Below are 72,089 nucleotides of genomic sequence, written 5' to 3' on the forward strand. Positions count from 1 at the left end.
ACTTAATGTGTATGATTGTTCAGAATTTCTCTACAGACAACCCCTCTACCCACAAAAGATGGGTGGCTTTTCTCCCAGTCTTGGCTGGAATCAGCTTAAAGCACATCCATCAGACTGCCCCCATAAGGGTCCAGAGACCCCCCTACCCCCATTTCCTCTATGAAATCCTCTCATTACCTGGTTAATGCCACTCTTAGGATCATTGGTTACTAGTCTCACCCTGTCTTTTATACTACAGTTTAAAGTGTTTACAGCAGGTAAACTGTTTGTTTACAGCAGGTGATAATAGAACAAGCAAAGGCCTTCAACAACCAGGCAGTCCACCAAACGCTGCTACAAGGATTTACTCGGCTCCCCACCCAGGAGACAGCGACTTGAGACATTACCCCATGCCAGCGAAGAGTACCTCGTCGCCCCGTGTCAGTAGGAAGTAGCTCTAAAGAAAGATCATTATCCTTCTACCCCTCCTGGAATTTTGGGACTAATGTAATCCCATACAAATCCTGCTTTATACAAAACAAAAGGGGGGAATGTTAGGAAACTGGGGCAGTTTTAGCCAGGTGGCTGCATTGCCCAGCTACCTGAGCCAGACTCCACCCCCATCCTAATGGGATTAGCTGCTCCTGCTTCCCTGCCTGCCCTCAGGTGAAGTTTTAAAAGGGCCTGTTCCTGAACACATGCTCTCTTGGCTCTCTCTTGGTCCTTCTCTCCTGTGCTCTCTTGGCCTCTATTGGCTTCTCTCCTCCTCTCTTTATCTTCTCTCCTTGCTAGCTCCTCTCCTCTCTGTTTCTCTCTTATATTCTCTTTCTCTTTTTTCCTTCACGCCCCTTCACTCCGGTCTGTAGGGTTTTCCCCAATAAACCCTTTCCCTTAAAAAAAAAAAATGCAAAAGTTCAAAATTCCAGCAGTGACTACAGAGGAAAAGAAGAAAGTATAGCCAGGAATAACTTTTATTTTTTTATTTTTATTTTATTTTATTTTTTAATTTTTTTGACAGGCAGAGTAGACAGTGAGAGAGAGACAGAGAGAAAGGTCTTCCTTGCTGTTGGTTCTCCCTCCAATGGCCGCCGCGGCCGGCATGCTGCGGCCGGCGCACTGCGCTGATCCGAAGGCAGGAGCCAGGTGCTTCTCCTGGTCTCCTATGGGGTGCAGGGCCCAAGGACTTGGGCCATCCTCCACTGCACTCCCGGGCCACAGCAGAGAGCTGGCCTGGAAGGGGAGCAACTGGGACAGAATCCGGCGCCTCGAGCGGGACTAGAACCTGGTGTGCCGGCGCCACAGGCAGAGGATTAGCCTATTGAGCCATGGTGCCGGCCCAGGAATAACTTTTATGCATGATTTCAGGTCCACTGGATGGAAAACTATAAGAAAGAACATTTCTTCATTTCATGGGGAACATGATTGTATCACATTTTTTAAAATATGAAAAGAGACAAGCTCTCTTAATGAAGTTTCTTTCCATGCTTTGGAAAAATAGTCAACCACTAAAACAAGACCTGCACTTATTTGGTTAAGAAAATATGTCAGCCTACATTCCCAAACACAGATCAACTAAGCAGAATGAATTTTGCAGGGCAGCTTTGGGCTCCACATACCTTGGGCATTTGGAGGAACAGCTGTACTGCAAATTATCTAAAAGCACTGGAGCTTGAAGTTGGAGAGCAGCTCTTGGAGTTTGAAGATAGAAAATACCTAGCTACATCCCTAATTTCAGGATGAGGCCACCACTGCATTTGTGAGGCCCAGGGTAATAATCCAAATGGGAGCCTACAGATCTTATATGTAACTATTATGAAGATTTAAACCAAGTTAACAAACACCATTTGAATTCTCCTTCTAGCACTTTTTCTTTCGTACAGGTCATTGACCTGGAAGGAGCTATAGTTTTTTTAGTTTGGATTCATATGTCCAGGCATGGCAACATCATTAATTGTTCCTGCAGCCCCTTCCCCTCATCTGAGCACTGAAGCCTGCAAAATCCCTATCCATTCTTACATTGCCAATCTGTCGGATGTGGGATATTGCTCCTCCACCCCCACCCTCTCCCCATTCTAATACACAGTCACCCATATATGGATCCAGTTGGTCTCCTGCATTCCTATTTTGGACCCATGGGAATTTCCTCTTACCTGGCTTTTTGATAAATATCGTCCAATGGGCTTTTTGTTTGTTTGTTTTCTACATAGTTGCTCTATCATGGTTTGGAAGTAGTCAGAATAATTGAAAGAACTCTAACCCTCTGAAGTCTCCCTCATCTGTCTGATTTATCTCATCTGTAGAATAAGAGTGATACTAGTATCCATCATATAGAACTGAGATAAGAATCAAATAATATAAAACATTCACATTTTAAAATATAGGCCCAATCTTAGGGCTTGGAACTCTCAGTTTTTTTTTTTTATTTGAATTACTTATTTCAAACTTACTCAGAAATTTCTGGATTCTTCTTTATCATGACATTTCAAAGCAGCTTTTCTAACGTGTTTTCAAAACACATAGCAGATAAGAAATGGCAGACTAGCAGGTGGTGGGAGGTTCCAATACTCACAATTGAAGTCACATCAGAAAGGTTCTTGACAGCCTGCTATTTGAGAGAAGAACCAGAACTAAAAAGTGATAAATAAAAAACTATTACTCTGTACTACAGTGATGGGAATTTATTCTTTAAACAGAGAGAGTATACTGTTGTTTGGTAATAGCTTGAAAAATCATTTAAAGTATTTTAAAATATAACCCCAGAAGATAGCACCAATAAAAGTTAAAAAAGAACATAGTTGCTTATCCTTCTTCCTTAGAGTAAATAAATCTCTCTCATATATATATATATATATATATATATATATACATATATGTATAAATGTATATATATGAATTTCATATATATATGAAACTAAAGAAAATATATTTAAATTATTATTCAAAGGTAAAGTGACAGAGAAATCATGTGCCATTAGTCATCTAAGACATCTCTCCACTATAATGCAAATAATTCATTATAATGCATGATGTTTAACCACCTATCCTCTAACAAAATCATTTTTAGTGAGTGCAAATTCCCTCAGTTATTTTCAAAATTGAGACGTTTGGTGGTGGATTCATACTGTCTCAAAAAAAAAAAAAGAATCAAGGGATTCAATAAAATTAAATTTCTAAGTCAACTTTCATTCTGCTTTACAACATATGGCTCTTGAGGGAATCTCTCAGTGTAATCCCGAAGCTGTTCATCTTTCAACCTTTCTTTTAATTTCCCCACAGTATAAATAACTGAAGACAAGAGGCTGACAGGTAAGTCTTTAAGATTAGAGCAGGGACACTGGAGTTGATCAATGACATTAAAAGAATCAGTCAAATTTACCTAATGTCCAACTGTCTATTTTGGTGATTTTGAGGAACTCGTATAGCATGTGTCCTAATGTCATCATCTATGATCAATGACCGGTTCACTTTATAGAAAGATCTGCCCCTTGGTAGTGAGGAAAAGAGGTAAGCAAAGGGAGCCAAAGTGCTTCCAGAGGAAAGAATTGGACACTTGACCTTTGTGAGTAATCCAAAGGATTGGAAAGCAGTACTTTGCTGAAAAAAATGAAATAACAAAAGAAAGAGAAGGATGAATAGTTGAAATCTCATGGTTGTTGAGTGCATGCTAGCATGTAAGATTTTTAGATTCCTCGTTCTTGCAATGGTCTTCTTTCTCTATTGAGTCACTGTGCCATCTTGATTTTTCTGTGAAGGTCTTGAACCCTTCCTTTTCTACATTGTTTCTTTTTTATTTTCATTCCATGATGCTTGCCTGTTTTTTTCGCTTGATCTCTTTTTCTTGTGAACTGATCATTCATTATGGTGCCTTAACAAGATATTTTATAAAGCTAAAAGAATCTGTAAATGCCTTTTTGTTTTTAATATGTTAGTATTCCTATTTTGATTGAACTATTTCAAAAGAACAACATATTATGTCATTTTTTTAAACTTTTATTTAATGAATATAAATTTCCAAAGTACAGCTTATGGATTACAATGGCTTCCCCCCCCCCATAACTTCCCTCCCACCCACAACCCTCCCCTTTCCAGCTGCCTCTCCCCTTCCATTCACATAAAGATTCATTTTCAATTCTCTTTATATACAGAAGATCAGTTTAGTATATATTAAGTAAAGATTTCAACAGTTTGCCCCCACATAGCAACACAAAGTGAAAAAAATACTATTGGAGTACTAGTTATAGCATTAAATAACAGTGTACAGCACATTAAAGACAGAGATTCTACATGATATTTTTTTAAAAATTGATTACATTTATATGCAATTTCCAATTTAACACCAGGTTTTCTTTTTTCATTTTCAATTATCTTTATATACAGAAGATTGATTCAGTATATGCTAAGCAAAGATTTCATCAGTTTGTACCCATACAGAAACACAAAGTGTAAAAATACTGTTTTGGTACTAGTTATAGCATCACTTCACATTGAACAACACATTAAGGACAGATCCCACATGAGACATAAGTACACAGTGACTCCTGTTGTTGACTTAACAATTTGACACTCTTGTTTATGGCTTGAGTAATCTCCCTAGCCTCTAGTCTTGAGCTGCCAAGGCTATGGAAGCCTTTAGGGCTCGTCGACTTCGATCTTATTCCGACAGGGTCATAATCAAAGTGGAAGTTCTCTCCTCCATTCAGAGAAAGGTACCTCCTAGCTTGATGGCCCCGTTCTTTCCACTGGGATCTCACATGCAGAGATCTTTCATTTAGGTCTCCTTTTCTTTTTTTTTCCCAGAGTTTCTTGGCTTTCCATGCCTAAAATACACTCATGGGCTCTTCAGCCAGATCCAAATGCCTTAAGGGCTGGTTTTGAGGCCAGAGTGCTATTTAGGACATCTGCCATTCTATGAGTCTGCTGTGTATCCTGCTTCCCATATTGGATTGTTTTTTCCCTTTATGATTCTATCAGTTAGTAATAGCAGACACTAGTTTTGTTTGTGTGATCCCTTTGACTCTTAGACCTATCAGTGTGATCAATTGTGAACTGAAATTGATCACTTGGACTAGTGAGATGGCATTGGTACATGCCACCTTGATGGGATTGTATTGGAATCCCCTGGCACGTTTCTAACTCCACCATTTGGTGTAAGTCCAATTGAGCATGTCCCAGATTGTACATCTCCTCCCTCTCTTTTTCCTGCTCTTATATTTAACAGGGATCACTTTTCAGTTAAAATTTAAACACCTAAGAATAATTGTGTGTTAATTGCAGAGTTCAACCACTAGTACTAGAACAACAACAACAACAAAAATACAAAAAAGGATAAAGTACTACATTGTACATCAACAGTCAGGACAAGAGCTGATCAGGTTATTGTTTCTTACAGTGTCCATTTCACTTCCACAGGTTTTCCCTTTGGTGCTCAGTTAGTTGTCGCTGATCAGGGAAAACAAATGATATTTGTTTCTTTGGGACTGGCTTAATTCACTCAGCATGATGTTTTCCAGATTCCTCCATCTAGTTGCAAATGACCGGGTTTCATTGTTTTTGACTGATGTATAGTATTCTATAGAATACATGTCCTGTAATATCTTTATCCAGTCTTCTGTTGATGGGCATTTGGGTTGGTTCCAGGTCTTAGCTATTGTGAATTGAGCTACAATAAACATTAATGTGCAGATGGCTTTTTGTTTGCCAATTTAATTTCCTTTTGGTAAATTCCAAGGAGTGGGATGGCTGGGTTGAATGGTAGGGTTATATTCAGGTTTCTGAGGAATCTCCAAACTGACTTCCATAGTGGCTTAACCAGTTTGCATTCCCACCAGCAGTGGGTTAGTGTCCCTTTTTCCCCAAATCCTCTCCAGCATCTATTGTTGGTAGATTTCTGAATGTGAGCCATTCTAACTCGGGTGAGGTGAAACCTCATTGTGGTTTTGATTTGCATTTCTCTGATGGCTAGTGATCTTGGACATTTTTTCATGTGTCTGTTGGCCATTTGGATTTCCTCTTTCGAAAAATGTCTATTGAGTTTCTTGGCCCATCTCTTAAGTGGATTGTTTGTTTTGTTGTTGTGGAGTTTCTTGATTTCTTTGTAGATTCTGGTTATCAACCCTTTATCTGTAGCATAGTTTGCAAATATTTTTTCCCATTTTGTAGGTTGCCTATTCATTTTCCTGACTGTTTCTTTTGAAGTAAAGAAACTTCTCAATTTGATGCAATCCCAAATGTTAATTTTGGCTTTGACTGCCTGTGCTTCTGGGGTCTTTTCCAAGAAGTCTTTGCCTGTACCTATATCTTGCAGGGTTTCTCCAATTCTCTCTAATAATTTGGTGGTGTCAGGTCATAGATTTAAGTCTTTAATCCATGTTGAGTCGATTTTTGTGTAAGGTGAAAGGTAGGGGTCTTGCTTCATGCTTCTGCATGTGGAAATCCAATTTTCCCAGCACCATTTATTGAATAGACTGTCCTTATTCCAGGGATTGGTTTTGGATCCTTGATCAAATATCAGTTGGCTGTAGATGTTTGGATTGATTTTTGGTGTTTCTATTCTGTTCCATTGGTCTATCCATCTGTTTCTTTTTCTTTTTTTTTTTTTTCCTTTGACAGGCAAAGTGGATAGTGAGAGAGAGAGACAGAGAGAAAGGTCTTCCTTTTTGCCGTTGGTTCACCCTCCAATGGCTGCTGCGGCCAGCGTTTCATGCTGATCCGAAGCCAGGAGCCAGGTGCTTCTCCTAGTCTCCCATGTGGGTGCAGGGCCCAAGAACTTGGGCCATCCTCCACTGCCTTCCTGGGCCATAGCAGAGAGCTGGCCTGGAAGAGGGGCCACCGGGATAGAATCCGGTGCCGCAACCGTGACTAGAACCCGGTGTGCTGGCGCAGCAAGGTGGAGGATTAGCCTGTTAAGCCACGGCACTGGCCAATCCATCTGTTTCTATACCAGTTCCATGCTGTTTTGATAACAACTGCCCTGTTGTATGTCCTGAAATGTGATGTCTCCGGCTTTGTTTTTGTTGTACAAGATTGCTTTGGCGGCCGGCCCCGTGGCTCAATAGGCTAATCCTCCGCCTTGCGGCGCCGGCACACCGGGTTCTAGTCCTGGTCGGGGCACCGATCCTGTCCCGGTTGCCCCTCTTCCAGGCCAGCTCTTTGCTGTGGCCAGGGAGTGCAGTGGAGGATGGCCCAAGTGGTCGGGTCCTGCACCCCATGGGAGACCAGGAGAAGCACCTGGCTCCTGCCATCGGAACAGCGCGGTGCGCCGGTCGCAGCGCGCCTACCGCGGTGGCCATTGGAGGGTGAACCAACGGCAAAAGGAAGACCTTTCTCTCTGTCTCTCTCTCACTGTCCACTCTGCCTGTCAAAAAAAAAAAAAAAGAAAAAAAAAAAGATTGCTTTGGCTATTCGAGGTCTCCTGTGCCTCCATATGAATTTCAGCATCATTTTTTCCAGATCTGAGAAGAATGTCTTCGGTATTTTGATTGGTATTGCATTGAATCTGTATATTGCTTTTGGGAGATTAGACATTTTGATGATATTGATTTTCTATGAATCTATTAATATAAAAGTGAGATAATTAATTAGTAAACTAAGGAAGATCTGAACTAGCTCTTCAAAAAGATGAAATTTCACTGGCCTATGAGCACAAGAAAAGTTACCACCCCTCATTAATATTCAGGTAAATGGAAATTAAAATGATTTTGAAATAGCACTACTTATCTGACCAATTAGTAAGCATTTAAACATTTAATGTATCAAATGTTAAGATACAGTGTCATTAGGACTCACATACCTTGCTTTAGAGTGTTTATCATTTAATTGATTTGGAAGAGTTTGACTTATCTAAGTAGGTTAAAGATTTTCATTCCTAGTATTCATCCCTTCCATATGTAAATATAAACTTTTATAAATCTGCAAACAAAGTTTTTCTAGCTATATCATGTATAATAGAACTAAAGTAGAAACACCCACTGGATACATAAACCATTTTAATGATTTATTATATTTATTTGCAAGGCAGAGTGACACAGAGGGAAGGAGAGACAGAGACACAGAGAGATCTTCCATCTGCTGCTTCATTCCCCAAATGCCCACAACAGCCAGGGCTACGACAGACCAAAGGCAGGAGGCTGGAACTCCATGTGTGTCTCCCACATGGCAGGGCAGAGACCCAAGTACATTTGAGTCATCATTCACTGCTTTCCCAGGGGCATTACCAGGGAGCTACTTTGGAACTAGAGCAGCTTGCACTCGAGCTGGTGCTTGTATGGCATGCCTGCATTGCAGTCAACAGCTTAACCCACAAAGCCACACAATCAGCCCCAATATATATAAATCTTAATGTACTATAGAATGACATTTCTGTACCAATGTAAATGAACAATATTTACATTAAATAACACTTGTGATTACAAACATGCATGCTAAGCAAATCTAAAAAGAATGCAGAGTGTAATTTCTTTTATATACAAGGTCCAAAAGCAAGTAAAACTGAACTATGTTTCCTTAGAATATATGCACAGGTGGTAATTCTTTGAAGAGAAGCAAAGGAATGATTATTACACAAGTTAAGACAATGGGTTCTTTATGTGAAGAGGGAAGTCATTGCAAACAGGAGAGGACCGGGTTATATGTAAAGGGAGTTTCTGTTTTTTGGACATGATATATCTTGATCTTGGTGGTGTTGCATGAGTACATATTTTCTTTAAAATCATTCTTGAAACTTCTCAAGATTAAAAACAAACAAGAAAAATTAGAGAGTGAACAACCAGAATGGGAATTGGCCTCTTAAGATGACCTCCCAATGAACCTTCCATTTAGGTAAACATTTCTTCTTGACACTTGGCTACCTTAGATTCAGGTAATACACTAAGAATGATAGTACAGGACTTTTCCTCTAGGTCATGTACACTTGGAATACTCACTGTAGGAATGCCAATGACCATTTAAGATCTGTGACTACTCTGATGCTTCCATGTTATGAGGACTTCCAAGATAGGCATGTAAAGAAGCTTCAGAAAGAGATATATTTCTAACCAGTCAGGAACTACTCCAGCCATCCTTCCCGGGAGCCAGATATGTGAGTGAACAAGTCTTCACATAATTGCAGTTCTATAATCTGACTACAACTGCATGAAAGACTTTGAGCACTGAATTTCCAGCTCTGAATATTTAATCCCCAAACTGTAAGAGACAGTGGTAAAATGTTGCTATCTTAGGCCACTAATTTTGGGATGGGTTGCTATGCAACATCATATAACTAAACCAGGAGAGTTAAAAGAAGTAGACAAGGTAAAGTGGAAAATTTATTTTAGAATTCACCAACAAAAAGAAAAAATAAAATCTTATATATTTAAATATTATAAATTTAGTACTTCTCAGATGACTCATTAATTTATTTTAACAAACATCCTTTTGTCTGAGAGCAGAAACTGTGTTTTCAACTGTTTGCTAGACACTTCTACCTGTTATGTTGTTGGGCTTTCGAATTAAATATGTCCAAAATGAACATATCCACTCCCTTCAAAATTGGCTCTTTCATTTAAATTAATATTTTTAGTGTTAGATTAAAGCCAACTCATATATTCCTACTCTCAGCTATAGTCATTTACTAATACGTAAATTGCAGTTTTCATTTCTTCACTCATTCCATCATTTATAAACTCCTTCAATAAATATAGTCCCTACTAAGCTGCCTGCATGAAACTAGGTTCTGAGCTACTGAATCAACCAAACCAGTCATACTTCTTGCCATTATGGGGCTTTCTACAATATTGTTGCAACAGCCTTAGCTATTTTATTCATAATATCTTCATTATTCAGGGATTTATCTATTTTAAATTGAATTGGAGATCAAGTTTTCTAATGAGAAAATAGCATATTTTGCCCCCCTGTTTTCACTTCTGGCTTAGAATTGATGCCAGATTGATTCTTGACCTCTGATTACAGTCAATCCTGGCAAAAGTGATCCATTGATAAATTTTTGATCTACTTTTTCCACACAGAACTTAGTTCAATGTTCCATGCAACATTTACCATACATTATCTATATTTATTGATACCTACTCATTTTAGGCACATCTCAAAATATTTCATTTTCTATGCAACCTCTCCAGTTTGTGAGGCATTTTGTTAATTTTGAAATATGTTTATTGATGGGGGGCTCTATATATTCAATATATTGTTGAATACTAACTTCCCCTTCAAAGCCATAGATTTTAAATTGTACTCTTTCTACCTAGAAAAGCCTTTCTATTAACTTTTTAAGTACTTGATGCTAGTGCAAAAGTCCATTTTCAGAGTCTTTTTTCAATTTTGTAGTATTTACAACTGACTTATGCATTTCATCAATATTAAAATTCTATCTGTGCAAGATAACATACTTAGGATTGCAAAGCCATGAATAGAGAAATGAAAAGAATCAGAAGACTCAGAGATTTCTTTGTAAGTTTATATCAATTCTGCAAATAAGTAAAGAAGATAAAAGCTAATTCAAATGACCTTTTCTCAATTTAATCTTCAAAAAGAGATGATAAAGCTAAAGAATATGGTCTTTCATGTCTCCAAGACATGCAAAGAATATAACGGATTTTAAATAAATGAAGCTGCTTACTGCTCTGGAAGCTTCTTTAAAATACTTTCCACAATAAAAGTTTAATGGATTATTATTTAATTACAGATTTTCTCAGGGATTCCTTTCTAACGTCAAGATATTAACATTTTCATGCATATATAGTTCTTATTTTCATAATTTTTGTTTAAGCTATTATATATAATGGTGCCTTCAAAAAGAAATTTCCAAGTATTGAGCTGATTTTTTCCACAACATTATTTGTTTCTGTTTGTGTCCTTCTAAATCACAAGCTGCCCATTTTCCATATGGAAATATTTTTAAAGAACTTTTGTTTAAAACTTTGTAAACAGATACCATAAAAGCATAATTGCCAATGATTTGACTGACTTTTTTCAATGCTACACATCCAATAAATGCATATGAAGAAGTAAGTTGGCAAAACAAAGTTCATTTGCCTTGAAAAATCCATGAAGTATAATACATGACAACAGATTCTCTCTCCAAAGAATTTTGCATTTCTCTGGAAGCAATGACAAATTGCATCTTCTATAGTTTGAAGAGCAAGGATCTATCTTTTAAAGCATATCTTTGCTTAATGCAGAAAAACTATAATTCTTCATAAAATCTGTGTATCTAGATGCCATTAACTGTCCATAAGAAGCATCTCAACCCTGGAAATATGAGCACAGGTCTTATAAGAAAGGCCACTGTATTCCATTGTAGACACTGGGAAATCCTTAACCCCGAGGAACTGTCTCAGCATCCTCATCTACAACGCAGAAATAATCAGCTGCCACCTCCAACATTCAAGTAAGTATTAAATAAGATAATTAATGCAAAGGACTGTAATAATAGAAAAGAGGGTCCAGTGTTGTGGACTAGCGTGTAAAACTGCCACCTGTGATGCAGGCATCCCATATGGGCAACAGTTCAAATTCTGGCTGCTCCACTTCTGATCCACCTCCCTGCTAATTGCCTGGTATATCAGCAGAGGATGGCCCAAGTACTTGGGCACCTTTACCCATGTAGGAGACCCAGAAGAAGCTCCTGGCTTCAGACTGGCACAGCTCGTCTTTGTGACTGTTTGGGGAGTGAACCAGTGGATGGAAGATTTCTCTCTCTCTCTCTCTCTCTCCCTCTCTCTCCCCCTTTCTGTAATTCTGCTTTTTAAATAAATAAATCACTAAAAACACAAAAGACTTCTGTTGATTAAAGAGATGGCTGTAATTAACGATGAGAGGTCGAATGTAGTGGTTAGAAAAGAATATACTCAATTTTATTACCCAGAAACATATTAGGAAAGGAAACTATATTCATATTTCATGAAAGTATAAGTAATATGGCATCTGTGAAAAAATACAAGAGAATTGCTGTGTATAGATACTGAAGAGTGCAATAGCTTGAAGGCTGTTCATTCTATCCTGAAAGGTCGTGATTTGAGCAAACATTATGTCCCTTCCTGGATAGCTCATCACCAGGGCCAAACTGGCTGATCTTCCCTTTTGCATCTAGTTGTTTAACTGAATAGGACATGACTATGCATTTGCTTTACAGAGCATGATTAGACTTTTAGTAACTAATGTGTATAGTGCTTTCGACCCTCGTGAATATACCTGGGTAACTGAAAAATACACCCCTACAACTGAGCTCTGTAAATCATGTAATAATTCCAGTGGTCACTAAAGCTGAATGTTTCTAGTTGATATATGTTATACTAGTCTAATAGTTTTAGTTTAACTATCCTTTTGATTACATTAAGCCACTTGCTCCTGAAATATCCATATCATTTGTATTTTTAAACATAGGAGATACATATAGGAATTGCTAAAGTGATGCTGGTAACACTGAAAATTCACTAGCCTCTCAGTACAATCTAGAGTCCATAGCAGGCCAGAAGAATGGTACTTCTCTCATAGCATCCAATTTTCAGTTATTAGCGTCTGGACATCTACCAAGAAGTACGGATTCTGTCCAGGAATTTGAAATTTGGGAGAGATGCACCATCTGGATTTGTAGGTGTGGAATCCACAGAAAAATTACCTGTCACTCTAACCCAGAGAAAATGTTAATGGAGTCTTAGAGAATTTCCTTACAACTAAGAAGAGAGAATTTGATTGGAGGGAGACAAATTAGCATTCTTCAGAAAGTGCTTGCCTTCTATTATTTTAACTAATTGTAGTAATAGTTAGAATAGCTCTGATACAGAAATCAGAAAAGAAAAAATGCTGGTGAGGATGTGGGGGAAAAGGTACCCTAATCCATTGTTGTTGGGAATGTAAACTGCTGCAGCCACCGTGGAAGACAGCATGGAGAAACCTCAGAAATCTGAATACAGACCTACCATATGACTCAGCCATCCCACTCCTGGGAATTTACCCAAGGGAAATGAAACCAGCATATGAAAGAGTTACCTGTACCCCTAAATTCATTGAAGCTCACTTAACAATAGCTAAGATACTGAATCAACACAGATATCCATCAACTGATGACTGTATATAAAAAATGTGGTACAAGTGCACTATGGAATGCTACTAAGTGGTAAAAAAAAAAATCCTGTCTTTTGCAACACAATGGGTGCAACTGGAAACCATTATAAGTAGTGAAATCAGTCAGTCCCAAAATGACAAATACCATGTTTTCCCTGATATGTGGTACTAATACAGTATCTAAAATATAATGTATAGGAGTGATTTTATTGTATTATTTGCAGTATTGAACAGAGTTTTTTATTTCTTCTTTTTGTAGAACTCTTTACTTACTTTCAGGTTAAAATTATGAGTATAAAGAAAGCAGAAAATCGATCTTTGTAAAAATAAAGAGTGAGAATTGGAGATGGAAGAGGAAGAAGAGTGGGCACATGGGTGGGAGGGAGAATATGGTGGGAAGAATCTATGTTCTTAAATTTGTTTTAATGAAATTTGTATACCTTTAAAAAGAGAGAAAAAAAAGATAAGTGGGATGTATTAGAGCAGAAATGAATACAGTGCCAGTGGTAATGATGATGATGTCATCATCATCATCATCATCATCATCACTATCATCATCATCACCTGTATCAATAAATATCCATTACCACGTTCAAGGAAAAATATGCATATATCTTGTGAGCAAGGAAATGCACAAAGCGAATGGGGAGGAATTCACACAGGAGGTGACAATTGACCTGTGATTAAAGAGAAGCTAAGCCACTAATCTTCTGACAAATCCCATAAAGAAATTTTTTAGTTCACTGATCTATAAGTTGCCAGACAAACTTATGTAAAATCAAGTATTTGCCTATTCATGTGCTTTTATACCCTTTCCCCCTCTCTCTGGCTTTAAGGCACAATTATCAGTAACAATAGTGTTGTTTACTGACTGTGTTATTGCTCTCTTTAGAGCTATTCCTACCTTCAGCACTACTATCTTAATATTTCTGCCAGACAGATGCTGGTAGACAGCACTTTAAAAAATAGTAAACTCGTTCTCTTCTCCCTTTTTTTCTCCCTGTGTATCCCTAAAACCTTTTCCCCAATAAACTTCTTGCATCAAGCTGGAAGATTGTTAAAATTGCACTGACATCCTTTTGTAGAAGTCTTTTCATTCTGTTAGGCCACAAATACAGCACTGTCTACTGTAGGTATTGGAAGAAATTAACTGAAAATCCAGGGGTGATAAAATTATGTTTTCCTGCACTTTCTTAATCATTCTTAAAAGTATTTAAATATTACTTACCACTCACATAGCTACTTCCAAATATTTTTAGACTCATTCACTTCTGTTCAGACTCTCAAGTTCTTGCCTGCCTTTCAGCAATTTTCTGGAATTTCCCCTATGGGTTTATAATCACTTTCCTAATAATTGATAGTCTGAATAATTAAGTATTTACAAATATTTCCTGTTAAGTATGGATTTGGATTAAAAATGTGAATTCAAATATGAATTCCTCCTTTTATTGGATTTGATAAACCAGACAAAATGGTTTGCTTCTCCAGGCTTTAATCCTTTGTGGATAAAATTTGACAGCTAACTTCATGCAGGACCATAGAACTGAGGATCACATGAAGTAGATTCTATACAGTGCTAGACTCTGTAAATTACTATGAACATGTAAACCATCATTGCACTATGACACTGAATATTCCAACATATACAGAAGCCAGAAAATATACAGCAATAGAAATTTTGAATCGCAACCTCCGCAACAACCAGTTTAGAAAACCAAATGAGTTGTATAGCTATTGGCCCCAAACAGACAGAACTTGGTCAGTAACTGCCAGTTTCCCTAATTTTTTATCACCCCATAAATCTACTTCTAACTCAGGCTAACCAGAGAAAGCCTTATATGGCATCCCAACCAATTATGTAAGTTTTCTTCCTTTTAGTTAGACTGCCTGTAACTTTCCAGTTTCTATAGCCTTCCATCAGTGCACTCCTAAAGCCTTGTCTTTCTTTCTTTCTTTCACTACAAAGCTTTCAACTCCCCTGCCTGCTTTTGAGTTTCTGCAAAATATAAATGATGGTGACTGACTCCCTTGTTAGATCAGAATAAACAGCCTTTGTTCTCATTTTAGTGGTCTTCATTGATTTTTATACCTTGATGTATATTTAATATTACTTCTGTAAAACATGTTATCTATTTTTTTCTAGGGGAAATTTAGTCATTCTTGGCTCAGGCTATTCAGCATCTATATGGAAATACTTTCATTTACTTTCCATAGCTGCTCTAGAGATGATAAATTCATATAAAACCATAAATTAACCTTTTGAACCAAGTAACTTTGATTGAAAATAAATGATACAGCATATAAAAATTAAATAATAAAGAAAGTCAGTGATTCAAGACATACTGAAAAAATGCATGTGTATAGAGATTGAATGAATGATAAAGAAATAAACATGCTAATTTCTTTTTTTTATTTGACAAGCAGAGTTAGACAGTGAGAGAGAGAGAGACAGAAAGGTCTTCTTTTTTCCATTGGTTCACCCCCCAATTGACTGCCACGGCCAGCGCGCTACATAGATCCAAAGCCAGGAGCCAGGTGCCTCCTCCTGGTCTCCCATGTGGGTGCAAGGGCCCAGGCACTTGGGTCATCCTCCAATGACTTCCCAGGCCACAGTAGAGAGCTGGACTGAAAGAGGAGCAATTGGCTCTAGAACCTGGCACCCATAAGGGATGCCAGCCACAGGCGGAGGATTAACCAAGTGAGCCATGGTGTCAGCCCTAAACATGCTAATTTCAAAGCATGGATATCATCTATGCTTACCTGGAGAGCAGGAAAATTTTAATCAGTAAGTTAAGTTTCAACTTAGATGTGGAAGAAGGTTGTAAATGTAAGATGAGGGAAGACAATGAAGACAATCGCAACAGGGAAATATCTTTTCATAAAGTCCAGGGCAAGGGTGTGCAAAACATAGAAGGAAAGCAGGTAGGGATAATAAGAACAATCTAGGGAAAACTCCCACTTGGTCCAGGTGCATGATCTTCTGATATGCTGTTGGATTTATTGTCCAGTATTTTGTTAGGGATTTTTGTGCCTATGCTTATCAGAGAAATTTGTCTGTAGTTCTCTTTCTCCATTGTATCTTTTTCAGATTTAAGAATTAAGGCAATGCTGGCTTCATAAAGAAAAAAAAAATGGGAAGATTCCCTGCCTTTCATTTGTTTTGAATACCTTGAGATGAATTTTAGTTAATTAGTCTTTAAATGTCTAGTTGAATTCAGTGGTGAAGCCACCCAGTCCTGGGCTTTTCGTAGTTGGGAGGGTCTTTATTATTGATTCAATTTCTGTCTTGGTTATTCTTCTGTTATCTATGTCTTCATGACTCATTTTAAGTAGGTCATATGTGTCCAGGAATCTATCCATTTTTCTTGGATTCCCATTTTGTTGGCATATAGCTCTTTGTAGTAATTTCTGATGATTCTTTATATTTCTGTGGTGGCTGTTGTACATTTCATTTTTCATTTCTAATTTTATTACTTTGGATCTTCTCGCACCTTTTTTTGGTCAGTTGGGCCTATGGTGTGTCAATTTGGTTTATTTTTTCAGAAACCAGCTCTTCATTTTGCTGATTTTTTCTATTGTTTTATTGGTTCTGATTTTGTTTATTTCTCCTCTAATTTTAATTATTTCTTTTCTCCTAAAAGTTTTAGGATTTAGCCCTGGTGTGCAGGGATGGTACAGCATTCACAAGTGAATCAATTTGATCCATCATATTAACAAATAAAAGTACAAAAACCATAAGATTATCTGAATAGTTGTAGAGAAAGCATTTGACAAAATACAGCACCCTTTCATGAGGAAAACTCTAAGCAAATTGGGAATAGGATGAACATTTCTCAACACAACCAAAGCAATTTATGACAAACTCACGGCCAGCATCCTATTGAATGAGGAGACTTTGGAAGCATTCTCACTGAGATTCAGAACCAGACAAGAATGCCCACTTTCACCATTGCTACTCAATATTATTCTGGAAATTTTAGCCAGAACCATCAGACAAGAAAAAGAAATCAAAAGGATACAAATTGGGAAAGAGGAAATCAAACTATCCATATTTGCAGATGACATGACTCTGTATACATGAGGGATCCAAAAGATTCCACTAAGAGACTATTGAAACTTATAGAAGAGTTTGGAAAAATAACAGCATATAAAATCAGTGCATAAAAATCAACAATTTTTGTATACACAGACAATGCCATGGATGAGAAAAAGATATCAAGATTAAACCCATTCATAATAGCTATTGAAAAAAATCAAATACCTTAGAATAAATTTAACCAAGAATGCTAAAGATCTCTATCATGAGAATAGCAAAAAAAAAAAAAAAAAAAAAAAAAGAAAGAAAGAAACAGAAGAAGATACAAAAAAATGGAAAAAATCTGATGGTTTCGGGTCGTAGGTTTAAATCTTTAATCCATGTTGAGTGAATTTTTGTGTAGGGTGAAAGGTAGGGGTCTTGCTTCATACTTCTGCTTGTGGAAATCCAATTTTCCCAGCACCATTTATTGAATAGACTGTCCTTATGCCAGGGATTAGTTTTGGATTTTTGATCAAATATAAGTTGGCTATAGATATTTGGATTGATTTCTGGTGTTTCTATTCTGTTCCATTGGTCTATCCATCTGTTTCTGTACCAGTACCATGCTGTTTTGATAACAACTGCTCTGTAGTATGTCCTGAAATCTGGTATTGTGATTCCTCTGGCTTTGTTTTTGTTGTACAAGATTGCTTTGGCTATTCGAGGTCTTCTGTGTCTCCATATGAATTTCAGCATCATTTTTTTCCAGATCTGAGAAGAATGTCTTTGGTATCTTGATTGGTATTGCACTGAATGTATAAATTGCTTTTGGGAGAATAGACATTTTGATGATATTGATTCTTCCAATCCATGAGCATGGAAGATTTTTCCATTTTTTGGTATCCTCTTCTATTTCTTTCTCTAAGTTTTTTTTTTTTTTTAATTTTCATCGTAGAGATCTTTAACATCCTTGGTTAAGTTTATTCCAAGGTATTTGATTGTTTTTGTAGCTATTGTGAATGGGATTGATCTTAGAAGTTCTTCCTCAGCCGTGGCATTGCCTGTGTATACAAAGGTTGTTGATTTTTATGCATTGATTTTATATCCTGCTACTTTGCCAAACTCTTTGATGAGTTCCAGCAGTCTCTTAGTAGAGTTCTTTGGGTCCCCTAAATAAGGAATCATATCATCTGCAAAGAGGGATAGTTTGAGTTCTTCCTTCCCAATTTGTATCCCTTTAATTTCTTTTTCTTGCCTAATAGCTCTGGCTAAAACTTCCAGAACTATATTGAATAGCAGTGGTGAGAGTGGGCATCCCTGTCTGGTACCAGATCTCAGTGGAAATGCTTCCAACTTTTCCCCATTCAATAGGATGTTGGCCGTGGGTTTTTCATATATTGCTTTGATTGTGTTGAGGAATGTTCCTTCCATATCCAGTTTGCTTAGAGTTTTCCTCATGAAAGGGTGTTGTATTTTATCAAATGCTTTCTCTGTGTCTATTGAGAGAATCATATGGTTTTTCTTCTGGAGTCTGTTAATGTAGTGTATTACGTTGATTGTTTTGCGAACATTGAACCACCCCTGCATACCAGGGATAAATCCCACTTGGTCTGGGTGGATGATCTTTCTGATGTGTTGTTGCATTCTATTGGCCAGAATTTTATTGAATATTTTTGCATCTATGTTCATCAGGGATATTGGTCTGTAATTCTCTTTCAATGCTGCATCTTTTTCCGGCTTAGGAATTAAGGTGATGCTGGCTTCATACACATCTTTTAATAATTTTAGTGTACCGATAATTATGAACTTATATGCTGTAAAGTTCTCTGAGAGATAATTATCACAAGCAACAAATGTAGCAAGCCAATAAAACCAACACAAAAGCTACAAACCAAGAAAGTTTTGATGAATAGTATTTGTAACTTTTCTGAAGTAGAGATGGAACACTTTTCAATAATGTGTAAGGTAAATCTAAACTTGCTGGTAGGTACACAGTGATAAATGGAGTCAGATAAATCAATCTGAATCTTAATCAAGACTGAAAGGAAAAGGACAGAAGTATCTTTGGGGGGTGTGGTGCTCACTAGCCTGCTGACTCCCCAGCAATGAGTGGGTCTTTTCCTAGCCATAATTTCCTCTTCTCTCATCACTATTCTGTACCACCACAGACTATTCTTTCTTTGAGGCTTACTCTGTTAGATGTGAGAGTCTTTGTTTTGATTCATTTTATCTTGTAAAACTTTAAAAGTTGACTTTTAAAAGTGGTCATATTAAATGTTCAAAGTTATATTTCAGTGGAATTTCAAGTGTGCATTTCAAGCCACTCTCCAGACATGCAATTTGAAGTATGTATGAAAGAATCACTATGTCTTCTTGCTGTGAATAACCTACCTGGTGTATTCTCATCCCACTTCCTCTTTCTGGGGCCTAAATACTAAAATATTTAATCACCTAATCTTGTAGTTATACACAGAGAAAATTCTATATTTATCTGGGAATTTATGCCAAAAAGTAAAAGCCCTGTGTTGAACAAAACTACTCTCAACCTTATTAAAGCTAATATTTAGAAAATCAGGCTTCACAAATCTTTGGTGTGAAGAGAAGAGAAAACAGTTTTTACAAGAGAATAACTTCCTACTGGCCATGAGAAGGTTGAGTGTAGGAAGTATTCCAAAAGTCTGAATTTTTGGCTCTGGGTCCACTTAGGAGTTGAGGAAACACTATAAACTTGAAAAACTACGTTCTATAACCCTATGCAGCACAACCCCTTAAATATTACATGGCTTGAAAAATATGAGTCAAATATAGCTTAAATCTTGAGTGTCTTTTCACATTCTTTTGCAATTTTTATATGCCTGACTGATCAAGAGTAAATTGGTTTTTAATTAATTCCACCACTTTGCCTTGGGTTACTGTGGCTGAAATTTTTGGGCAAAAGCTATAATTTTTGCAGTAAATCTTATATAACATTTATTAAATATCAATAAGCTGAGTATATTTTTTCCATGGGGAGAAATAATGGTTGACAGGAGAGAATATGCTTAGAAAAGATACATTACATGCCTAGGAAAAATGAACTATCCACCTAGCACAGATACAATAAAATATTTTGCTTTCAAAAACTTAATACTTGCATAATTAGTACACATTTTATAGAAAATGATGACAAATATGTAGATTAAGAAAACTTTAAAATGAAGGAATTAACAAAATATTAAGATAGCAATGTAGGAAGAGGTTAAAAAGTTGAACAAAAATGAGTTATATATTACCTCAGATGATCTAAGATGAGAAGATAATTAAAGGCTTTGCTAATAAGAGGGGAAAGGTGAGTAAGTGGTGTGTCAATCACAGTTAAGTCAAAGAGAAGTTAGAAAGTAAAACCTAGCAAATCATGAGATAAATAGTTCAAGAATGTCCTCAGAAGTAAACAACTGAGTAGAAAAAGATAAAGGAACTTAAAAAGTCAGCAGAGATATTCACAGATTAAAAATTATAGGCCACTAGAAAGAAGAATCCATGAACTTTGCAAACTGGGAATGGTTTTACATACAGGTAAGCAGGAATTCAGCTGTGAAGTAAATTTGTCCTTTAATTAGCAGTTCTCTTTACATCCTAGCTGCTTATCATATGATAAGGATAAAAATATGTAAAATCTGCATCAAGATGCTGATTTGGAGACAGAGGAAATCATGTTTTCCTCTATGAAAGAGTGGGAAATATGTGTAGCCAAGGAATCCCAAGACTGAAAGTATCTTAAGATGATTAGTTGCTTGACTACAAATTCTCTCCCAAAACTTATTTTATGTTTGAATGTGCCATTCAGTGATGGAGAGAACACTGACTTCTAATCTATTTCATTGATTGAAAAATTAGCCAATTACAAACATCATTTTTTCTTATCAAGAGTGTTAACAATATTTTCAAATAGAATTATGAGTTTTTAAATAAAATAGTTAATTGTATAATTCCATGATGAAATAATCTTTTTGTCTCTGAGCTTTAATAATACTCTATGCTAATATATTTATAACACTCATTTAACAGAAATTGCTGAACTCCTAACTTGTGGCTAGTACTATGCTAAGTGCTTGGGATATTATCAGTAAGACAGATATGGTGTATTCTCTTTGGCAGTGAAAGGAAGAGATAAATGGTTGATGTAGAACATCTGGTTCTGTTAGAGCCCATGGCAGAGGAACCTCCTATGATCTATAAGAACAGAGAAAGCCTTACTTCTTAAAAATATACAAAGACAAATGGATTAAAGATTAAAATTTATCCGTAAATCTGATAAGCATTAGCCCAAATCACCTAGATAATTTGGTGCCCTTTGTGATTTTGGAGTTGAGTGACTGCTGACTGGTAAAGTGACAACCTTTAATGTGTGATATGTTAGAGACCTGTCTACTATGACTTGGGAAAATCATTTAGATTATGTTTGCAAAGTAGCTCTTTAAAACCTTATGCAGGTGTAATAGTCCTAATTAATTTTTTTCAGAATTGTTGGGGCTGGTTGAGACAATAACACTTACACATGGTAACAGCAACACTACTGCCTGGGACTGTAACCATTTTAGAGTTAGATACTAAGAAAATTGAAAATAATTGGCCATCACCTTTTCTTTTTTTTCTTCTTTTTTATTTACTTTTTTGCTCTTATGTATCATTAAACAATAAGTTTCTCTCCCTTTTGTCTGTTCCTATTGTGTATTTTTCAAAAGAAGTACTGTATTCAGATGCCAGCCAATAAATTGTCACACAATGGAAAATGATATGCCACCCATTCATTTTAAGGCTTAATAAAATTAAATTTGCACCAAGTATATATATATATATATATATATATATATATATATATATATATATATGTATATATTTGAAAGGCAGATTTACAGAGAGACAGAGACAGAATGAGTATCTTTAATCCACAGGTTTACTTATCAAAATGGCTGTAATTAATGGCCAGGAGTTTCTTCTGGGTCTCCCAAGTGGGTGTAGGGGCTCTAGCACTTGGGCCATCTTCTGCTGCTTTCCTGGGCACATTAGCAGGGACCTGGATCAGAAGTGGAGCAGCGAGGCTGGTGCTGTGGCATAATGAGTAAAGCCACCACCTGCAATGCCTGCATCCCACTGCATCCCTTGCATCCCAGTGCCAGTTTGAGTCCCAGCTGCTTCACATCCAGTCCAGCTCACTGGCCTGGGGAAGCAGTAGAATGTGACCCAAGTCCTGGGGCCCCTGAACCTGCATGGGAGGCCCAGAAGAAGCTCTTGGCACCTGGCTTCAGATCGGCAAATCTCCAGCCATGGCAGCCATTTAGGGAGTGAACCAGAGGATGGAAGACCTCTCTCTCTCTCTCTCTCTCTGCCTCTGCCTCTCTGTAACTCTGCCTTTCAAATAAATAAATAAATAAATCTTAAAAAAAAACCCTGCAGCCAACAGGGGTGCTCCTCTCTGAGAATGCTCCATCTGATATAAAAGGCTTAATATTATCTGATTAATCTTCTTGAAATTATTTTGTGAATGTAGTATAAATCAATTGAGATTTAAATGAGCCATATCATAATATTAATAGGTACTGAACTGATTCAAATTAAACACATGATTCTGCTAAGCTTCATTTACTCAATCCTGTTTATGTAGATATGTAAATAATTTTATCTCAGTCTTGGGGTCTTATATTTATATCAGACAATGTATTTTTTAAAATTAATTAATGAATTAACTTTTTAAGGAATACAAATTTCATAACTAGACTTTAGGAATATAGTTATTCTTCCCATCATACCTGCCCTCCCAACCACACTCCCACTCCTTCTCCTCCTTCCTCTCACCTTCCAAGTCCCATTCTCCACTAAGATTCATTTTTAATTAATTTTGTACAAAGAAAACCAACTCTATACTAAGTAAAGATTTCAACAATTTGCACACACACACACACAGGCTTTTTGAAAATGAGTTTACAGTTAACTCTCATAATATGACTCATAGAGGACAGAGGTCCTCTGTAGGGAGTTAGTAGTGATGCCTGCCGTTAATTTAACGATGAACACTCTTATGTACGATGTCATTGACCACCCAAGGATCTTGACATCAGCTGCCAAGGCTGTGGGAGCCTTTTGAATCCACAAACTCTATCAGTATTTAGACAAAGCGATAAGCATAGTGGAAGTTCTCTCCCCGCTTCAGAGAAAAGTACATGCTTCTTTGACGGCCTCTCCTTTCTGCTGGGGTCTCATTCATAGAGCTCCTTCATGTAGAACATTTTTTGCCAGTTTCTTGGCTTTACATGCTTGAAATGGTCTCATGGGCTTTTAAAACAGAATAGGAAAGTTTAAGGGCTGATTCTGAGGTCAGAGTGTTAAAGCGATTGTTATTCTATGAGTCTGCTGTGTGAACTGCTTCCCATGTTGGAACAATCTCTCCTTTCTAATTCTATCTATTGCTATTACCAGACACTTTATCCTATCATATAATCAATTTAACATGTAATCCTATCTATATGTTTAGTTTAACACGTAATATGATTACTTTAGCACTTAAGATGGCATTTTTACCACCCAGCTTAATGGAATTTGAGGTCCCATGACAAGTTTTTAAACTGTACTCTTAGAAGTAAGTCCATAGAAATGTATGTAGAACCATACAGCTTTACATTTATAAACTTCCTCCTCCTTCTCTTATTCTCACTCTTATTTTTTACTGAGATCCATTCTCAATTTACTTTATGCACATATGATTAACTCTACGTTGAGTTCAACAAATAGTATGAAGAAAAAAAACAAAAAAATGAAGCTGTTCCTCAATAGTCAAGACAAAGACAGCTCAATTCCTCCTTTCTTGAAGTGTCAATTTCACTTCTACAGATTTTGTTTTGGGTGCTCTAATAGTTATCACAGATCAAGGAGAACATATGTTGGTTGTCTCCTTGGAACTGGCTTATTTCACTAAGTATGAAGTTTTGCAGATTTATCCATTTGTTGCAAATGATCAGATTTCATTTTTTCACCAGTGTGTAGTATTCCATAGTGTACATATCCCATAATTTCTTAACCAAATCTTCAGTTGCAGGGCATTTAGGTTAATTCCATGTCTTAGCTATTATGAACCAAACTGCAATAAACATGGGGATGCAGATAACTCTCTAATTACTGATTTCATTTCCCTTGGATAAATTTCCAGTAGTGGGATGGCTGGGTCATATGGAGGTCTATAATCAGATAATGTCTTATTTTATGGTCTGTTATCCTACTTACCAATTTTCTGGCCTCTTCATTCATTTGTTGGGTTACATGTTTTACTCTGCAGGGTGCTTTCATTTGTTTCATTTAACAATTTGATGACAGTAACTAATATAATAATCAAAATAGGATCAAAGACTGAGTCACTGAGCTTACCACTATAAATAGTATGCTGGTTTGGGGTTCACACATTCCTAGGGGTGCAAGATCAACTGAAACATATTTCTTACCTTGTCCTCAATGATATCTTGAGAAACTGTCAAATATCTTGCTTCTACTTTTCTTTTATCCACACTGTTAGTAAGCCTGCATGAAACTTATATGAGTTGGCAGAAGTATTCTTATTGAAGTTATGCAGGGTTGTAGTGATCTTGGCTTCCTTTTTTTCTACTCATGCCCCAGGTTATTTTCCTTTAACAATATTTTTAAAAAATAAAGATAAAAGTAATAAATTTAAATGATAAAATTAAAACTCAAGCACTGTTGAAAATAAAAATCTTTCTTTCAAGTGATCATAGTTTAGCATACATATTTTCAGACATAGTTTATTTTATATTCCTAGTCAAATCTGCAAAGAGACAGCTAGCTGTACTCTATGAATACGAATATAGAAATAAATACAGCTATTTAATCCCATCTTTCAACACTTGTCTACTATTGGAAGTTCTTCAAAATTCATGGAAAATTAGTATTATGAAAAACTATCCATGAATTTCAAGATTTTCATTCAAAAATAAACATCTTTTAATTCCATTTTCCACAAACTCTCTGATGTATTTATTAACATATCCACATATTTAATATATCTGTCTTGCTCAGTTACTTGCCTTTTTTACTTAACTGCCTCAATTTATTTTAATGATTAAATGCAAAATACACTGTGTATGAGTACATACATCTTCTTATACCCTTCTATATGTATTTGCAATCTTTCTTCACCCTCTTTTGTACTCTGTGAGTCTGGCCTGAATGGACAACATTAACAACCTCCTTTGCCATTTGCCTGAATTTGTCTGAGCCAAAAGAAAGCACCAGTAACATGTTGGAAAAGGAAGGAGACTCAATCATTCATCTTTTAAGGTTTTCTTAGGACTGCTGATAAGAATTGGCCAAAGAGTCATTGAATTTCCTAGTGACAATTCCTCCATGTTCCTCTTCTGTCACAGACGTGGTAAATATTTCCCTATTCCTAGCACTACCTCCTCTGAATTTTGCCAGTGCATTTTCAAATTATTCCTTCCATTAAATTCTCCTTAATTAAAAAATGCAGAATTATAGGAAGGCAGAATTATAGGAAGAGAGAAAGAGATCTTCCACCAACTCTGATCACTCCCTAAATGCCTGCAACATCTGGCACTGGGTCAGGCCAAAACCCAGAGCCCTGAACTCCATCCAGGTCCCACTATGTTGGCAAGGACCTAAGCACTTCTATCACCATCTCCTGCCCTGCCAGGTGCATTATCAAATGCTGGGTCAGAAGCAGAGTAGCCAGGACCTGAACTCAACTCTGATGTGGGATGCTGATCTCCTCAGTGGAAACTTAATATGCTGTGCCACAATACCCACCCCCAGTTAACACAATTTGAGTGAGTGGTCTATTTCTGAGCATAATTTGGATGGATGTAATTACTGATTTCTATGTTGTAATATTTACTCTTTTGAAATATTTCATTGAACATCTTTATTTCTGTACAAGACTGAGGGGACTATTTTTGTAGGAAATTTATCTAGGAGAATTATGGAAACCTGTTAATTTTTTCAGATATTAGTAAATTTACCATAAAAAGTTGTAAAGTCATACCTAAACCACTGTGTGAAGGTTGGTGTTATAAAATGGATTTGACTGTGAAGCATGCAACTTCCCTGAAGTATTTATTGGCTCATTATAGAATTTTTTCTTATTCTCAAGTAAGAATTTTGCTCAGTTTTCAGAATACACTAGTAATGTCCTAAGAAGTTTCGGAACATTACATTTTCCAATCTTCTATTCCCTTTCTCTTCATTCTCCACATCATCCCAACTAACCCTGGATATTAGTGTGTCAAAAACACTTAAAAGTAAACTCTACCCTGGGATTCAACTCTCCTGAGCTGTTCCAGTTAGTTCTTCCAAATACTTTTCAGTGCACTCTTATTAAAGTTGTTTACCTAAAAGAAAAAACCTCACAAATTCAATGTCCTTAGGAAAAATTATGGAAGAAGAATATGTTGAGAGTTCTATTCTCTGTGTAATCAATTAGCCTCATTTACTCACATTCTGGGTGAACTTCTACATCATTTTGAGTATAATATTTTCTTTTTTAGATTTATTTATTTTTTGAAAGGAAGAGTTACAGAGAGAGTGAGACAGAGAGATCTTCCAACCACTGGTTGACTACCCAAATGGCCACAACGGCTGAGGTTGGGCCAGACCGAAGACAAGACCTTCTTCCAGGTCTGCCATGTAGGTGGAAGAACCTGAATTCTTGGGCCAACTTCCACTGCTTTCCCAGGTGCATTAGCAGAGAGCTGGATCAGAAGCAGAGCAGCAGGACTCAAACTGGCACCCATATAGGGTACCATACCTGCTATGCCACAGCACTTGCCCTTAAGTGTGATGTTTTCAACTTTTAGCAGACATCTTTTCATTGGAAATCCCAGTGTTCCTATGAGTTAGAGAGCTATATTATCAATGGCACAGGCTGATGCAGCCTGGCCTTACCTCACTCTCCAAAGCTGGCACCAAAGTTCTTGGCTCCTGGAGTCCTGCATTGTGTCCATGCTCATGCCATGTGTCTTTGCCCTCCATGTTGATCCACAGCATCTCTTTAATTTCTGTGGAGTTTCCACTGAAATTTGCTCCCCAATTCTTCCTTGAGATTGCACTCTCTCCACTTTTTTTTTTTAAACTTTCTTCCTCTAGCTTGGAGCAGTAACTCCCTCACTAAAATGCCATCTTGGAAACTACTGAAATTTCTATTCCAAACCAATCAACTAATTGTATGTCCTCATGCTAGTATTATAAGTGTCATGGATACCAAAGTCCTCTTTATGTTTTATTTAAAGTTACATTTCAAATCAGATCTTTAATGTGACCATACATATTCTTCAAACTTGTTCTGGCAATTCTAGATAATTTGAATGATCACATCAAATTTGTAGTCTGCTTGTCAATTTCATAAAAGCTTCTGCTGTGATTTCAAAACTATAGATCAGTTTGTGGAGAATGCCTCTCTAAACAGTGTTGATTTTCCAAATAAGGAATCTCAAATATCTCTTCATTATTTATACTTTTAAATATTTCTCTTAGTAACATATTATTTTTACTTTGGAGTTCCTGCATATCTTTTGTTAAATTTATTTCTACTACTTTGCTTTGTATGTTATTTTTTTAAAAAGTGTTGTAAATTCATTTATTTAACTTCTCTGTTGATCATTCATTGCCAAAAAAAAAAAAAGCCAATGTCATTAGACTACACATTTTGACAAGTTTTCAAGTATAGACTAGATCATTTGCTGTGTAAGAAAGATTAGAGAGGCATATCAGAATAGAGATTTTGCAGCCAAACCCATATCCCCATGAATCTGGAACTAATGCTTCCTCAATATTATTTCCTGATCTTCTCTGGAAGTATGTGGTGGAATTACTTGAATAAATGCATAAAAGAGAAGGCTAAGTCCCTTTATCTACATCCTTGGGACTTCACACTCACTCTCATTCTAGACCACACTTAGGTTTTAGGAATTTTTCTTTTTTAAATATTTTTAAATTATTATTTTCCAAATATTTCAGCATTTTATTGAAATACAGTATATATACGAAGAAACAGGCATAAGTGTAAATATAAAAGAATTTTTGGTCCTTTGATCATAATGACAACCAACATCCAGATTAAAAGCAATACATTACTAGTATCCTAAATATCCCTTTTCTCTCTTTTCCTTTTTTAATGTGAGAAATAAGAATATATTTTCATTTATTTGCTATAATTCAGTGAAGTCATATTTATAAATATATACCAAATAAAAAGAAATGCACACAATTTTTATACTCTGCATATTAACTACCACAAATAAGAGAAAACTTATGGCACTTGTCTTTTGGGGTCTAGTTTATTTCACTTAGCATAATGACCTCCAGTTCTATCCATTTTGTTGCAAATGCCAGGATTTCAATATTTATGGGTGTGTAGTATTTCATCATATATATTAACCATGTTCTCTTTATCCAGTTATCAGTTGGTCAGCATCTTCGTTAATTGCATATCATAGTTATTGTGACTTGAGCTGCTATCAACATGGGAGGGGGTTGCAGGTAACTATTTCAAATCCTAATTTCATTTCCTTTGGACATATTCCCAAGAGTGTGATAGCTGAGTCATAAGCTAGACCTACTTTTAGTTTTCTGAGGAATCTTCATAGTGTTTTCCAAAATGGTTGTATCAATTTGCTTTATCACCTGGCTGAGGTCAGTGTGACTTCTCCTTGTTCAACTATCTTGGATCTTCTATTTTATAATTGTTAAACATTTTATTGCATTCACTTCAAATGTACACATTATATACATACACACAATACTAATTTTTCATGAAGACTGAGATATTATCAGAGAGTGAGAGATTGATGGCAATGATCTTAATATGGGGAAAGAAGAATGTATTGTCATATACATGGTATTGATTCAGTGAAATAATATTTATAACTAAACACCAAATGTTATAACATCCACAGAATCTTTATATTCTCTCTTTCTATATTAACTTCCACAAATAAGAAAAGCATGTGATATTTGTCTGTCAGTGCTTATTTCACTTAGCATAATGATCTCGAATTCCATTCATTCTGTTGCAAATTCTAGAATTTCATTATTTTTAATGGTTGAGTAATATTTCTTTATATATATGAATATACATATATATGCCACATTTTATTTATCCAGTCAACAGTTGATGAACATCTAAGTTGATTCCAATTCTTTGCTATTGTGAATTGAGCGTCTGTAAAGATGAGAGTTCAAGCAACTCTTCCATGTGCTGATTTCATTTCCTTTGGATGTATTTCCAGGAGCTACATGATTGATCCATTTTTAATTTCCTGAGGAATTTCTCTTCTATTTTTCATAGTGGTTGTGCAAATTGCATTGACATCAACAGTACATTAGGTTAACTTTTTCTACACAACCTAGCATTTGTTATTTTTTGATTTTTGAATAATAGTCGTCCACTGGGGTAAGGTGATATTTCATTGTGGTTTTTATTTGCATTTCATTGATGACTGGTGATCTTGAACTTTTCTTCATGTGTTTGTGAGCCATTTGTATTTCATAATTTGAAAAATGCTTGTTCGTGTACTTTGCCCATTTGTTAACTGCATTAATTTTTGTTGCTGTTGTTGCTGCTGTTGTTGAGTTTCTTGAGTTCTTTAAATATTCTGGATATTACCCTTTATAGAAGGCCCAGTACTCCAGCATAGTAGGCTAAGCCTCCACCTGCAGTGCTGAAACCCCATACGAGTGCCAGTTCATGTGCTGGGCTGCACCACTTCCAATTCATCTCTCTGATATGGCCTGGGAAAGTAGTGGAAGATGGCCCAAGTTCTTGTGCCCCTGCACCTGCATGGGAGACCTGGAAAAAGTGCCTGGCTCCTGGCTTCAGATTGGCCCAGCTTCCATTGTGGCTATTTGGGGAGTGAACCAGCAGGTAGAAGACTTTTCTGCCTGTTTCTCATTCTCTCCTTCTATAAATCTGCCTCTCAAATAAATAAAAATCTTTAAAACACCCTTTATAGAATACACAATTTCCAAATATTTTCTCCTGCTTTGTCAGTTGTCTCTGTATTAATTATTTCCTTTGCTCTGCAGAAGTTTCTTAACTTGATATCATCCCTTTCTTCTTACTTTTATTCTATATACTTTGGAGTATTTTTTTAATAATTTCACATTTATCCTCTAACCTGTTTATATAACATTTGGCAGCATTTGTACAAAGTAAGAAAATGAGTCTGTGTTTTTTTTTTCCTTTGTGCACCCACCTTTCTCCAGATTTTTTTTTCTCATCTCTGTATCTGCTGTCTACTATTATAGATTAGTTTTTGTATTGTAGGATTTTATGTCAGTGGAATAATTTACTATTCACTATTTGTGTCTGGCTTGTTTTAGCAGAAATATGTTATTGAATGATTTTTTAGTCTCATTCAAGTTTTGAGTGTAATATCTTTCTTTTTAGTGCTAAGTACCATTTAACTGTTTATGGTTATTTAGGTACTTCTCAGTATTTTGCCATTGTGAATAAAGCATCTATTAACATTGACTTACAATTATTTGTGTGTTCTTATGTTTTGTATCTCTTGGGTATATAATTTTGAATGACATTACTATGTATTTTTAACAGTACAAGAAGCAAGGAAATTGTTTCCTGAAGTGGTTCTGCATTTTGCACACTCATCCATATGGAACTTCCAGGAGCTTGCTGTCTTCACCAGTTTTGGGTACTGTCATTATTTTCTCTTGAGGCATTAAAGTGGTTTTGAAATGGCATTACATTGAGTACTGTACTGGCATTTCTCTAATGAATAATGATATTAAGCCCACTATAATTGCTTATTAGTTCTTCATTATATATTTTTTGGGGAAAGTCTATTCAGTCTTTTGTTAAATTTTTATTTTGTTGTTTATGTTCTTATTATTGAATTGTAGTCCTTTATAAAATCTAGAAAAAAGTTCATTGTAAAATATATATATGGTGCATTTTTTCATTAAATCTTTCATTGGCTCTTCGTTTTTTTATTTTTTAAGATTTATTTATTTTCATTAGTAGTTTGTAAATTTATTAGCTTCTTCATTGCACAACCTTTAATTAAAGAAACATTTTTTATTGACTACTATGGGCCAAATGAGTTACTTACTTAGCTATAAATGTAAGTATGACCTTGTCTTAATTTTCTCATGGCCCATGAGTTCTTTTTTTTAACTTTTATTTAGCAAATAAAAATTTCCAAAGTACAGCTTATGGATTACAATGGCTTTCCCCCCACCATAACTTCCCTCCCACCTGCAACCCTCCCAACTCCCACTCCCTCTCCCATTCCACTCACATCAAGATTCATTTTAAATTATCTATATATACAGAAGATCAATTTAGTATATATTAAGTAAATATTTCAACAGTTTGCACCCACACAGAACATAAAGTGTAAAAGTCAGAGTTACACAGAGAAGGAAAGGCAGAGAGAGAGAAAGAGAAGTCTTCCATTTGCTGGTTCACTCCTCATATGGCCACAACAGCCAGATCTGCGCCAATCTGAAGCAGGAGCCAGGGGATTCTTCAAGGTCTTCCACATGGGTGCAGGGACCCAAGAAGTTGGGCCGTCTTTTACTGCTTTCCCAGGCCATAGCAGAGAGCTGGATCAGAAGTGGAGCAGCTGGAACTCAAACTAGCGCCCATATAGGATGCCGGCGCTACAGGCAGCAGCTTTACCTGCTACACCACAGCACCAGACCCTCATTGACTCTTCTTAACTGGAGTAGTGGAATCTAATTTTACTGAAATGATATTTAATGCTTCATTTATTTTTGGTAGTCATGTAAATAATTTATTTTATTTTTAAGGTGAGCACATTTCTTGTATTTCATATATAGAGATTTCATAGCATAGCAGTAACCCCCACCCTAGAACTCTCTCATCTCCATGCTCCTCCCATCCCTCCTTCTTCGTTTATGATTTTTTCCTCTAATTTTTACAATGATCTATTTTTAGTTTAGTTTGTATTCATAATATTAACCCTGCACTAAGTATAGTATTTAATAAATAGTAAGAAAAATTAACTGTTTCTCAACATTAGCAACAACCGCTGAAAATCCCGTTAATACTTTCGTGTCTCATCTAAGACAAATTTGACTTGATACTTCGAGATTTTCCCTTACTTTTTCTCCTAGAAGTTTTCTTCAATGCTTTCTTTACCAAAACGTGGTTGAATCTCTGTTATTAATTCAGAATCCATGTGTAAAGCAAACATCATTTTGAAATTTTCTCTTACACATGTAAGTTATCCAAGTGAGTTTAACTGTTTTTATATTTTACTCATTATTACAGTTTCTATAAATATTAAATTACTCTAGTAAATAGTTATTGGTTGGAAGATTTGTGATTTTTCAGTAATTCTGATAACATTTTAATGTGCTTTATACTAAAAGGTTAATCTTCCACTAAATAAGGAGTTTAGCAAATTAAAAATAAAAAGACCATCACTCATCAGTAAAATATGCATGGTCTATAAGTAATAATCGGATGAAAATATGTTCATATCACCCATATGAATATTAGAATACTAATTTTTGAAACTATCTTAGTAAATAATACTTAGCAATTTCTTTGACAAAGATTTAAAACAAAGATTGAGAAAATACTGTATTTGCAGCAAAAGTGATACAAAAGCTTTCTTGTTTGTTTTATGATTTAAAAAAAAAAATTAGGTCCCTGATATAAGGGGGAACATCTGGTATTTGTTTTTCTGAGTATGTATTATTTCACTCGACATCATTTTCTCCACTTAAACATATTGATGGAAATCATAGAATTTTACTCTTTTTTACAGCTAAATGATATTCCATTGTGTGTATATAACACATTTTCTTCATCCATTCATCTGGTATTGGATACTTTGGTTGATTCCATATTTCGGCTATGTGAACCACTGATTCTACTTACATGGTAGTTCACACTGTATCTCTTTAATAAACTATGTTCATGTCTTTTGGGTATATATCCAGTGGTTGGATTGCTGGATCATATAACAAGTCAATTTCTAGTTTTTAAGAAATCTCTATACTCTTTTGAATAGTGGCTAAACTAATTTACCTTCCTACCAATGGTATATAAGTTTCCCTTTCTCCATATTCATGCCAGCATCTGTTGCTTCCTGTCTTTCAGATAATATCCATTCTTACAAAGGCGAGGTGATATATCACTGTGCTTTTGAATGGAATTTCTTTTATGGCTAATGATATTGAGCATTTTTTCATATATTTGTTGGCCATTTGTATTTCTTCTTATGAAAATTCTCTATGCAGGTCCTTTTCTTTTTGGGATTTGTTGTTTTTGTTGTTGTTGAGGGTCTGTGTATGTGTTTTGTGTGTGTGTGTGTGTGCATTGTTGACATATTCTGGATGATAATCCTTTGTTGGATAAGCAGCTTACAAATATTGTTTGTCAGAAAGAAGATTAACAAGGAAACAGCAGATTTAATCGACACTATAGCACAAGTGGATCTAACAGATATCTACAGAACTTTTAATCCAACACTTAAAGAATTTACATTCTTCTCAGCAGTACATGGAACCTAGGCCATAAACAAGTCTCAGCAAATTCAAAAGAATTAGAATCATGCCATGCAGCTTATTTGACCATAATGGAACGATGCTGGAAATTAGCAACATAGGAATCCCTAGAGCATATGCAAACACATGGAGACTGAACAACTTCCTCCTGAATGAACACTGGGTCATAGAAGAAATCAAAAGAGAAATCAAAAACTTTCTGGAAGTTAATGATGATAACAACACAACATATCAAAACTTCTGGGATACAGCAAAAGCAGTGTTAAGAGGAAAGTTTAGAGCAATAGGTGCCTGCATCAAGAAATTGGAAAGGCACCAAATAAATGAGCTTTCAATGCATCTCAAGGATCTAGAAAAAGTGCAGCAAACCAAATCCAAAACTAGTGGGTGAAGAATAACAATTAAAAATAAGAGAAGAAATCAGGAGAATTGAATCTAAAAAAAATTATTAAAAATCAGCAAAACAAAGACCTGTTTTTTTGAAAAAATAAACAAAATTGACACACCATTGGACCAACTAACTAAAAAAAGAAAAGACCCAAATCAATAAAATCAGAGATGAAAAAGGAAACATAACAACAAACACCACAGAAATAAAAAGAGTCATCAGAAATTACTACAAGGACTTGTATGCCAGCAAACAGGGAAATCTATGAGAAACAGATAGATTCCTGGACACATGCATCCTAGCTATATTGAATCATGAAGACTAGAAAACCTAAACAGACCCATAACTGAGACAGAAATTGTATCAGTAATAAAGTCCCTCCCAACAAAGAAAAGCCCAGGACAAGGTGGAATCACGGCTGAATTCTACCAGACATTTAAAGAAAAACTAACAGCCGGTGCCGTGGCTCAACAGGCTAATCCTCTGCCTTGTGGTGCTGGCACACTGGGTTCTAGTCCCAGTCAGGGTACCGGATTCTGTCCTGGTTGCCCCTCTTCCAGGCCAGCTCTCTGCTGTGGCCTGGGAGTGCAGTGGAGGATGACCCAGTTCCTTGGGCCCTGCACCCCATGGGAGACCAGGATAAGCACCTGGCTCCTGCCTTCGGATCAGCACGGTGTGCTGACTGCAGAGTGCTGGCCGCGGCAGCCATTGGAGGGTGAACCAATGGCAAAGGACGACCTTTCTCTCTGTCTGTCTCTCTCTCTCTCACTGTCCACTCTGCCTGTCAAAAATTAAAAAAAAAGAAAAACTAACTCCAATTCTTCTCAAACTATTCAGAACAATCAAAAAAGAGGGAGTCCTCCCAAATTCTTTCTATGATGCCAACATCATCTTAATCCCTAAGCCTTAAAAGATGCAGCATTGAAAGAAAATTACAGACCAATAACCGTGATGAACATCTAAGCAAAAGTCTTCAATAAAATTCTGGCCAATAGAATGCAACAACACATCAGAAAGATCATCCGCCCAACCAAATGAGATTTATCCCTGGTATGCAAGGATGGTTCAATATTTGCAAATCAATCATGTGATACACCACATTAACAAACTGCAGAAGAAAATTTTCTCAATAGCTGCAGAAAAAGCATTTGAAAAAATACAACACCCTTTCATGATGAAAACTCTAAGAAACTGGGTATGGAAGGAACATTCCTCCATACAATCAAGGCAATTTATGAAAAACCCACAGCCAGCATTCTATTGAATGGGGAAAAGTTGGAAGCATTTCCGCTGAGATCTGGTACCAGACAGGGATGCCCACTCTCAGCACTGCTATTCAGTACACTTCTTGAAGTTTTAGCCAGAGCTATTAGGCAAGAAAAAGAAATTAAAGGGATACAAATTGGGGGGGGGGGAGTCAAACTATCCCTCTTTATAAATGATATGATTTTTTATTTAGGTAATCCAAAGAACTCTACTAAGAGACTATTGTAACTCTTAAAAGAGTTTGGCAAAGTAGCAAGATATCAAATCAATGCAAAAAATCAACTGCCTTTGTATACACAGATAATGCCACAGCTCAGGAGGAACTTATTATTTATTTATTTTTTTTTTGACAGGCATAGTTAGACAGTGAAAGAGAGAGACAGAGAGAAAGGGTCTTCAATTTTCCGTTGGTTCAAAACCCAAGTGGCCACTACAGCTGAAATATTATGGCCGGCGTGTTGTGCCCATCCGAAGCCAGTAGCCAGGTGCTTTCTTTTGGTCTCTGATGTCGGTGCAAGGCCCAAAGACCTGGGCCATCCTCCACTGCACTCCCGGGCCACAGCAGAGAGCTAGACTGGAAGAGGAGCAACTGGGACAGAATCCAGCGCCCCAACTGGGACTAGAACCTGTGGTGCTGGCACTGCAGGAGGAGGATTAGCCAAGTGAGCCGTGGTGCGGGTTGAGAAGGAACTTCTAATCAATCCCATTCACAATAGCTACAACAACAATCAAATACCTTGGAATAAACTTAACCAAGGACGTTAAAGATCTCTATGATGAGAATTACAAAATCTTAAAGAAAGAAATAGAAGAGGATACCAAAAAAGGGAAAAATCTACCATGTTCATGGATTGGAAGAATCAACATCATCAAAATGTCCATTCTCCCAAAAGCAATTTGTAGATTCAATGTGATACCAATCAAAATACTAAAGACATTCTTCTCAGATCTGGAAAAAATTATGCTGAAATTGATATTGAAGCACAGGAGACCTTGAATAGCTAAAGCAATCTTGTACAACAAAAACAAAGCTGGAGGCATCACAGTACCAGATTTCAGGACACACTACAGGGCAGTTGTTATCAAAACAGCATGGTACTGGTACAGAAACAGATGGATAGACCAGTGGAATAGAATAGAAACACCAGAAATCATTCCAAACGTGTACAGCTAACTTATATTTGATCAAGGATCTAAAACCAATTCCTGGAGCAAGGTCAGTCTATTCAACCAATGGTGCTGGGAAAACAGGATTTCCAAGTGCAGAAGCATGAAGCAAGACCCCTACCATACACCTTACACAAAATCCACTCAACATGGATTAAAGATCTAAATCTATGACACCATAAAATTATTAGAGAACATTGGAGAAACCCTGCAAGATATAGGCACAGGCAAAGACTTCTTGGAAAAGACTCAGGAGGCACAAGCAGTCAAAGCCAAAATTAGTGATTGGGATTGCATCAAATTGGGAAGTTTCTGTACTGCAATAAATAATCACGAAATTGATGAGACAACCAACAGAATGGGAAAAATATTTGCAAACTATGCAACTGATAAAGGATTAAAAACCAGAAACTACAAACAGATCGAGAAACTCCACAAAAACAATACAAACAACCCACTTAAGAGATGGGCCAATTACCTAAATAGACATTTTTCAAAAGAGGAAATCCAAGTGGCCAACAGACACATGAAAAAATTTAAGGATCACTAGCCATCAGGGAAATGCAAATCAAAACCACAATGAGGTTTCACCTCACCCCGGTTAGAATGGCTCACATTCAGAAATCTACCAACAAGAGATGCTGGAGAGGATGTGGGGAGAAAGGGACACTAACCCACTGTTGGTGAGAATGCAAACTGGTAAAGCCACTATGGAAGTCAGTCTGGAGATTCCTCAGAAACCTGAATAAAACCATACCATACAACCCAGTCATCCCACTCCTTGGAATTTACCCAAAGGAAATTGGCAAATAAAAGAACTGTCTGCACATTAATGTTTATTGCAGCTCAATTCACAATAGCTAAGACATGGAGGCAACCTAAATTCCCCATCAAGAGAAGATTGGATAAAGAAATACTATACAGTAGTAAAAAACAATGAAATCCAGGCATTTTCAACAAAATGGAGGAATCTGGAACACATTGTGCTAGTGAAATAAGTCAGTCCCAAAGGGACAAATATCATATGTTCTCCCCGAATGGTTACAACTAACTGAGCACCAAAGGGGAAACCTGTTGAAGTGAAATGGACACTATGAGAAAGAGTGACTTGATCAGCCCTTGCCCTGACTGTTGATGAACAACTTAATACTTTATCTCTTTTAGTCCTACTTAATACTATTGGTTGAACTCTTTAATTAACATACAATTATTCTTAGGTGTTTAAATTTAACTGAAAAGTGATCCCTGTTAAATATAACAGTGGGAATAAGAGAGGGAGGGGATATCCAATTTGGGACATGCTCAATTGGACTTTCCCCAAATGGTGGATTTATAAATGTGCCAAGGGATTCCAATTCAATCCCTTCAAGGTAGCATTTACCATTCCATCTCACTAGTCAAAGTGTTCAATTTCAGTTCACAACTGATCATAATGATAGGTCTAAGAGTCAAAGAGATCACATAAACAAGACTAGTGTCTGCTAATGCTATCTGATAGAATTAAAAAGAGAGAGAACGATCCATCATGGGAAGCGGGATACACAGCAGACTCATAGAATGGTAGATGTCCTAAACAGCACTCTGGCCTCAGTATCAGCCCTTAAGGCATTCGGATCTGGCTGAAGAGTCCATGAGAATATTTTTGGTATTTAAAGCCAATACACTCTGGAAAAAAAAAAAAAACCCAAAACTAAATGAAATATCTCTGCGAATGAAATTCCAGTAAAGAATTGGCCATCAAAGAAGGAGGTACCTTTCTGTGAAGGGTGGAGAGAACTTCCACTTCGACTATGACCTTGTCTGAATAAGATCGAACTCCACAAACTCAAAAGGCTTCCATAGCCTTGGCAACTCATGACAAGAGCCTAGGGTGATTACTGACGCCATAAACAAGAGTGTCAATTGTTCAGTCAACAACAGAGTCACTGTGCACTTACTCCCCATGTAGGTTATCTGTCCTTAATGTGTTGTACAATGTAAATTAATGCTACTAGTACTCAAACAGTACTTTACACTTTGTTTTTCTGTGTGGGTGAAAACTGTTGAAATCTTCACTTAATATATACTAAATTGATCTTCTGTATATAAAGATAATTGAAAATGAATCTTGATGTGAATGGAATGGGAGAGGGAGAGGGAGTTGGGAGGGTTGCGAGTGGGAAGGAATTTATGGGGGATGGGAAGCCACTGTAATCCAAAAGTTGTTCTTTGGAAATTTATATTTATTAAATAAAATTTTAAAAAAATGTAGAATGTTTCTTCACTTGATTTTTTTCTTTGCTATATAGAAACTTCTGAATATGATATAATCCCATTCGTTTAGTTTTGCCTTTCTTGCCTGTTCTTTGGGAGTCTTATCGAAAATGTCCTCACCCACACCAATGTCTTATAGTGTTTCCCCTACATTTTCTTTTAGCAACTTTATTGTCTCGAGTTTTAAATTTAGGTCTTTGATCTACCTTGAGATGATTTTTCTAATCAGTGAGAGGTATATTTCTTATAAACATAAGCACCCAGTTTTCTAGCACCAGTTATTGTAGAGATTATCCTTTCTCCTATGTATGGTCTGAGCACTTGTGAGAAATCAGGTGGCTTTCAGCTTTTCCCCCTTTGCTGTGATATTGGCTGTTGGTTTGTCAAATATAGCCATTGTAATTTTGATGTATCTTAATTCTATACCTAATCTATGTCAGGCTTTTATAATGAAGGCATATTGAATGTTATCAAGTTCTTTCTCTGTGTTTATTGAGATGTTCATAGGGCTTTGTGTTGATGTAATTTATGAAGCTTTTTAATTTGCAAATGTCAAACCACTCTTGCATCTTTTTAATAATTCATCAAGCACAATATATGATGTTTTTGATGCACTGTCAGATTTAGTTTTCTATTGTTTTACTGAGATTTTTTCATCAATTATATAGGTCTATAGTTTTATTTTCATATTATGTCTTCAATTTTGGTATCAGAGTGATGCTGGCCTCAAAAAAATTTTCAGTAGAATTTCATCCTCTTCAATGTTGGAATACTTTGCAAAGTATTGAAGTTGTTCTTTAAATATCTTGGAGCATTCAGAAGTACATCCCATCAGATCCTAGAGTTTTCCTTGATAGGAGACTTTTAATTATTATTCAGTCTTGTTGCTTGTTGTGGATCTGTTTTTGTTTTCTAAGGCTTCTTGATTTAATATTGGTAGGTTATTATGTATATAGGAATTTATCCCTTCCTTCAAGGCTTCTAATTTTTTGGCATATAGTTGGTCATAGCAGTATCATATCATCCTTTGTGTTTCAGTGATATCATTTTTTCATGTCTCCTTTTATCTCTAATTTTGTTTATTTGTTTTTTTATTATCTGTTTTCTTTGTTAGTGGCTAAGGGTTTGTCTATTTTGTTTATCTTCTCAAAATAACCAGTTTTAGTTTTGTTGATATTTTGTATTTATTTATTTATTTATTTTTGACAGGCAGAGTGGACAGTGAGAGAGAGACAGAGAGAAAGGTCTTCCTTTTGCTGTTGGTTCACCCTCCAATGGCCGCCGCGGTTGGCGCGCTGCGGCCGGCGCACCACGCTGATCCGATGGCAGGAGCCAGGTGCTTCTCCTGGTCTCCCATGGGGTGCAGGGCCCAAGCACTTGGGCCATCCTCCACTGCACTCCCTGGCCACAGCAGAGAGCTGGCCTGGAAGAGGGGCAACTGGGACAGGATCGGTGCCCCGACCAGGACTAGAACCTGGTGTGCCGGCGCCGCAAGGCGGAGGATTAGCCCGTTGAGCCACGGCGCCGGCCTTTGTATTTTTTTTAATGTCAAATTCATTTAGGTCTGTTCTGATCCTTATTATTTATTGCCTCCTGCTAACTTGGGGTTTTGTTTGTTCTTGACTTTCTAAGATGTCATATATTTAAGATGTCATCTATTTGAGACTTCTTTTGTTATGTGAACATCTAATGCTATAAACTTCTTTCTTAATACTACTTTTGCTTTATCACACAGATTTTGATATATTGTGATTTTATTTTCATTTCTTTCAATAAAGCTTTCTGTTTCCTTTAATTTCTTCAATGACACATTGGTCACTCAGTAGCATGTCATTTGATTTAAATATATATTTATAAATGTTCTGTGCTCTTTTTATTAATGATTTCTAGTTTCATTCTTTTGTGATCTGAGAAGATACATGGTATAATTTCAATCTTTTTAAACTTACAGGGACTTGATTTTTGCACCAATATATGGTCTATTTTAGAAAAATATTCATGTGCTAATGAGACAGCTGTGTATTTTGTAGTTGTTGGGTGGAATGTTCTGCAAATGTCTTGTTAACTTCATTTACTCTGTAGCATGGTTCAATTTTGATGTACATTTCTTAATTTTTTGTTTGAATAATCTGTCCATTGATGATAATGAGGACTTGAAGTCCCATACTTTTTTGTATGGGAGTCTGTTTCTTCCTTTAAGAATAATATTATTTGCTGTGCATATCTGTCTTTACTTGTTTGGGGTAAATAAATATTTATGATTGTTATATCATCCTGCTGAATTGGTCCTTTTATTAATATATAATGTCTTTGTCTCTTTTTGCAGTTTATGATTCAAAGTTGTTTTATCTGATATGAACATACCTACTCTTGCTCACTTTTGGTTCCATTTACCTAGCATGTTTATCTATCCCATTACTTTCAGTCTACGTGTATCTGTATCTATTAAGTTAGTTTCTTGTAGGAAGAATACAGTTGTCTTGACTTTTTTCCACTAAGCCAATGTAAACTTTTGCTGAGGAATTTGATCCATTTCCATTCAAGGACTGAACTCCCTTCTATATTTTTTTTCTTTTCTTTTTTTATTTATTTGACAGATAGATTTAGACAGTGAGATAGAGAGACAGAGAGAAAGGTCTTCCTGCCGTTGGTTCACTCCCCAAATGGCCGCTACGGCTGGAGCTGCGCCGATCGATCCCAAGCCAGAAGCCAGGTGCTTCCTCCTGGTCTCCCATGTGGGTACAGGGCCCAAGCACTTGGGCCATCGTCCACTGCCTTCCCGGACCACAGCAGAGAGCTGGACTGGAAGAGGAGCAACCGGGATGCCAGTGCCACAGACGGAGAATTAACCAAGTGAGCTCGGCACCGGCCTCTCCCTTCTGTATTTCTTGTAAGCAGGTTCTGGTGGCTGTTAAACCTCTCATTTATTGCTTATCTGTGAAATACTTTCTCACTGACTTCTAAAGATAGCTTCTCAGGAAGTCATATTTGGAAGTTTTGTTCTTCTTTCTTTCTTTTAAGACCTCAAATATATCGAACAACTCTTATTGTTTGTGGAATTTCTGCTGAGAAATCTTCTGCTAGTCTAATTGTCTTTCATTTTTATATAATTTGATGCTTTTCTCTTATGATGTTCGGGATTCTGTCCTTGTCATTAACTTTTGACAGTTAGACTACCATATGTCTTGAAGAAAGTCTGTTTTTGTTTAGTGTGTGCACGGTCCTTTGAGCTAACTGCACCTGGATGTTCATGTCTCTTGAAGTTTTCAACTATTGTTTACTTAGGTAGGTTCTCTACACCTTTTTCATTTACTGTCCTTCAGGAATCTTTATAATATGATGTCCTCCAGGTCAGAAGTTCTTTCCTACAAATTAACTATTCAGTTGTTGAAACTTTCAGTTGTATTTTATTTTTGTCTCATTTATTGACGTTTTCAGTCCCCAAATTCTGTTTGGTTCTTTTTATGAGTTCTATCTCTTTAATGAGTGTCTTATTCATGTCACCTATGTTTCCCCTCATTTCTTTATGGTTTCTATCTGTATTCTCTTTCCTTGCATCAAGTTTCCTCACAATTATTATTTTGAATTCTATTACTGGCATCTCATAGATTTACTTTAAATCAGAATTTATTTCTGGAGAACTATTTGTGTTCATCTGGAGGTGTTATGCTATTTTGCTTCTTCATGTTTCCTATGTCTAATGCATCTCATGTAATAGTGCCTTTTTCTTTATGGAGTAGGTTTTGATGGAAAATACTAGTATTTAGATGCAATGCAGGCTATCAATTCATTTGTTGTTTGCTTTTGGTTCTAGGTTAGCTCAGGTTAGCTCAGGAGTATAAACTCTGAGTGATTCTTCTTTGTTCATTTTGACCTATGTCACCAGTACGTATACATGATACAGTGGTCTATTCTGCACCAGTTCTTGGAGATAGAAATGTGACTTTGAGGTGAGGTGAAAGTAGGCTTCCTAGGGTGTGTATCTTCAGAGAATTTGATATCAGTCACACTAGAGTTTATGATAGCCAGAATCTTTTTCTTTATGCTGAGGGTTACCAAGTGATCTCTGCTGTGTCCTACTGGCAAACCTGAGTGATGGTTGAGCTCATGGCACCAATACCTGTGGCTCTTGGACTTTGCGATGTGGCTGGGCCTTTCCAATTCCACTGGTAGAGTGTAATTGCTGTCTGGGCTTAAAGCACCAAAAGCCCTGGTGCCAGAACTGGGTGATATGAAGGGGCCATGCTCCAGTCCGATAGAGTGACTGCAAAATACACAGATTTTTGTGCTGTCCGGTATGAATTCAGAGGGGTGGAATATAGGAAGGTTCATCCGTGGGTCCCACTGTAGATTCCAGTGTGTCTGAGCGAATTAATTGAACTAGTGCTGATGTTGCAGGATACAGTAAGGCCATTGCTCAGATCTCCCAGGTTGAGATCCGATCATATTGAGGGTGACAGTAGCCACAATCCTAAAGCAGAGCAATTCAGACAGAGCTCTCAGGATATTGCAAGTGATTGTGAGTTGCTCTGGAATTTGCAATAGAAATATCAATACTCTGCCTCTGCAAGGCACAAATAAAATTGCCCCAAGTTCCCATGCAGCATGCGAGGGTGGTGCAATACCTTCTGCCTAGGGCTCCCAAGACTGTGAAGTAGGGGTTGCAGAGGGAACAGATACCTTCTGGCAGCAGTGGGATTTCTTGCTGTCCCCTAAGTCAGAAGAGAGTTCAAAAGCAACTCAATGCAAAATAAATGTCATGCTTTGGTGAGGGTTTGGGAGGATGCAATGTAGCCTCAATTTTCCAAGCAATGTAGTCATTCAGACCTAAGTAAGCTCCCTGGGTTGGACTTGAAGTCAAAGGGGACAGTGGAATTTTCCCAGTGTTAGGCTGCTGGGTTGGGGGGAAGGCATGGTATCTTCCTCCTACCTTGTTCTAGCAAGATGGCATTTCCCAGCTTGGAGCTGGTAGCATAGATACAACAGTCAGTGGCACTGGTGGCCAGTAGTGGTGACACATCTGTCCTCTCTCCTCACTACCCTATGGATTCTCTGTTCAGTTCTGTCACTTCTACACTGAACATTTCTATCAATCAGTCCTCTGGGAATGTGATTCTTTCTTGGATTTTCCGGTATCGTTCTGTGGCTAAGGTTAGTGTGACTTCTCACTATTCAGCTATTTTGGATCTCCTCTTCTAGAGGTTTTATAGTGTTAATAGGTGTATGTCATATAAGCAAGAAAATTCATTAAGAAATAGTTGGTTTCATATATTCAACTCATTTATTTCAGAATCATTTATTTACAATTTTAAATATTTTGTTAATTTATTTGAAAGGGTTACAGAAAGGGAGGGAAACAAAGGAAGAGAGATTTTCCAGTCACTCATTCACTCCTCATTTGGACCAATGGCCAGGGTTGGGCTAGGCAGAAGCCAGAACTCAGGAGCTTCATTAGGATCTCTCAAATGGATGGTAGGGGCCCAAACCCTTAGGCTACCTTTTCCCAGCCCATTAGCTTGGATATGGATCACAAGTGGAGAAGATTAGATTTAAATCAGTGCCTGTAGGGAATGCCAGCATCACAGGCAGAAGCTTTAACCACTATGCCACAATGCTGGTCCCTATCTACAATTTTTTTTTTTAAATCATATATAAGACTATCACAACACTTGCATTCTTACTATCAGGATCCATGGTTTATAATATTTTTTATCTTATTTGAGGCTTTCACACACATTATTTTATCAAATCCCCCCATATTCTCTTTGATTTCAAGTTTTATATTTCAAAACTCTATGATATTGTTTATTGAAACTCTGCTCACTTTTTTCCTTTCTTTGTGCTTAATTTAAAATAATATCATTACCATATTTTCAAGCTATGTGATCTTCTTTCTAGTGTGTCAAATGTCCTGTGAAGATAGTCTAGTGAAATTATAGTGCATTTTTCTACCTCAGGAGTTTGACCTAGGTCTTTTAAAACTCAATTTCTTTCTCTTGTGCTTCTGTTTTCATTTTAACACATTTAAAATAGATGTTCTTAAAGGTCTTGTCTCCTAATTCCACCATCACTGTCATTTTCAGGTCAACTTCTATGTAATGACTTTTCTTTTTATGAGTCACATTTTCATTTTTCTTTGCATGTCCTATAATTTTTTATTGGTTGAGAGTCATTATGGATATTCTCACATTGAATGTCCAAATTTTGATATTCTCTTTTAAAAACTATAAAGCGTAGACAGGTATGTTACTTGCAGATCACCTTTAGCCTTTCAGAAATTGTTCAACTCACAGTTCCTCAGTATTTCTTTGTCTAGTCTTGAGGAATTTCACCCTATGCATGTATAACTTAATAGTCACAAGAGATTCTATAGGAGGCCTATGTGGTTTCCTAGAGCACTGTCTCTGTTATATTCCTCATCTCTAATATTTTGTTGTACAAATCCCGGTTGCCATAGGCTCCCCAAATTGTGAATTCTGTTTTCTCAGCTCAGCTTGGTCATTCAACATATTTGTTTCTGTTCCCAGAGATCATTTTGCACAACTGCCAGTTATACATCTAGAAACATATGTTTCTTATATTTCATCCTGTAATGCAGTTATTTATAACAGAGGGAAAAGTCTGACAGTATTGATTCCATTAGGATCAGCGTTATATTTTAATTACTTTAAATCTTGGTGAGTCTAAACATTGACATCATCTGTGCATCTGTTTTTCCACCTTTATTGCTGTTTAACTTTTTGCATTGAAATAATTGGAGATAAATCTCAAAGTTGCAACAATAGTAGAGTCCCTGTGTTCACCAGGTTCCTCAAGTGTTATCAGCTTACATAACCATGGTAAATTTGCTAAAATAAAGAAAAAAACAATTGGCATACTGCTATCAACTGAAGTACAGACTTCATTTGTGTTCTTACAATTTTTTAACTTTATTTATTGATTTTGAAAGGCAGAATTATACACACACACACACACACACGGGGTGGGGAGACAGAAAGAGAGACAGGAAGAGAGACAGAAAGAGATGTCTTCCATCTGTGGTTCATTCCTCAAATGGTTGCAATGGCCAGGGCTGAGCCGGGCCAAAACTAGCAACCAGGAGCTTCATCTGGGTCTCCCACATGGGTTACAGGGGCCCAAACACTTGAGCCATTCTCTGCTGCTTTCCCAGGCCATTAGCAGGGAGCTGGATTGGAAGTGGAACAGTTGGGACATGAATCTAATAGAGTTCCCCTGATTCTCCAGCCTTTGGGACAGTCCTGAAATCCAAACTCCAACTCTTCCATCCATTTAGATTACAACTTCTGCTTGAGTGTTATCTTGATATGCTGTGGAGAGTGGGGAATGTCTCAAAGGAAAAATAAATTAATACAGACCTCAAGATTGTGCTTTCTAACATTTGCCTGATCCGTGTCTCTTCAGATAGTCCCTATAATATTTTGTTCACAGTTTATTACTATTATTGAAAGTGGCTTAATCTTATTTAGGTACTTCACTGTTGCAAAATGCTGGAATTTTGTATTTGACCTTTTGAAAATGTCAATATTCTGGTGTTTATAGTAGTCAATTACAATGTATATGTGGACATTGCAGCATTTTTTCCCAAATTTTCATAAGTGAGGAAACCAATGATGTCAAGGGCATAAAAGTATTTTTAGCTTAAAAATTTAGTAATTTTTAATATTTTGCCACGTTCACTTCATGGGTAGACATTGTATAATTATAAACTTTTTTTTATTGAGAACAGCGATATTGATTTGTTTGAGGTAAGTCAGTTTTTGTTTTACTGTCTGTGATGATAAAACAGAAACTCAGGACCTAAAAATCACAGAGATTTACTAGGTATTTCCATACATTATTGTAACAATTATTGGGCACTTAAACAGTACACTTGTCATCCTAGTTTTACTTTGAAATTCTTAAATGAAACAAGGCAGTATTGAAATAATTTTACAGAACTCTGATGAAATGGTTTTGGAGGTGACTGAAACATTCTGTACTGGTGCTGTATATTTGGGGGAGAGGGCTCTCTTCAGTTCAGAAGCCCGTGAGGCACTCTTTATTGAGGACTTGATTGTCTGAAAATGGTTAATATAAAGGGGTCTGTACTTTTCTACTACCCGGAGTCCCCATTTACCTTTATATTATCTATGAAGAAAGGCTTTATTAAAATAAACTTAATAGTTCAAAGCAGATTAGTGAAGGCAATTAATTTAATGGGGAAAGAACCATTTCTAGGCACACTTTTGCAGTTTAAAAGTACACATTTAAAACCAATCAATTGAAAGACTAATTAGAGATTATCCTTATCTTTTCACTGAAGCATGAAAAATAATATGAATGTGCTTTAGGATCTTATTAGCTTATTTCTGATTTTATAGTTAGCATTTTCAAGATGCTTTTCTCCCCGTGTCCCTCCACGGCTGCTATGAATATCACAGTGTGTTTTGATTATTGGTTTGCAAATTTGTTTCCTCTGAATGCCTGTATCATACTCAAATTTCATGGTCCCTTTGCTCATCATTGTGCCTTAGGTGTGGTTCTTGCTAACATCCAAATGTATATTTATTTTAAATGACTGGTACTGTAAAATTTATCTGAGTGATTGATATTTTACTGAAATTTTAAAAGAAACATTACCAAAGCTTCCATTACACAAAAGTTTGGAGAACTATGACACTGTAGAAGGTAGAGTACAGAAGTTTTGTAAAGAATATTTCATGAGAGGTCAGAGTTGAAATCGGAGTTTTAACCTGAAAATTGCTTTCCATCTATCTTTCAAAGCTGTCTCATAAACTTAGTGATTCTGTCAAATTTAGGTGTGGAGCACTGTGCCAGCCATCTCAGAAACCTGATTTGTTGTCACTTAGCTCAGGCACATCATCAAACTTACATAGTTCAGACACATCATAAAAGTTACATTCTGTGCAATGTTAGAAGGCCAGTTTGTGAAATCTGTGCTACCCACAAAGACGAGTTACTCCTCCTGTCTTCTGTGTTATACCTTCTTCTTGTGAAGGCACACTGTTATGATAGTATATCAAATTATAGTCTATAGTTTATTTTCTCCAAATAACATAAAAAGTTTGATTGTTGTTTACAACCCCTATCTCTACTGTTGAGGATCAATGGTTTTTTCTTCTTACAGATGGTTGAATTCTTTACTTGGCAGCAGGTTATGCTTATGATTATAAAATAAACCAAAAGTATGTCACTGTAAAAATTAAAAGAAAGGAAAGAGGAGGGAGGGTGAGAACACTGGCAGGAGGGAGGGTAGGGTGGGGAGTGTCACTAAGATCCTAAATCTGTATATATGAACTACATGAAATTTGCTCACCTTTTATAAAAAATTGAAAAAAGCTGTAATATCATTGTAATAACATTGATAATAATAATGAAATATATACATATAAAATTAATTAAAGCTACATTTATAGAAGACATTATGGTTCAGCCTTATCTCTAAATGCCATGGTTCCAAAAATATTTATTTGTATAATATGAATATATATATGTATGTATATATATATATATATATATAATAGAGACAGAACAAGAAAATTCATATTTTTGATCAGGATTTGCTGAAATTATTTTATTACAGCAACTGAGACCAATAAATATCATGAGAATTGATCTATTTTAGTTGTGTTTGAATCTAAATTGAGTTATAGAAAAGTCCAGTTAGCTTGTGAGACTAATAGGCTCTGATTTCTTTACTGTATCTTTGTACATATCTTTGTCATTACATATGTGCTGATTTCTTGCTGAATTTTCAGAGAAGTATACTACTGATTATATTTCCAAATTTCTTGTGGGGAAAGGTGCATGTCTGTGAAATGTCAAAGTCTTTTTTTAAACAGTTTTGATAAAAATTAACAATAGTAAAAATCATAACAAATGTTATGAATGTATAACAATAGATATATTCAAGACTGTTCTATGCATTGTCAGTATAGATCCTTTTAAACTGACAATAAAATTATGAAGGTAGCATTCCACTAACCCTCATGTTTCAGGAGATGAAATACAAACAAGTCAAGCAACATGCCCAAGTTCACAAAGTCAGAAAGGGGTCAACAAAATCAAACCAAGCATCCTGAGTAATGGAGGTTAACTTAGGACATTCATTTTACTATAGAGATACTGTTCTTGTTTTTCTTGTTATCATGAGAGATGCCATTTATTTGCGAAGATAGACTTGGATCTGTGAATCAGCACTACCTTCTCTTTTTGTCATTTTTCCACTTTTACTTATACATAAATGTGGGGGTTGGTATTGTGGCATAGCAACTTGATCCTCCACCTGCAAAGCCAGCATCTCATATGAGCACTGGATCCAGTTCCAGCTACTCCACTTTTTTTATTAAGATTTATTTATTTATTTATTTATTTATTTATTTATTTGAATGTCAGAGTTATGCAGAGAGAGAAGGAGAGTCAGAGAGAGAGAGAGAGAGAGAGAGGTCTTCCATCCTCTGGTTCACTCCCCAAATGGTCACCAATGCTGGAGCTGCGCTGATCGAAGCCAGAAGCAAGGTCTCCCATGAGGGTGCAGGGGCCCAAGGACTTGAAGCATTTTCTGCTGCTTTCCCAGGCCACAGCAGAGAGCTGGATTGGAAATGGAGCAGCCAGGAATCGGACTGACACCCACATGGGATTCTGGCACTACAAGCCATGCTTTACCCACTATGCGACAGCGCTGACCCCTACTCCACTTCTGATCCAACTGTCTGCTAATGTGCTTGGGAAAGCAGCTCTCTCTCTCTCTCTCTCTGACTTTTTCTTTCTATCTTTCAGATAAGTAAATAAACAGATAGATAAATAAATCTTTTTAAAAATCCATCTGTATACAATCCCATCAAGGTTGCATGTACCAATGCCATATCACAAGTCCAAGTGATCAATCTCAGTTCACAATTGATCACACTGATAGGTCTAAGAGTCAAAGGGAACACACAAACAAGACTAGTGTCTGCTAATATTAACTGATAGAATCAAAAAGGGAGAGAAAGATCCAACGTGGGAAGTGGGATACACAGCAGACTCAGAGACTGGCAGATGTCCTAAACAGCACTCTGGCCTCAGAATCAGCCCTTAAGGCATTCAGAACTGGCTGAAGAGCCCATGAGAGTATTTTAGGCATGGAAAGCCAAGACACTCTGGAAAACAAAAACAAAAACAAAAACAAAAACAAAAACCTAAATGAAAGATCTCTGCAAGTGAGATCCCAGTGGAAAGAATGGGGCCATCGAAGAAGGAGGTACCTTTCTCTGAATGGAGGAGAGTACTTCAACTTTTACTATGACCCTGTCTGAATAAGATCAAAGTTGGCGAACTCAGAAGACTTCCATAGCCTTGGCAGCTCAAGACTAGAGGCTAGGGAGATTACTGACGCCATAAACAAGAGTGTCAAATTGTTAAGTCAACAACAGGAGTCACTGTGTACTTACTCCTCAGGTGGGATCTGTCCTTATGTGTTGTCCAATGTGAAGTAATGCTATAACTAGTACTGAAACGGTATTTTACACTTTGTCTTTCTGTGTGGGTGCAAACTGATGAAATCTTTACTTAATATATACTAAATTGATCTTCTCCATATAAAGATAATTGAAAATGAATCTTGATGTGAATGGAATGGGAGAGGGATTGGGAGATGGGAGGGTTGTGGATGGGAGGGAAGTTATGGGGGGGAAGACATTGTAATTTGTAAACTGTACTTTGGAAATTTATATTTACTAAATAAAAATAGAAATAATAAAAATAAAAATAAAAAAATCCATCTGTATTTTAGAAAGGAAATAAGACATGTGGAAAAATCTTTCTAGTTAGAAACACAAATCAAGGTGGTAGGATAGTAAAAGGAAGTGGAGGCAGATAATGAAAAGTGTCAGCCTTTTGGCAAATAGATTTAAAGATTATGGTCTCTTGAATTCTCCTTATTTGTTTTTTAAACATATTCAAATTTCATGCTTTAGTGAAAGTGTCTTTTTTTCCTGAATAACTTAGAAATTGTTCAATATTTTAATTTTCAGTTTCTTAACCACAGGAAAAAATAGGAAAACATGAGAGTTAAAAAGCACAGTGTTATTGTACCCTTTTTATCTGAAATTTCAATTTTTGTGGTTTCATTTGCCCACAGTCAACTGTAGTCAGAATATATTAAGTGGAAGTTTCCAGAAAAATATTCCTATGTCTTAAAGTAACTTTTGCTACAATGTATTAATAATAATTCTATTTCATTTGTTAATCTCTTACTGTGCCTAATATATAAACTAAATTTTATAGTAGGTATTCAACTACATGAAGAATACATGGTATATATGGGTTTTGATGCTATATTTCTGCAATTTCAGGTATCTCTGGAACATTTTGGAATGTATCCTCCCTGGATAACGTGGGGACTGCTGTGCATTACAGAAGAATTGAATTAATTTTGAAAGCTATCATTAAGAAGGTGATGAATGTGGCATAATGATAGCTGCATCTAATGTGAAGTATATAATTAGGTGTTTAACATTGACTTTAAGAATGAAATAAAACAAGAATGATTTTTCTTTTCCTCTTTTCTCTTTTTAATGAACAAGAAATTAAATAATTGAAGATACTGATGTGATGAGTGTTATATGGAAACTCATTGTATTAATACTTTGCAATTTTTGACTTGTATTTTCTTTTTTTAACTTTTATTTAGTAAATATAATTTCCAAAGTACAGCTTATGGATTACAATGGCTTTCCCCCCAATAACTTCCCTCCCACCCTCACCCTTCCCATCTCTGGCTCCCTCTCCCATTCCATTCACATCAAGATTCATTTTCAATTATCTTTATATACAGAAGATCAACTTAGTATATATTAAGTAAATATTTCATCAGTTTGTACCCACACAGAACATAAAGTGTAAAATACTGTTTAAGTACTAGTTATAGCATTATTTCACATTGGACAACACATTAAGGACAGAGATCCCACCTGAGGAGTAAGTACACAGTGACTCCTGTTGTTGACTTAACAATTTGACACTCTTGTTTATGGCGTCAGTAATCTCCCTAGGCTCTAGTCATGAGCTGCCAAGGCTATGGAAGCCTCTTGAGTTTGCCAACTCCAATCTTATTTAGACAAGGTCATAGTAAAAGTGAAAATTCTCTCCTCCCTTCAGAGAAAGGTACCTCCTTCTTCGATGGCCAATTCTTTCTACTGGAATCTCACTCGCAGAGATCTTTCATTTAGGGTTTTGTTGTTTTGTTTTGTTTTTTTTGCCAGCGTGTCTTGGCTTTCCATGCCTAAAATACTCTCATGGGCTCTTCAGCCAGATCCAAATGCCTTAAGGGCTGATTCTGAGGCCAGAGTGCTATTTAGGACATCTGCCAGTCTCTGAGTCTGCTGTGTATCCTGCTTCCCATGATGGATAGTTCTCTCCCTTTTTGTTTCTATCAGTTAGTATTAGCAGACTCTAGTCTTGTTTGTGTGATCCCTTTGACTCTTTTACCTATCAGTATGATCAATTGTGAACTGAAATTGATCACTTGGACTAGTGAGATGGCATTGGTACATGCTACCTTGATGGGATTGAATTGGAATCCCCTGGCACATTTCTATCTCCACCATTTGGGACAAGTCCGACTGAGCATGTCCCAAAGTGTACATCTCCTCCCTCTCTTTTTCCCACTCTTATATTTAACAGGGATCACTTTTCAGTTAAATTTCAACACCTACGAATAATTGTGTGTTAATTACAGAGTTCCATCAATAGTATTATTTAGAACAAAAAAATACTAAAAGGGATAAAGTATTAAATTGTACATCAACAGTCAGGACAAAGGCTGATCAAGCCACTGTTTCTCATATTGTTGAAATGAAAGGGACACTATGAGAAACAGTGACTTGATTAGTCCTTGTCCTGACTGTTGATATACAATAACACTAATCTTATCACTACTAATACCAATACAGTGACTACACATTACTTCATTCATGAGAATTCAGGGTAGTATGTAGTGTGCAGTGAATTCTATTTTGCTTTTTTAACATTTTCCCAAATGCTTTTCCTGAAGTTGGCTGAATCTATGAATATAAAATCCACAAATATGCAAAGCTGTCCATATTTTGTCCAAGTTTACATAGCTAATATGTAGCAGAGCTAGGATGACATTCAGAAATCCAACTACCAAATCTGTTCTAAATTATATACTCTTTATTTCTCCTCTAGCTTTATTTATCTTCAGATGGTAAACTATTACTCTGCTGTTATTCTTAAATACGTATTTTCACAATTTAGTTGAAGATATCGTAGATGAACTTTTTTTTTTCTCTCAGCACTTAAAATATTTTATTTTAATGGACCTGCCCTGGAGTCGAAGGATGCCCAGGTCAGAGCCACAGATCTTATTGGCTCTAAGCTGAAAAGCCCTTCACTCAGCCCAACTTCCAAAGTGACCACTGCAGTTGAGGGGACAGCCAAGTAGGGTCAGCAACATTGCAGGCAGAACTGTAAATTTCTTGTTAGAGATGCCCCCTGCCTTTACCTGGCCAGCTCTCCTCCCAGCCCAGCCAAGTAATGAAAGTCAACAGAGTGCCTTCCCCTAGGAGGTTCACACCTCCCTTAGGATATACCCCATGTGAAGAGATAGGTAGGTCTGGGCCTCTTAACTTACAAGGCCTAAAGCCCACCAGATTATTATTAAGCCCCTTCTATCAGGTTCTATTTGCCTCTCAATCAGAAAACTTAATTGTAGCTGAGACAGCACCTTTCTTAGCTCCTCTAATAATGACTCTGTCCTTTGTTCTAGGCCCTGTCTAGTGCACTTGGGCCTCATTCCTTTGTAATCATAACCTCTACTCTACCACTAATGGCTCTACTCCCAACCTGTGTGTACTGATGGTCCTCTTCCCCACTTAATGCTGTATAATTGTTCAAACCTGGTTAATACCACTCTTAGGATCATTGGTTACTATCCTCACCCTGTCTTTTATGACCTTGTCTAAATATGATCAGAGTCGGCAAACTTGGAAGGCTTCCATAGCCTTGGCAACTCATGACGACAGCCTAGGGTGGTTACTGGCGCCATAAAGTAGAGTGTCAATTTGTTGGGTCAACAACAGGAGCCACTGTGCACTTGCTCCTCATGTGGGATCTCTGCCCTTAATGTGCTGTACATTTTGATTTGATGCTATAACTAGTACTCAAACAGTATGTTTCACTTTGTGTGTCTATGTGAGTGCAAACTGTTGAAACCTTTATACTAAATTGATCTTCTGTATGTGAAGAGAATTGAAAATGAATCTTGATGCAAATGGAAGGGGAGAGGGAGCGGGAGAGGGGAGGGTTGCAGGTGGGAGGGAAGTTATGGGAGGGGGAAGCCACTGTAATCCATAAGCTGTACACTGGAAATTTATATTCATTAAATAAAAGTTAAAAAAAATATTTTACTCCAGTTATTTCTGGCATATCTCAAAGCAAATGAAATATCTGCATCCATTTCATTGATATCTTATTTTAGATAATTTTGTTTCCTTTGGCAAGTTTTCCTTATCATCTGCATTTTTAGTTTTAATACAGAGGATCTGGGATACACAATTTCAGTTTTGATATTGTTGGATTCTTCAGTTTGAATGCTTGTTGCATAACACCTCTTTAAAAAAAATTTCATTTATTTACTTGAGAGGTAAAGCAACAGGGTGGGGGGGAGAGAAAGAAAGAGAGAAAGGTCTTCCATCTGCTGGTTCATTCCCAAAATTGCTTCAAGGGCAAAGGCTGGGCCAATCTGAAGCCAGGAACCAGGAGATTCTTCCTGGTCTCCCACATGGGTGCAAAGCTACAAGCACTTGGGCCGTCTTCTGCTTTTCCAGGCCATGGGTAGAGAGCTGAATTGGAAGAGGTGCAACCAGAATGTGAACTAGTGCCCATATTGGATGCTAGTGCCACAGGCGGGGTCTTAGTCTACTACACCACAGAGGTGGACACTGTATAATAGCTCTTTAGAAAAAACTTTCTCTACTCTTATTTTCATACAGACATAATACATACACATCTATATATGAATATATACATATATTATACTGTATATTTACGTGTAAAATATGTGAATATATTATGTATGTTATGTATATACATTATTGTATAAGCACATGTCATGTGGACTGAATATATTTATTTGCATATTGCATATTTATGTACATATGTGACCTGTTTATCTGTAAAATTATTTTGAGCCAATTTATCCTTTATAAAGTTTTTGATAGCTTCTTATCTACTAGATGCTGTTCCTCTTCATGTATCCACCTATCAATACACATGTACAAGTATATATATGTACGTACATATACACCCAGAGGAATGAATGACTCTAAGTATCCTGTGTCTTCCTTCATCTTTGAGAGAGGGAGGGAATCCTACAAATTGATTGAAGTCATTTTTAGATTTCTCTATGATTTTTATTTCATTTAGAGTGACAAAACAACATTCAATATCTTTGAGTTTGTTCCAAATGTGTTTTGGATTTTACTAGGCCATTTCTCCTTTTATGTGGGATATCTCATAAGGAGTTTCTTAGAACAAAATATGATAATTTGGAAAAAATGTTGAGCTTAAGTCAGTATTATCAACACTCTTTAAAAAAAAAAAGATTAAGGCTGGCGCCGTGGCTTAACAGGCTAATCCTCCGCCTTGTGGTGCTGGCACACGGGGTTCTAGTCCCGGTTGGGGCGCCAAATTCGATCCCGGTTGCCCCTCTTCCAGGCCAGCTCTCTGCTATGGCCCAGGAGTGCAGTGGAGGATGGCCCAAGTCCTTGGGCCCTGCACCCCATGGGAGACCAGGAGAAGCACCTGGCTCCTGCCATCGGATCAGCGCGGTGTGCCGGCCGCAGCGCGCTACCGTGGCGGCCATTGGAGGGTGAACCAGCGGCAAAAGGAAGACCTTTCTCTCTGTCTCTCTCTCACTGTCCACTCTGCCTGTCAGAAAAAAAAAAAAAAAAAAGAGGCCGGCACTGTGGCTCACTAGGCTAATCCTCCGCCTTGCGGCGCCGGCACACCGGGTTCTAGTCCCAGTCGGGGCACCGGATTCTGTCCCGGTTGCCCCTCTTCCAGGCCAGCTCTCTGCTGTGGCCAGGGAGTGCAGTGGAGGATGGCCCAGGTCCTTGGGCCCTGCACCCCATGGGAGACCAGGAGAAGCACCTGGCTCCTGCCATCGGATCAGGCGGTGCGCCGGCCGCAGCGCGCCTACCGCGGCGGCCATTGGAGGGTGAACCAACGGCAAAAGGAAAACCTTTCTCTCTGTCTCTCTCTCACTGTCCACTCTGCCTGTCAAAAAAAAAAAAAAAAAAAAGATTAAGCAAGAGGCCTGTGCTGTGGAGCAGTAGGTTAATCCTTTGCCTGCAGTGCCAGCATCCCATATGGCACCGGTTCTAGTCCCAACTGTCCCTCTTTCAATCCAGCTCTCTGCTATGGCCTGGGAAAGCAGTAGAAGATGGACCAAGTGCTTGGGCTCCTGAACCTGTATGGGAGACTGAGAAGAAGCACCTGGCTCCTGGCCTCTGATCGGCATAGCTCCAGCCATTGTGCCCATTTGAGGAGTGAACCAACGGAAGGAAGACCTTTCTCTCTGTCTCTCCTTCTCACTGTCTGTAACTCTACCTCTCAAATAAATAAATAAATAAATAATTTTTTAAAAATTAAGCAGACATAAAATTGCACTTGTTTATGAGATACTATGTGATGTTTCAGTACATGTATACATTGTATTTTGTACAATCAGGGTAGATATAAATATATATTCCAACATTAAACTTTTCTTAATGCTGAAAACATCCAAAATCTTATCTTCTAGTTTCATTTTTTTAGAGAAATGTATATAATGTTGTCATTATGTATAGTCACCTGGCTGGTATTAGAAACAAAACATGTCTTACTCCTCTCTAGCATCTGTTAGTCAATATTTGCCCATCCCCTATCCCTCCTTACCTCCTTCCCTCTGGTAAGCACCATTATATTTTTAGCTTCACTTCATTATGAGCAATTCTTGAGTACATAAGTTTTCTTTTTTTTTTTTTTTATTTGACAGGTAGAGTTATAGACAGTGAGAGGGAAAGTTGTAGAGAAAGGTCTTCCTTCCATTGGTTCACTCCCCAAATGGCTGCCACAGCCAGTGCTGCGCCGATCCGAAGCCAGGAGCCAGGTGCTTCTTCCTGGTCTCCCATGCGAGTGCAGGAACCCAAGCACTTGGGCCATCCTCCACTGCCCTCCTGGGCCACAGCAGAGAGCTGGACTGGAAAAGGGGCAACCGGGACTAGAACTCGACGCCCATATGGGATGCTGGTGCCGCAGGCGGAGGATTAACCAAATGAGCCACAGCTCCATCCCCAAGTACATAAGTTTTCAATAAGCCTTATTATTTTTATTATATCTGCTATCTGTCTTGCATTTCCTTTGCTGCCTTCAACTCTCGTCCAAGAGTTTTGTTCCATAACCACTTCTTATCATATTGGTGAGTTGGTCTACCTTCTGGCTATACATCAGCTTATTAATGGTTCCTTGTAAATTCGTCTTTGTATAAATCTGAAACCAGGAAAAATTTACTCCCTACTCTTTTCAGCTTCCTTTATATGTGTCAAAGCCACTCTCCTAACCCGGATTTTAAACAGCAAGTGGTTTTCACTCTAACTCACAGAGATCTTCAGTATTTTTAAATTTTTTGCAAATTTTTATTAACATAAAGAGTACATAGTTCATGTATTTCATAGGTACACTTCTATGAAGACAACCATAGTTCTCTCCTTCTGTCCCTCCCTCCCTCAATCATCCTCTTTCCTCCCTTTTTTCTTTCAATATTTGTGATAATTGTAACTTATAATCACAGGCTTGATGCATGACTAACTATATTGTTAAATAAGTAAAAAAAAAAAAAAGGAATACCACTGTCCCACAGGTGTATAGACCAGTATTTTTACACCATTGTATTAACTCTCCACTTCCTGATACTACCTACAGACCTACAATTCAGCAAGCCTACAGATTTTTTAGACTTATACTGTGTCTTCTATCTATAATTCTGGTACAAAGGCTTACTTCATTTTTTTTCATCTTTGTTATCTTTGTTACATCAGGGGACACTTAAAATGAACTTTCAATGCCATTCTGAAATCTTTACCATATTGCATAAGATATTCATGACTTTTAAAATGTATTCTTACATTAAAAATTTATTTTCTTATCTGAAAAATGTAGTTACAGATATGGAGAGACTGAGGCAGAGAGAGAAGTCTTCCATCAATTGGTTCACTTTCCAAATGGCTTCTATGGCCAGGGCTGGGACAGACCAAAGCCAGGAGCCAAGAGTTTTATTCCGGTCTACCACAATGGAGGGCCCAGGCAATTGAGCCATCTTCTGCTCCTTTCCCAGGTGCATTTGCAGGCAGTGGGATGGGAATTGGAGCAGCTGGAGCTCAAATTGATGCCCATATAAATTGGAAGAATTGTGGAAGAATTGTGAGACTCTGTCATTAAAATGCATATACTACCCAAAAGGGTTTATCTTTCAATACAATACCTGTCAAAATCCCAGTGATATTTTTCACAGTATGAGGAAAAAATAAACTAGTGATTTTGTATGAAGAATTCTGAGTAGTCAATGTGATCTTGATCAAAATGAAGAATATAGGAGGCATGACACTCCCTCACTTTAAAGCATGTTACCAAGCTACAGTAAGATGGCTTGGAACTGGCATTATTACAAATTCATAGGCTTATAGGACAGAATGGAGACCCTCAAAGTAAATCCTTGCACATACAATCATCTAAACTCTGACAAAGGTGCTAAGAGTTCTACACACTGTGTTCCCTGAATGCATATGTGTGATTTTTAAAAATACTTCATAAATGGGGAAAGGAAAATATTCTATTTCATTGTTTAACATTAATGTGGACAGGAAGCATTTTCCTGCTGAGGAATATGATTTTTCCCCTGGTGGTTCTAGCAAACCAGCATCCAGTTCAATTAAAAACTTGTTCTTTTCTTGTTAGTTTAAGAAGTCAGCACCTGCCTCACTGCAGTGTTCAGCTTTAGTTATTAATAGCTCTCTTGACATCTTATTAAATTGGAAAGGCTTTCCGACCCAAGATTAGTTGGCATGTATGAATCTCTTTATATTACTTGAAATATATATTAAATTCACATAAACTGAATTTTGATTAGCTTTATTTTGTACTGCACAATTAATTCTGTGAAGTATTATTACCAGGCACTCAGACATGATCGTTTTCTATAAAGAAAGTTGTGATAATAGGAGGTCAAAAGCCAAATAACAAAAGAAAATATCTCTGGTCATAAATAACTGTTTTCCTCAAGGAAGATGAAGCAAATTAATCATCAGTTATTTTCTACCGAAGTCTGAGGGTGGAAGAATGAATAAATATCCCTTCAATTTTGCAAGACAAATATTTTCAACACAGTTTCAGATAAAGGGAAGTGATTAAAAACAAATGTTTATATTTCCATGATCTGCTTGAGAGTGATCCACAAGATATTGGAAACTATTTTTAGTACAATGAATTAAAAGTTCTAAACACTTTGTAAAATGGTCCCCAGTCTAAATAGCATTGAAAATTCAGCTTTGCAGTGTTTCTCAATAGTTCAACACCAAGCAATACAGTATCCAGATGCATAAAAAAATTATTTTATTTTGTACAGATTTATTTTATTTATTTGAAAGACAGAGTTACAGAGAGAGGTAGAGACAGAGAGAGAGAGAGAGAGAGAGAGAGGTCTTCCATCTGCTGGTTCATTCCCCAAATGTCCACAACGGCAGGAGCTGAGCTGATCTGAAGCCAGGATCCAGGACTTTCTTCCAGGCCTACCATGGGGGGTGCAGGGGCCCAAGAACGTGGGCCATCTTTGGCTGATTTCTCAGACACTTTAGCAGGGAGCTGGAGAGAAGTGAAGCAGCTGAGACTCAGACCAGTGCCCATATGGGATACCGGCACGGCAGGCCATGGCATTAACCCACTGAGCCACAATGCAAACACCAAGAGAAAAATATCTTTAAAAATTCACTCTACTTATTTACTGATGCCATCTCACTAGTCCAAGTGATCAATTTCAGTTCACAATTGATCATATTGATAGGTTTAAGAGTAAAGGGATCACACAAACAAGACTAGTGTCTGCTAATACTAACTGATAGAAACAAAAAGGGAGAGAACTATCCATCATGGGAAGCAGGATACACAGCAGACTCAGAGACTGGCAGATGTCCTAAATAGCACTCTGGCCTCAGAATCAGCCCTTAAGGCATTTGGATCTGGCTGAAGAGCCCATGAGAGTATTTTAGGCATGGAAAGCCAAGACACTCTGGCAAAACAAAACAAAACAAAAACCAAAAACCTAAATGAATGATCTCTGCAAGTGAGATCCCAGTAGAAAGAACAGGGCCATCAAAGAAAGAGGTTTCTTTCTCTGAAGGGAGGAGAGAACTTCCACTTTGACTATGACCCTATCGGAATAAGATCAGATTTGGCGAACTCAAAAGAGTTCCATACCCTTTGCAGCTCATGACTAGAGCCTAGGGAGATTACTGATGCCATAAACAAGAGTGTCAAATTGTTAAGTCAACAACAGAGTCACTGTGTACTTACTTCTCATGTGGGATCTGTCCTTAATGTGTTGTCCAATGTGAATTAATGCTACAACTAGTACTCAAACAGTATTTTACACTTTATGTTCCGTGTGGGTGCAAACTGATGCAATATTTACTTAATATATACTAAGTTGATCTTCTGTATATAAAGATAATTGAAAATGAATCTTGATGTGAATGGAATGGGAGAGGGAGCCGGAGATGGGAGGGGTGCGGGTGGGAGGGAAGTGATGGGGAGGAAAGCCATTGTAATCCATAAGCTGTACTTTGGAAATCTATATTTACTAAATAAAAATTTAAAAAATTAAAGATTTTTTTTTATTTTAAAAACTCACATAATTTCTAATGGAATTTGGATTTTGATGTATTTTGGAAAATGCACAAATACATGCAATCACTTGTTAATGTGATGAATATGCTAGAATGTTTTATATACATTCCCAAATGCTCCTTCAAGTTAATTGCCTGTGAACCACCCCCATCTTTTGCTCCATCAATTGCTGCTCAATCTCTCTCAGTGCAGATGAATGTTTCCAATTGCATAATATTTTTATACAAATGAGTCTATACAGCTTGTACCCTTCTGCACAGACTCATTTATTTTATGTTTTTGTTTTAATGTAATGTTATGTTATGCATTTTGTTGTTCAAATTGTTCCAGCTTTTTTTTTTTAATTTGGAATTCTTTAAATATCTGTCTAATAGATATATTCCAACTAAAATGGTATTTTGCATTTTTTTGTGTTTTTTTTTTAAGTCTTTTTTATCTTTATTTTTTTGACAGGCAGAGTGGACAGTGAGAGAGAGAGACAGAGAGAAAGGTCTTCCTTTACCGTTGATTCACCCTCCAATGGCTGCTGCGGCCGGCGCACCATGCCAATCCGAAGCCAGGAGGCAGGTGCTTCTTCCTGGTCTCCCATGCGGGTGCAGGGCCCAAAGACTTGGGCCATCCTCCACTGCACTCCTGGGCACACAGAGAGCTGGACAGTAAGAGGGGCAACCGGGACAGAATCCAGCTCCCTGACCGGGACTAGAACCCTCAGGCGGAGGATTAGCCTAGTGTGCCGCAGAGCCAGCTTTTTTTTTTTTTTTTTGTGGTTTTTTAATACTTTGCTCTCTAGCACTACAAAATGCTTACTCTTATATGTTCTTGTTGAAGTCCTTAATCAGTCATATCAAAAATAAGTGCTGATTCCTCTTAATTGGAGAGTGATATTAGAAACCAATACCTAGGTATGTTTGTTGCCATAGGTTACCATCCTTCCAGCTCTTTTGATCTGGTAGAGCAAGATTATTTTTATATTTTTATGTGTGTATACTAAATCATATATAAACACATAATTATAAATAATTTATATGCCTCCATCTGTAAATATGTTAAGTAATGTATAAATTCACATTGATGTCTCAAACCCTAATTACCTCCTGGATCTTCCAGCGTATTTCCCTTGCTTTTCTGAAGACTTACACTCCAACAATGAGAAACTTGACCCCTTGGCATCCACTATCCGTTATCATAATTAATCAGCTCCAATACACCAATGTAGGGTATGTATAGGTGTTTCAATGTTATTAAGCTATAGTCCTGTGGGACACAATCTTATCAACTAAAGTGCTGTGCACATTTCCCTTAGCTTTTGGTTTCAGAATATTGTCTACTGATTGTGGAGACTGCTTGCTTCAGCGCCTTTCCCCATTTATCCCCTTTAGTGATGCTGTGTCATACATTTGCACTACAGTTATATATTTTAACTTAAATAACAGTGATCCTGCTATGTGGGAATGTCTGGACCTCCTAAATAGTTTATTTCAAAAAAATTACACATATTAAGTTTCATATTTTTACTCTAGGGCTCTAATAGTTTAAGAAATATAAAGTCAATATTGTAGCATACAGAATAGTTTAACTCCCATAAAAATTTCCCTGTGGCTCATCTATTTAACCCTTGACTTTTCCTGACTCCTACAGCCACAGACCTATTTCACATCTCTATAGTTTTGTCTTTTCCAAGTTGTTATTCAAATGGAATCATACAGACATCTATCATTTTTATTTGTCCATGTCTTTCCATGTTCTAAGAGCTCATTCCTCTTTATTATTGAAATATATTTCAAGTATAGATGTATAAAGATGTGTTTATGTACTCACCTGCATAAAAACACATTGGTTGTTCCCAGTTTTTGGAACCATAAATAATGCTGTATGTCCTTTTGTATAAAAAAGTTACAAATCATTTGAGAAGTAAATAGGAGTACAATTGGTACTCCATACGATAATAAAATATTTAACTATAAGAAATGTCAAAAATGCCTTCCAAAATGACCCCACCTCATCAACAATGCAAGTCATTTCCTGCCGCTCCATCTATAACTAATAATTGAGTCTTCCATTTGTTTGGTAATATCCATTTTAATATGTATACAGTGGTATCTCAAATGTTACTTGTTATGCATTTCTCTATAACAAAAGATTTTGAAAATTTTCATGTTTATTTGCCATTAGTATATCTTCACTTTTTTTTTTTTTTTTGACAGGCAGAGTGGACAGTGAGAGAGAGACAGAGAGAAAGGTCTTCCTTTTGCCATTGGTTCACCCTCCAATGGCCGCCGCGGTAGCGCGCTGCGGCCGGCGCACCGCGATGATCCGATGGCAGGAGCCAGGTGCTTATCCTGGTCTCCCCTGGGGTGCAGGGCCCAAGCACTTGGGCCATCCTCCACTGCACTCCCTGACCACAGCAGAGAGCTGGCCTGGAAGAGGGGCAACCGGGACAGAATCGGAGCCCCGACCGGGACTAGAACCCGGTGTGCCGGCGCCGCAAGGCGGAGGATTAGCCTGTTGAGCCACGGCGCCGGCCCAGTATATCTTTACTTTTGTTAATGCAAGACACAGACAGACAGAAATAGTGACAGAGAGCTCCCATCACTGGTTTACTTCTCTAATGCCTGCAATGGCCATGACTGGGCAAGGCTGAAGCTGGGAGACTGGAACTCAGCTCAGGTTTGGCATATTGCATGCAAGAACTCAATCACTTAAGCGATCACTTTCTGCCTCCTAGGGTCTTCATTATAAGGAAGCTGGAATTAAAGCCTGGAGCTAAGAACTAAAGCTGTGGGCTGGCGCCATAGCTTAACAGGTTAATCCTCCGGCTAGCGGCGCCGGCACACGGGGTTCTAGTCCCGGTCGGGGCGCCAGATTCTGTCCCGGTTGCTCCTCTTCCAGGCCAGCTCTCTACTATGGCCCGGGAGTGCAGTGGAGGATGGCCCAAGTGTTTGGGCCCTGCAACCCATGGGAGACCATGATAAGCACCTGGCTCCTGCCTTCGTATCAGCGCGGTGCGCTGGAGGGTGAACCAACGGTAAAGGAAGACCTTTCTCTCTGTCTCTCTCTCACTGTCCACTCTGCCTGTAAAAAAAAAAAAAGCCAAAAGTAATCAGTTCTTGAGGAGGCATTGCACAGGTCTACAAGTGGTCAGTAAGCCCATAAAAAGATGTGCAGCACCATTAAATCAGCAAAGGATAACTGAACTGAATTAACACTTAGATAACTCTCTAATGTCCAAAATTACAAAAAGGACAATGTGAATATGTGAAGGCTGTGGAGAAATTAGAATTCATCACTCTTATTTAAAATGTAACATAATGACAAATACTTTGAACAGATGTTTGGCAATTTCTTATATATTTAAAACACATAAATTAGACATATGGCTTAGAGGCCTTGGGATAACATTTTATAATATTATTTTAAGATTTTTAAATTTTTTTAACTTTTATTTAATAAATATAAATTTCCAATGTACAGCTTATGGATTACAATGGCTTCCCCCTCCCATAACTTCCCTCCCACCTGCAACCCTCCCCTCTCCCGCTCCCTCTCCCCTTCCATTCACATCAAGATTTATTTTCAATTCTCTTTATATACAGAAGATCAATTTAGTATATATTAAGTAAAGATTTCAACAGTTTGCACCCACATAGAAACACAAAGTGAAACATACTGTTTGAGTACTAGTTATAGCATTAAGTCACAATGAACAGCACATTAAGGACAGAGATCCCACATGAGGAGCAAGTGCACAGTGACTCCTGTTGTTGACCCAACGAATTGACACTCTAGTTTATGGCGCCAGTAACCACCCTAGGCTCTCATCATGAGTTGCCAAGGTTATGGAGGCCTTCCAAGTTCACCGACTCTGATCCTATTTAGACAAGGTCATAAAAGACAGGGTGAGGATAGTTACCAATGATCCTAAGAGTGGCATTAACCAGGTCTGAACAATTATACAGCATTAAATGGGGAAGAGGACCATCAGTACACACAGGTTGGGAGTAGAGCCATTGGTGGTAGAGTAGAGGTTATGATTACAAAGGAATGAGGCCCAAGTGCGCTAGACAGGGTCTAGCACAAAGGACAGAGTCATTATTAGAGGAGCTAAGAAAGGTGCTGTCTAAGCTACAATTAAGTTTTCTGATTGAGAGGCAAATAGAACCTGACAGAAGGGGCTTGATAATCTGTTGGGCTTTAGGCCTTGTAAGTTAAGAGGCCCAGACCTATCTATCTCTTCACATGGGGTACATCCTAAGGCAGATGTGAATCACCTGGGGGGAAGGCACCCTGTTGACTTTCATTACTTAGCTGGCCTGTGAGGAGAGCTGGCCAGGTAAAGGCAGGTGGCATCTCTAACAAGAAATTTACAGTTCTGCCTTCAATGTTGCTGACCCTACTTGACCATACCCTCAGCTGCAGTGGTCACTTTGGAAGTTGGGCTGAGTGAAGGGCTTTTCAGCTTAGAGCCAATAAGATCTGTGGCTCTGACCTGGGCATCCTTCGACTCCAGGGCAAGTCCATTTCCAGTGATCCAACTCTTGGCAGAGCTGCCAGGGCTCTTCACAAGTTGACTTCTGCTGAAGCCCAGGCTTACCACATTGAAATCCACTGCAGTGGACTGGCCTGTTGGGTCTCCTTGAGGGCAGATCACTGTACAGATCAGCCAGTAATAGGCCTGCCACCCATTGCTTCTGATGCCTAGCTTTCTTTTCCTCCTGGTTTGTGTTAAAGCAGACCAGAGGATGCAAGTCAAGGGAGTGCCCATGTTCCATCTCTAATCTTCAGTGGCCTGAACTACAAGTCTATAGTCACAGGCATGTTCTGTAGTAGTTTTTCTAAGGTAGACAATGCCCATGAGGAAAATTATATTCTCACTTTAAAACTTTCTTTCCCTTTGGTCTGAAAGGGAGGTTTTTTCTACTTACCTTTTACTTCACTGATGGCGAAGTGAATCTAGCTATGAGATTATAATTTAAGCTCTTATTTTGGCTATGCTATTACAGAAAAATGTTAGCCATCTCTTTTATAAGGTCTAAAGATTAAATTGTGCATCCTACACATTCCTTCATAATAGAATTAGTTTCCTACCTTGAAGAGAATAGAGAAATGAAAGAACAAGTTGGGCTTAGAATAGAGAAATGAGGGAGCAAGTCCTAGATTGCTTGCTGACAATAGCAATATCACATGAATACTTAGCAAACATTTTCAAACATTAGATAACAACTTATGAAAACATTTACCAGAAAGTCCAATGCCTTCTATAAATTTTTAGAATCATGTATTTGGAATCACCTCTTAAATATCTAACGTGGTGCAGTTTGTTTAACCAGTAAATTTAAGCACAAACATATAAAATGTTTTTAGTTTCTTTCTACCAACAAGTTTAAAACATATGATACACAGATTCAGGTCACACGAATTAAAATTATCTTTGATTAAATTTAGCAGCTTAAAAATATTTCAAATATGAAGTTACAGAAAAAGGAAGAGAGAGAGAGAGAGGGACAGAGGAGGAGAGGGAGGGAGAGAGAGAGAGAGAGAGAGAGAGAGAGAGAGAGAGAGAGAGAGAAAGGAATCCTCCATCTGCTGGTTTACTCTCCTAATGGGCTGGGCCAGGCTGAAGCTAGGAGCCTGGAGCTTCGATCAGGTCTCCCACATTGGTACAGGGGTCCAAGCATTTGGGCCATCTTTTGGGATAACTCTTGAGATATATTCTTTCTTCAAATGGAAGCCCTTAAGTATTGTTACCACTCAAGTGTCAGGATATGATTTATATGAATAAAAAGAAATACTTTTTCTTTCTGCACAGAGAATGGATTTTTCTATGGAAAGTGGGGACAATAAAGGCTGGAAGGAAACCATTGAAGTATCAGTTGAATGTTGATGTTGATGGTGATATCAGTGGACATGGAAAGAAGTTGATCATTCAGTGTATACTTCAGGGAAAAGTTAATGGACATGAGTTCAAGTCCTGTCTGTTCTACTTCCAATCCAACTCCCTGAAAATGGACTGAGAAAGCAGTGCATGATGACCCGAGAGTTTAGGCCCCTGCCACCCATATGGGAGACCTGGGTGAAGTTATTGGCTCCTGGCTTTGGCTTGGCCCCATCCTGGCCATTGCAGCCGTCTGGGGTTATCAACTAGCGGATGAAAGATGTCTGTATTTCTCCTTCTCTCCGTAACTCTGACTTTCAAATAAATAAATAATCTTTAAAAACTGAGAGATTTACATATTTTAGTTGTAGTGGTTAATAGATAGCTAAAGGAACAATTTAAATAGATTATCAAATGATGTCATCCATTTAATACATGAATTTCAAATACTTTCCAAGATTTTATATGTCATTTGATTTTTTAATGAAAAATTTGTGTATGCATAACTGTGTAGCAAAATTTTGTATGTGAATATATATGACATATAGGAAAATTAAATGTTTTCTTGGTATTTATAAATTCTAATTGTGTCTTCTTTTTTTCTTTCTAAAATTTTAGTATTATAGGCATAACAGATTTCATGTATTTCTTAGATACAATTCTAAGAAAATACCCATACTCATACTTACCTCCCTTCTTCCTGCCCTCAAACCCTCTTCCTTCTTTCCTTTTTTTTTTTTTTTTGAAGATTTATCTATTTACTTGAAAGAGTTACACAGAGAGAAGGAGAGGCAGAGAGAGAGGTCTTCCACTTACTGGTTCACGCTTCAGATGGCCACAATGGCTGCAGCTGTGCTGACCAAAACCAGGAGCCTCCTCTGGGTCTCCTACATGGGTGCAGGGGCCAAAGAGCTTGGGCCCTCCTCCACTACTTTCCCAGGCCATAGCAGAGAGCTGGATCAGGAGTGGAGCAGCTGGGATACGAACCAGCATCCATATGGGATGTCGCCACTGCAGGCAACGGCTTTACCCACTATACCATAGTGCCAGCCCCCTTTCCTATCTTTATTTCTTTAACTTCTAAAGAGAGAGAGAGAAATAAAGAAAGGTCTTCCATCTGCTGTTCACTCCCTAAATGGCCACAATGGGCAGGGCTGGACTAGACTGAAGCAAGGAGCCGGAAGCTTCATCTGGGCCTCCCATGTGGATGAAGGGGCCCGAGCATTTGGGCCATCTTTTTCTGGTTTCCCAGGTGCATTAGCACCTGTTCAAAAGTAGAACAGCTGGGCCTGGAACTGGTAACCATGTGTGATGCTGACATCGCAGGCAGTGGCTTTATTCACCATGCCATAGTGCCAGCCCCACTCACGAAATCTTTTGCAAACCATCAATGATTTCACTACTCTTTCAAACAAACTTTACCATAAATACAGTATATGATTTTGTTTCATTCATAGAAGAGTTAATATTGCTCTTTGATTCACAGAAGAATTAATTATAGTTTTTTTTTTCAATGTGTTGTTTTATGTTTCTAGTTCCCTAAATTTGATAGTGTTCAGGCATGGCATAAAAAGGTAACACGAGTTTATTTTGATGCAATAGTTTAATCTATTTTTATTTGAGAGGGAGAGGCAGGAGAGGATGAGAGAGAAAGAGAGAGAGAGAGTTCCCATCTATTGGTTCACTTTCAAGATTCCTGCAATATCTGGATCTAGGATGGGGCAAAAAGAAGAAGCTTGGGATGCAATTGGATCTCAACAATAACAAAACAAACAATGCAGTTGAGAAATGTTCAAAGTACCTGAATAGACAGTTCTCAAAATGTGTTCATCATCAGAAGAATGGATAAAGAATATCCATATATACATAAACATATATACATATATATACACACACACACGCACACACACACACACATATATATATATATAGTGGAATATCTTTCAGCTATAAAATAATGAAATTCTATAATTTGCATCAAAATGGTTTGAAATTGAGGGCATCATGTTGAGTAAATCATACACAGAAAGACATACATGGTATGCTATCCACTATATGTTTGAAATAAAATTTAAAAAAAAGAAATATGTTTTCCCAAAAATACAGTGTTTTTGTCAAACTTTGTTTCAAATCTTTTTCACTTAGTTAAGAACGATATACTACTATAGTTTTAATGATTTGTGATGATTCTAAATATACTGTATTTGATTGAAAGACATTTTAATTAGATTATTCTTTATAACCTTGCCTATATATTCATGCTGAACTATGGTCTTTTTACTTTTTATTTGTTGAACTCTTTATTTAGTGGAGCATTGAGCCTGTGATGATAGTGTAAATTAAAAATGTTATCTCAAATATAAAAAATACATAAAACAGCAATCATAAAAAAAACAAGTGCCCAACAAATGCTCATTTTCTCTAGCCATCAGGGAAATGCAAATGAAAACTGCAGTGTGATATTGCCTCAACTCTGTCAGAATGTTTATAATCAAAAAGATAGAGCGTAACAAATGCTGGCATGGATGTGGAAAAATGGGAATTCTTATACATTTTTCATGGGAATGTAAATTAGTTCATCCATTGCGGAAAACAATATGGAGATTTCTTTAAAGACTCAAAATAAATTTGCAATATGATCCAACAATCCCACTGCTTTGTATAATGCAAAAGATGATGAAACTGTCCTATGAAGAGATCCCTGGCCTGCTAAGTTTATCACAATAAGCAAGATATTATATCAACCAAATATATGCACAGTGAAGTACTTTTCAGTCATAAAAAATCATGAAATCCTTTCCTTTCAACAAAATGGATGGACCTGGAGGAATTCAAGTTGATCAATATAAGCCTTACACAGAAAGACAAATAATGCATATTTTCTGTCACATGTGTGGGATAAAAAAGAAATACCCAATCTGAACACAGAATGGTAATCACTAGAGACTGTGAAGGCTAGGAAGGATAGAACGAGTTAAGATAAAAATATGTGGGGACCTCAGTGGGATACATTTTAACAAACACATCATACTAATATGAAATATTAATAATAGAGGAGACTAGATATGGGTAGATAGAAACACTTTGTAATACCCCACAATTTTGTTTTATAAGTTTAAAACTATTCTGAAATAAAATGTTTAAAAATAAGTTACTCACCCGTTAAAATGTACTGGCTGAAAACTATTCAGAGGGGTTGACAACAAAGGGGCTATGGAATACTTTAGACTTATTTTTAACATTTTATAACAGAGTTTTTTTCTAGATTTTATTTAAAAAGCATATAATAAGTGCCAAGATCATCTTCTATTTTTAGCTTCAGCAGTTTCTACTTACTTAGGGTAGAATTCTTATGTTTTTTATAAAAAAGATTTATTTATCTATTTGAGAGGAAGAGTTACAGAGAGAGATAGAGGGAGAGACAAAGATAGAAATTTTCCATCCTCTGGTTCACTCTCCAAATGGCCACAATGGTCGGAGCTGGGCTGATGCAAAGCCAGGAGCCAGGAGCTTCTTCTGGGTCTCCCACTTGGGTACAGGGGCCCAAGAACTTGGGCCATTTTCCACTGCTTTCTCAGGCCATAAACAGAGAGCTGGAATGGACATGAACACATGACCATATGGGATGCTGGCTCCACAGGCAGAGGCTTAATCTACTACATGACACAGCACTGGCCTCGAATTCTCATGCTTTTATTCTAAAACACCTAATAGAAAAGAAGTTTTAGCAAGTTGTATTCCTGATGTGCTACCCTGTCAGCATCCCCCCCGCCCCCGTTTTTTATGATTTATTTATTTTATTTGAAAGGCAGAGTTACAGAGAAGCAGACGGAGAGAGAGAGATAGAGAGGTCTTCCATCCACTGGTCCACTCTCCGAATGGCCACAATGGCTGCAGCTGTGCTGATCCGAAGCTTCTTCCTGGTCTCCCATGTGGGTGCCGGGGCCCAAGGAAATGGGCCATCTTATGTTGCTTTCCCAGGGCATATCAGAGAGCTGGATGGGAAATGGAGCAGCTGGGATTCAAACTGGCGCCCACATGGGATGCTAGCACTGCAGGAGGCGGCTTGACCCGCTTAGCCACAACTACCCTCTCTCTTAAAAGATATTTAATTAGGGGCAATGCTGTGTCTTAATGGGTAAAGCCACTGCCTGAGGCATTTTTTTTTCAACCAACAACTCATGAATTTTCTTAAAGTTAGTGGGGGTACAATGACCTCAAAGGTAGAATATCTGGATGAGATTTTTGTCTCTACGGATAGAATTTTTTACAGTCTGCATCTAACTTTCTTTGTCATGATTTCTTTTTCTGTAAACAATGGCTATCCCTTTTAACATGTCTATACCCTGAGGTTGTATTTTCAAGATTCTTATAAGAATAATACACTCTTTTAAGTATATATTTAGTTTTGTTATTGTTATGACATGAATATCATGTACCTTTCCCTAAAAATGCTTAGGAAATTCTGGCTTCTGCCATGCAATCTAGGCATTTAATAGGTACTCTATCATACTTGGCATGCTTCTTGTGCATGCTTTCTGTTTGTCTTTCCAGGTCTCTTACATAATTCATAGAGATTTATGCCTGCTCATTGGCATCTAATTGCTGTTGCACTAAAATTATACCAAAGCCAATCATACTTTGTTTTTACCATAGCGAGACTGGACTGCTTATACAAATAAGGTTTTTCAATCAAAACCTTTCAGACTCTATGTCAGAGGCATTGTTTTGAGTCCTGGCTGCTCCACTTCCAATCCAGCTCTCTGCTAATGTGCCTGAGAAAGCAACGGAAGATAGCCCAAGTCCTTGGACAACTGTACCCACTTTGGAGACCCAGAAGCAACTTCAGGCTCCTGGCTCAGTCAGCCCCAATCTCAGGCCCTTGTGGCCTTTTGGGGAGTGAACCAGCAGAAGGAGGAACTCTCTCTCTCTCTCTCTCTCTCTCTCTCTCTCTCTCTGTGACTGTGCCTTTCAAATAAATAAATCTTTTAAAAAAAGATATTTAAGGCCGGCGCCGCGGCTCACTAGGCTAATCCTCCGCCTTGCGGCGCCGGCACACCGGGTTCTAGTCCCGGTCGGGGCACCGATCCTGTCCCGGTTGCCCCTCTTCCAGGCCAGCTCTCTGCTGTGGCCAGGGAGTGCAGTGGAGGATGGCCCAAGTGCTTGGGCCCTGCACCCCATGGGAGACCAGGAGAAGCACCTGGCTCCTGCCATCGGATCAGCGTGGTGCGCCGGCCGCAGCGCGCCTACCGCGGCGGCCATTGGAGGGTGAACCAACGGCAAAAGGAAGACCTTTCTCTCTGTCTCTGTCTCTCACTGTCCACTCTGCCTGTCAAAAAAATAAAAATAAAAATAAATTAAAAATAAAAAAATAAAAAAGGTATTTAATAAAAAGAGCAAAACCAATGTATTTCAATCCTAATGTATGAGTGTGACTTTCTGTGTGAGACATTTTCTTTCAGATAATTTATATTTACTTTACATAAGATATAGGTGATTACATGGTGAGCCATTTCTTTTGCAGTTACTATTTCCAGTCTCGTAATCATCAATACATATACATCAAGTTTGAA

This window comes from Lepus europaeus, chromosome 3 (genome assembly GCF_033115175.1).
Source record: "Lepus europaeus isolate LE1 chromosome 3, mLepTim1.pri, whole genome shotgun sequence".
In the NCBI taxonomy this organism is placed as follows: domain Eukaryota; kingdom Metazoa; phylum Chordata; class Mammalia; order Lagomorpha; family Leporidae; genus Lepus; species Lepus europaeus.